The sequence below is a fragment of the Ceratotherium simum genome, chromosome 22 (assembly GCF_057802395.1).
Source record: "Ceratotherium simum simum isolate JZ-2026a chromosome 22, ASM5780239v1, whole genome shotgun sequence".
Taxonomy (NCBI): Eukaryota; Metazoa; Chordata; class Mammalia; order Perissodactyla; family Rhinocerotidae; genus Ceratotherium; species Ceratotherium simum.
In genome coordinates, this window is record NC_141921.1 from 31,838,492 (window position 1) to 31,908,098 (window position 69,607).

Consider the following 69,607-nt stretch of genomic DNA (forward strand, 5'->3'; position numbering starts at 1 on the left):
GTCTCCTGGGGTGACCCAGGCCTTGCCAGGAAGAGGAGATCCAGTTCAAGGGCTTGGGGACATGGAAGCCCCCCAGTGGCTGCCCTGAGCTCAGCAGTGCTGCCTGGGCTGCTCGGGGGTGCACACCAGCTCAGACTCCCGAGGTGGCCCCACACTCTGAGCGGAGGCTTGCCCTTGGCCAAGTGCAAGATGGGAGCTCGGCTTCTATGCCCCCCTGGCCGGGCCAGACCCCAGGCCAACACCCAGACCCAGAGCGGTGGGCTTGAGGTGGTGGGTGGGCTCCTGCTGGCCCCCCTGCCCTTGTGGACAATGGACTGGTGAGGCGGGCACCTGGCCTTGGCTTTTGGACACATCGTGGCGGATGAAAAGCACTAGAAGGCCCTGCTGGGGCCAGCCCGGTGGCGCAAGTGGTTAAGTGCGCGCGCTCCGCTGCCGTGGCCCAGGGTTCGCCGGTTCGGATCCCGGGCGTGCACTGATGCACCGCTTGTCAGGCCATGCTATGGCGGCGTCCCATATAAAGTAGAGGAAGATGGGCACAGATGTTAGCCCAGGGCCAGTCTTCCTCTGCAAAAAAGAGGAGGATCAGCATCGGATGTTAGCTCAGGGCTGATCTCCCTCACAAAAATAAAAATAAAAATAAAAAAACTCTGCAAATGAAAAACAAACAAACAAAAGAAGCCCCCTGCTGATGGGAGGAGGCGGGACAACGGCTCAGGCAGAGATAACCTGGACTCGAGATCAGGCTGTGGTCAAGGCTGGGGCTCAGTTTGTGGCCATTTGGGGGGCTCAGATTAGGGCCTTGTCTGTCTTCTTCACAGCCGAGTCCCAGTGTGAGCTAGTCTGACTCACAGAAGGAGCTGGGTCAGTCCTGCTAGAGGATGAATAAGTAAACACGGTTTGCCCAGGGGAGCCTGCCGGGACCCTGGGAGGATCTGCACTTTCAAATTCGCCAGACCTGAGTTCACTTCTTAGCTCTACCACGCACTCCCTGAGGGAAATACTAACCTCCCTTTCACCCAGCTTCCTCGTCTGTACAATGGGGAGAATAACAGTTCGGAGAACTGAGAGAGTCAAGTGCTTGGTTCTGCCCGCTGCCCACGTGAAATGCTCAGGACGTGAGAATTAACATGATTGTGTGAATAAGCCCCGCAGACCTCGGCCTCCTCAAAGATGCTCACGCTATTCACTCTGGCTCTGAGATTTCAGCCTTCAACATTTTTTAAGTGTTTTTCTGTATTTTCTAAGTTTTTTCATTGTGCTCATATTACTTGTATCACAGGGTGGGGGTGTGTTGTGTGAGGGATTCAATTAATGTTATTTATTAACAGTATTGTTGTACATAGACAATAAATAAAAGGAAGCAAATCAGAGTGCCCTCCCCTCAGGCATTCACTGGGGTCCCAGCTTCCTGGAGGCCCTGACAGCATTTGGGTCCTGTGCCCACCCCCACATGAACCCCTCCCCTGCATGCACCCCTATCCTACGTGCACCCCTGCCCTGCATGTACCCGTCCCCACATGCACCCCTCCCCAACATGTACCCCTGGCCAGCATGCACCCCTCTCCCACGTGTACCCCTCCTCAGGTTAAACCAGCACCAGCCCAGGGGTTCTGGGTGGGATCCGTGGGTGTGGTGGGGCCTCTGTCACAAGCTGCCCCAGCTCAGTAACCAAAGTCTGGTCCCACCTCCACCGTAGGCCCGCAGGCCTGTGTGCCTACCGACTCCCACGCTCGCCCCACCCCCACCATGCGTGTGTGAACACACACACACAGGCGAACACACGTCAGAGGCTGCACCCACTGGACAGACAACGACTTTTCAGGAACCCTTGCCTGTGGGGACCCAGGGACACCTGGTGTGTGGTCTGAGGGAGGCCGCAGGGGGAAGCTGCTTTGCCCCTACCCAGGCCGGTCCCCGCTTCTCTGGCCAGAAAGTCCCTCCTCTTCCTGGGGGTCCCCAGACACCTGCCACTGCCTCTGTCACTGGGTTGATGCTTCTGGAGGGACGAGGCCTCACAGGAACCCAGGACTGATGGGACAGAGTGGAGGCCCCAGCTCAGAACAAGGTTTTCCAGCTGGGAGAGGCCTCAGAGATGCCTGGAGGGGCCCATCCTCTGACAAGTGGAGAAACTGAGGCCGAGAGGGGGAAAGGCCTGCCCAGGGTCACCCCATGGAGGTGGAGGTGGAGGGGGTGGCCCAGCCTGGTGGAAGCGCCCAGCAGAGAGGGCAGTGAGGAAGGCAGGTCAAACCTCTCTGGGCGTCACTTTCCAAACCCATCATGCGGGGACCACTCAGGGACCTTCCAGCTCCAACAATCTGATCTGCTGGGAGCTCTGGAAGCCTCTGGGGAGCTCCAGGTGAAGTCCACACAGCTCCCTGGCTGCTGGGGGAAAGAGGATGCAAATAGGAAGGGCCCCCAGGGACCTGGGTTAACCCCCTGAGCTCATTTCTGGCCTCTTCTTCCTGTGGGGTCGGTTAAAAAATAGCCTCCCATCTGCCGGGCTGGGGGGGCCAGGCTCCATCTGAGGCTGTGAGGTCCTCCCAGCCCAGCCTGGGACTGAGACCTGCCCACTCCAACCCCCCAAACCAGGCTTGGCTGCTTGTGGCGAGGTGGCTCGTCTGACACAGGCCTTCTTCCTTTGAGTCAGCTCTGAGCGTCACCACTGCTCTGCTCAAGCAGCCGCAAGCCCAGGAGCCTGTCATCTGAGTCCCTGTGCTCCCATTTTACAGATGGAGAGGGTGAGGCTCAGGGACTCCCAGGGCACACGTGGAGTCGGGACAGGGAGCAGGATCTGACTGCCCAGCTTTTAGGCCAAGGCCCTGTCCTTGCTTCCTGGTGATGCTAGGACTGCGCCTCCATTGGGGAGCAGGCAGCAGGCATAGTGGGGCAGGGTCTTCGCACCCCCAGATTACAAGGTCCACAGCTCCCCGGGGCAGAATCTACAAGGGTGCAGCCCCTGGAGGGAGAATCAGCCTCACACCGAGTCAGGCCAACCCAGGGTGGAGCCCAGCCGCCCTGTTTCTCTTCTCCCTGACCTTGGCCAAGCCACTTAGTTCTCAGACCCTCAGTGTTCTCATTTGTAGGATGGGAGACAGCCATCCCTACCTCCAAGGGTGACTGTGAGGACACACCGAGATGCACAGGGCCTGGTACGTGGGGAGCTCGGTCAACAAATTATTAACAAGATGAAGTCTACACGGGCCTGAGAGCACGGGCACCCTCAGATCGTGGTCATCTCAGAGGCTGTTTCCATTGGAACTAGGTGTCTGAGATGGAAACCATGAGCCTTAGACCATCATGTGGACAAATGGCTGATAAATGGGTATTTTCAGCCTGGATGGAACCAGTGAGGCCTTGGAGGTAGATGACGCTTTTCTCCCAAGGAGGGCAAATAATTCTCCTGGTTTCCTGCCTCTCCAGGAGGCTGAGGCTGCTGGTGGGAGTGGGGCTGGAGAGCAGCAGGCAGACGGTGTCGACAGCCTGACAGTGTCCACACTGGGCTCCCAGTCCTGAACGCATCCTAATGGAGGAATCAGGGACGTGGCTAAGACGTCCATACAAGCGTGTTCCCGGCAGTATCTTCATAACCGATCCAGAAACGCCCTAAAGGGCCGAACACAAGGGAACCCTACGCTGGTCCTGCCCGTAGGGCGGGGTCTCCACACTCCTACTCACACCACGCCCGACCAGCGCAGATCGTCCCCTGCCGTTAGGGGGAGGATTTAATGACGGGGGACATGTGAAATGTTGGGGCGTTTCAAAAGCAAGTTCAAAACAACATGTACTACATGTTCCCAACGCTATAAAAGAAGAGAAGGAAGGAAGGAAAGGAGGTGGGGAAGGGAGAAAAGAAATCAAACCTAGACATATAGTAAGAATACCAGAAGGCTACAGACCAAAATGTTAACAATTGTTCTGGGTGGCAGAAGTATGAGTGGTTTTAATTTTCTTCTCTATAATTTTATTATTTCCCAGTTTTTCTTTAATGACTGTGTATTATTCTTACAATTAGAAAAAAATGTGTTTTGTTTTAAGAGATGAGGGGGTCAGAGATTGTTCTTCCCCTTTCATAGACTCTAAAACTGAGGCCCAGAGTGGGAAAGATGTTCATTTATTCACTCATCCATTCATTCACTCACTCATTCACTCATTCATTCATCCTCAAATGCTTCTGGAAACCGGAAGCCAGGCTCAGTTCTAAGTTCCATGGCCAAAGAGCTGAAAGTGACCCATCTCTGTCCTCGGGGAGGTCACAGTATGGGGGTAAAGGACACAACAGCAAATCCTTTCAATTCATTTGGACAAGGGGCCATGGGAGTAGTGAAGAGAGAGGGGCCAAGTCCTCCTGGGAGTGTCAGAAATTGTCTCACAGAGAAGGGAGTTAGGACAGGGCTTTGGCGTATGAGCAAGAGTTCCACAGGCAGAGAATGGAGGAGGGCACTCTTTGCAAAGACACTACGGGCTATTAGAGAGCGAGAATCTGCTGTGAGTGGGGAGTGTGTCAGGAGATCAAGCTAGAATGTTCTGTGAGCCAGGTTCTTCAAGGGCTTTGAATTGCCTGGCTCTGCCACTCAATGGTTGTGTGACTTTGAGCAAGTTACTAAACCTCCTGGGCCTCAGTTTCCTCATCTGAAAAATGGGCAAATGACCTCACTGAGCTACTGCAAAAACTGAGTAAGTTAATCATTGTAATGCACTCAGAACACGGCCTGGAGTATCGCTTTTATTATTTGCTATTATTTACACTTTATCCTATAGGTATGCTGGAAACCAAAAGGATTGTTAAGACGGAAATTAATGTTAATTCATTCATTTATTTATTTTGCTCATTCAACAGAAATTTACTGAGATCCTGGCATGTATCAAGCACTTTCTTAGGCACTGGGGATAGAGTTGCCAGACAAAATATAGGAACCTAAATTATTTTACTTTAGGTGAAATAATTCATAAGTAAAGGTAATAATTTACCAGACAATGATAAATGTGCAGAAGAAGTATAAATCAAGGAAGAGAGATGTATTAATTTCCCATGGCTGCTATAGCAAATGATCACAGATTCAGCAGCTTAAAATCACACACATTTATTATCCTACTCTTCTGGGGTCAGACGTCCCATGTGGGCTAAGATCAAGGTGTGGCAGGGCTGTTTCTTTCTGGAAGTTCTAGGGGAGAATCCATTCCCCGCCCCGTCCAGCTTCTAAAGGCCGCCCGCTTTCCTTAGCTGGTGGCCCCTTCCTCTGTCTCCACAGCCAGAGACATGGGGCCAAGTCCTTCTCATGCTACCGTCTCTCTGGTTCTCCGATCGGTTTTCCATACCACATCTCCCTCTGTCTTCTTCTGCCTCCCGCTTCCACTTGTAAGGACTCTTACTATATATTGGGCCCACTCGGATAATCCAGAATAATCTCTCCATCTCAAAGTCCTTAACCTTCATCATTTCCGCAAAGTCCCTTTTGGCATGTAAGGTGACCTATTCACAGGTGTTGGTGGTTGGGATGTGGGCATCTTTGGGGGCCTTTGTTTTGCCTACCACAGGGTCTCAAAGAGGCTTCTCCCAGGGGGTGGCAGGGACCTGAATGAGGTGGGGAGCTGAGCCATGCAGACTGAATGTGAAGGCTCTCCAGGCAGAGGGAACAGTATGTGCAAAGGCCCTGCAGTGGGGGTATGACTGGTGCGTGAGGACCCACGAGGAGGCCAGTGTGGAGCAGGATGAAGGAAGAGGAGAGTGGAAGGAGATGAGGACAGAGAGATGGAAGGGGGGATGGTCGTGCAGAACCCCATAGGGCCGATTAGAAAGGGAGAATCGGTGATGCCCCTCCCCACTCCTGGCCTCAACTGCCCCCAACTCCCCCACCCCGAGTACCATCTGTTTTGCTAAGCTGACACCCACTTCAAGAGTACTCACAGCAAAGGCCGAACTCTTCTCAGAAGTATTGCAAGATGAGAAGGAAGAATCCCTTCAACATGAAGCATTCAGGTTAGATGTTCACAAGAACCTCCTGTGTCTTTCCTGTCGGTTACCAACCAGAAAGGTTGGAAACGTGAGAGACTGAGGGTCAAGGGGGCCAGTGCCCTCAGGGACCTTGCGTTCAGGGACCAGCCGAGCTCCTGAGATAACCTGGAGGAGGTGAGTCCTGACCTTGGACTCCCCTTGGCCACAAGCCATCTTGTGACCTCAGGAAGACACATCCCCTCCCAGACCTATTTCTCCAACACAAGAGAGTTGGATTCAAGGATCTTCAAGGTCCTCCCAGTGTTGACCAGCTGTGAATCCCACTCTAAGACTGTCTCATTCCAGGGGTCTTCTATTCTAGGACAAAACCTTGTAACTGGGTGACCTCAGGCAGGTTACTTAACCCCGCTGAGCCTCAGTTTCCTCGCCTGTAAGCGGGGATGATCACAGAACCACCTCCAGGGCTGGGGTGAGGAGGGAAGGAGTTAAACCATATACAGTGGTCAGAACCGCGCTGGGCACACAGTGAGCACTCGATACATGTGAGGCCTGATGACAAGGACTCTAACGGTCCTGTGTCTCGGAGCCTGAGTCCGTGACCCTATCTCCGGGAGCCTGACATCTGCCGGCTGTGGCTTCCAAGTCTCCAGATGCCCCCACTGCCAGCGTGCCCCCCGCGCCCTGGCCTCCCCCATGTGCTGGGTGGCATGCCTGCTCCACGACCACATGAAAAGCCGTTCCCCCAGGGTGTCCCCACACCTGGGAAAACCGGCAGCCTGCCCGGCGCTGGCCCCACCCGGTGGCTGGAACACCGGGCAAGATCAATGGAGCCCAGCTGGGCTGCCGGTGCTGCCACCTTGTTCCAATCAGGGCTGGGCGCCTTCCGCTCCGGACCCCCGCCCAGCCCCGGGCCGCTGCCCGTCCCGGGCCCTGCCCAGCAGCCCACGTTTCCAGCCCCGTGACCCCTGAGGAGCGGTGTCCACGGCCTGACTCCCCTCTGGCTGCCGCCTGCCTGGACCTAAGCGGTTGACCACATGCCAGACGATGGGGCGGCCGAGGGGCACCAGGCCGGGGCAGGGGCCGGGGGCTGGTCCTGGCCTTCGGGTGCCAAGTGATGCTGTACCAGCCCCCTCATCTCCAGCCTCAGTTTCCTCAACTGCAAGTCAGGCTACTTAAACTTACCCCATCTGGTTCTCCGGGCTGTTGTGAGAGAAAGAAAAGGGAGAAAAAAGTTTTAGCAGCCGTGGACATGCCCGGGGCAGAGGAGGGGGGAGAAAGCAGGTGGGAGAAGCTGGTTCCCGCTGTGCGGTGGGCTCTCCCACCACCTCCCCTCTCCTTCCTCCACTTCAGTCCTTCTCAACCTTCGGGTCTCGGCTCAGATGTCACCTCCTGTCTAAAGTATCAGTGACCACCCCCTCACCCCACCCACCCACCTGGTCACTCTGCATCCCTCTGCCCCAGTCTGTTTTCTTCAACATCCCAAGATTCTATCAAATATTAGCATGTTGATTTATTTGCCTCCTTGTGTATCCTCTGCCTTCCCTGCTGGAGTCAAAGCTCCATGGAGCTCCATGGCTGTCCTGTCCATTGCTGTGTCCCCAGCACCTACAATAACGCCTGGCACATAGTAGGTTATTGAGCACACAGTAGGTGCTCAATAAATGTTTGCTGACTGAATGAATCTAGTGCCTCCTCCTCCGTCTGTTTCTTATTTCTCCTTTTCCTTTCATCCCAGCTCTTCCCCATCAAGTGCAGGGCTCCCTGAGGACAGGATGGGAACATTCTCCCCTGTGCTCCTGGGGTGGGGCCAGGCCTCTGTGAGCTAAGGACTTTCGGATCATTGATCCCACCCGATTTGACTGAGGCTCAGAGATGGGGCAAGAGGTCCCAGCCCCTACCTTGGGTCTGAGCACATCCTATGATCCCCCTCCAGAAGCCCGCTCAGGGGCAATCAAAGACACAGGGGTGATGAACGTCACATTCTTGCCAGTGACAAACTCATGCCAACAGCAAATGACAAAGAGAGCCCAGTGTCTGAGCCTGTGGCCTAGACAGGCCAAGTGGGGATTTATGAGCTTGCTCCTGCCTCTGTTTGGCTCTGCCCACAGGCTTAGCACCTCCCCAAGGGCCACAGGCCTGGGGGACGCAGAGGGGACACAGCTCATTGCATAGGGCTGGTGTCACTCTGGGAGCAGATCCCCCCCGCTGCATCCCCCAACCCGGCCATCCACCCCTGCCAGCCTTTGGTCCCTGGGGGTCCTCTGCGAACCCTAAGTCACAGCTCCGTCTTGCTTCCATGACCTCTGTCTGGGCCGGGCCAAGCAGCACAGGCTGCTCCATTCAAAGCTTAGCTCTGACATCACCTGTGGGGTGACCCGGGGCAAGCTGCTAAACTTTCTGTGCCTCAGTTTTCCTAGTGTTGTAATGGGGGTGATAATAATGGTACATAATATATAAGGTGGCTGTGAGGATTAAATGAAACAATACACGTAAAGTGTAGATGGCATTAGTTATTATAATTGAGGGACCTGGTCCCTGGGGTGAGGCTGCTGCAGACAACAGGGCACAACTCCACCCTCAACAGATCTTGGCTCAGATCCCAGCTCTGCCCCTTCCTAGCTGGCTCCAGGAGACTTATTCAATGAACTTCAGTTGCTCACCTGTAAAGTCAGCCTAAAGACATGTACCCACAAGGCTACGGTTAAATTTAAGGTGCTCAGCAGGGAGCGTGCTCAGCAGGGGCTGGGTGCCCAGAAACACTGCGTATGGTGGGGTTGCCATGATGAGCATGGCTTCCAGAGCCACCAGGTGATTCAGCTTAGAGTGACCTGGTGGGCAGGACAACTTGTTTGAAACAATGATTTGGCCAAGAATAAACACTCCCCAACTTTGATGCACCATGGCCAGTTTTGAAGCTCTATGCAAATTTAAGCATTTTTTGTCAATTCTTTTTTGAGAGGTTTGGGGGAGGGGGGGCTTTGTCTTTTTTTTAGTCTTTTGCTTTTCTTTTACAATATTTTATTATAAAATATAGTAACAGAAAGTATATAAAATATAAATATTGTGTAAATAATAATAATAAAACAGGCATCCATATACCCACCACCTAGCTTTAAAAAACCCCTCCTGATTGGACCTTAGGGTTCTCACCAGCATCCCCTCTCCACTCATATCCCTCCTTCCCCCACCCCTTGCCATGGCAGGGCGGGGAACCACTCTCCTGGTCTTCGTATTAACCATTATCTTAACTGTCTGTATGCTTTTTGCTTTCAATGTCATTTTCTGTTTATAAGAGCAAAAATTTGGGATAAACTGAAAGGCAGCAATAGGGGATGTGAGCTTTTGAAGCTACTGAAGGAGTTTACACGGGAGGAAAAGCATGGAAGATGGTCAATTCTCCCCATTTTACAGATGAGGAAACTGAGGCTTGGGGAGGCCCAAGGTCACACAGCCAGCAAGTGAAGATGCCAGGATGGGAACTCAGAGCTGGTATCCCCTGAATCACAGACTGTTAGGTCATAAAGAGAGCTTGGGTTTCACTGTCTCATTTGTTTAATAAATGTTTACTGTGAGCCAACCCGAGGCTGGACACTAGTAGTATTTGGTCCAGCCTCCAGCCCCATCTAACACTTGAACTCCCTCTACAATATCCTGGCCTCAACTTGAATATGTCTCATTCTATCTCTAGCTGGCTCTCAATGCTTCTTTTCTTCGTATGGAGCCCAGTACCCTCTGGCCCCAGCATCCATGTGGTCCCCTGCCACCCAGGGGCTCCTCATAGATCTGAAAGCAGAGCTCTCAGCCCTCAAGGTCTGCTCTTCTCCAGGACCAAGTCCCCAGTTGCTTTAACAGTTCATCATGTGATATGGTTTCAACACTCTTCCCCATGCTGTGGTCCCTGGGGGTGTCACATAGGCCCTAACAGAGGCGGCTCAGGCTGACTCACCCTGCAGGGGTCTCAGGGGTTTCTGAGTTCCCACTGCACGCCAGAAGCCCCTTCTTACTCCCTTTGAGCAGCAGTAATTACCCGCATTTTGTAGGTGAGGCGGCTGAAGCTCAGGGAGGCCCTGTGTCCTGCCCAGGGCCTCTCAGCCTGTACTTGACCCCAGGTCTCTGGGCCCCCAGACTAATGCTCTGCCCTCCAGCCCAGGCTGCCTCGGGGGACCCTACCTGCGACCCACCTATCACAGCCACCTTTCTCTGGGCCAGAGGGCAGGCCCTCCTCACCTCCATGGAACATTTGTGAGAGAGGGAAGTTAAAAGTCAGATGCTGGGGAAAAATCTGGAAGCCCTAGGCCGGCAAACCACCTAGAAAGTCAATGACTCTGAACTAAGGAGAAGCAGAAACTTCCACGGCCGGGATTCAACTCCTCCCAGAGCCCACCTAGAGAACAAATCTGAAACCCTGAGTTGGGAATCCATACCCGCCTTGACATTTGTGTGTAGATCTGCCCACAGGATGGTCTGTGTCTACACAACCTTGATGTGTGCCTTTGCCTGTGTGTGTGTCTGTGCAACCCTGCATCGAGGCCTGTGTCTACACTAATGGGTCTGTGCGTATTGATGTGGATAGATGTGTCTCCTTATGAGAGTATCACTGCACACACGTACACTTAACTGTTTACACGTGGGGCTGCACCATAGCAGTGTTGGCCTCCATGACAGGGTGACCACATAGATGTGTGTGTGAGTTGCCAGTGAGTGCATGTGAGAGGTATTCATGAGCATGTATGCTGTGTGTGAGTGTGCCCATGAGGAGAGGGGTGTACGTATTTATGTGTGCCCATGAGCATGTACATTGTATATGTGTGCATGCAATGCACACCCTGGGTGCCCAGGGTCCAGTGGAGTCTTTCTTATCCTGGCTTCCCAGCGCTCTATCCCTCACCTGGCCCTCGGGTCCTAGAGTCTGACCCTTCCTCCCGATTTTCCGGCCAAATTATAACCCCTGGAAAAGGGGCCTTTATTACGGAAACAATGACACAACCTAAATGTGCATGGGGAGAAAAGATGTTACCATCACCAGGCACATTTTTTTCTAAAGAAGGTCTTTAGTTCCCACCAAGGACCTTTAGCTGTGGCTTCTAGACCCGGGCACTAGGAGCACCTGAGAGGGCAAGGTGGGCTGGGGAGTGGGGGAGGAGGACAAGACCAAGGCTGGGCCCCAAAGGCTTGTGCAGAAGAGCTGGGCCAGCAGGCAGGAGCCTCCGAGTCAGGTCCAGCTGCCAGTGAGCATCTTGTGTGACCTTGAGCAAGTCCCTCACCTTTCAAGGGCCTCAGTTTCCCCAGACCTGTCATAGATTTAACACAGAATTCTAGAACATGGAAGATGGACAGTCCTCCTGGGGATCAAGTGTGGTCCAATGCACTTATCTCCCTGCTGAGGTATCTGAGGCCCAGAGACAGAAGGGACTTGCTGGGGTCACCCAGCAAGGAATAAGAGGATGGCTCCCCTGGAGCCAGCAGCCAGGTCCATGAGCCTCAGGCCCAGCCCACGTTATAGGTCATGACCGTCATTAGGCTGCGTTCAGCCCCAACTCTCTAGGATTCATCTAGGACTGGGACTTCTTTGAGTTTATCAAGGCACAAGGCACAAATGCTTCCCCAGCCAGTGAGGGCAGCAGAGGAAACTAGGGCATGAAAGAGTGGAGGGGGTCACAGAGACGGACTTCCAGATGTTTAGAACAGACAGCTGTGGGGGTCAGGACTACCACTACATCCCAGGCCGGATTCAAGACAGTGACCCACATAGAGAGAGCTAATAAATTTACAAGTGGAACAAACAACTATAAAAGTGGGACACACCCCAGCCCAGGGAGCCAGGCCCAGGCCCACTGTTGCCTAGCCCGGCACCGAGTGCTTGATTCGCCACGGCCTGTGTGCGACCTTGAGCACCTTCACTCCTTTGGCCTCAGTTCTCCCGTCCATGATTTGGGAATAAAAAATCTTGACTATATGCATCACCACCCCCACGGGGCATAGCGAGGGTGAAATACTACAGAATGTGGAGTGGTTCAGACACTTGCTTTGGAGTCAGAGGGATCTGATCCAAATCTAGGCTTCCTTGCCATGTAGAAGCCTCTCTGAGCCTCAGTTTCCATATCTGCCCAATTCACAAGGTCATTCTGAAGTTCAACTCAGATACTGTAAGCGAAGTAGGCTCTCAAAAAACACTACTCCCCAGGCCTGGGCACGTGGTAGCAGCCAGGAGACGTGGCAACTGGCCGCTGGGGCGACCTGGGGGCAGGACCAGTTACATAATTTGGGGGGCCCAGTGTGAAATGAAAATGCAGGCCCCTTGCTCAAAAAGTATTGAGAATTTCAAGACAGTGAGGACAGAGCACTAAGCCGAGCGCAGGACCCTTCTGAGAGCAGGCCCTGTGCGGCTGCGCGGCTCACAGGCCCAGGAAGCTGGCCCCGCCTATGAGACACCTGGGGCAGCTCAAACCCGGCTCAGGTGAAGGGACTGGGGCCCTTCCGCTGTGGCTTCCACCGCTGCGCCGAGGGCCACCCCCTCTCCCAGGGCTGCAGCTGGGATCGTGACCGCTGGCCCTGCCACTCTCGGTGGCCATGGGAGGCAGCATAAAAGACCGACTGTTCTCCTCCTCGTTATGCCCCGTTTTTATCTCATGCCATGCATACAGCACATAGCTGATTTCTTTCCGCAAAGAGCTGCGCTTTTTTTCTTTTCCAAGGGCGACGCTGGAAAGCCATGTGGCTTTTATTGCTGGCAGGAATGTCTGAGGCGTTCCTTCACCACCACATGAAATGGAGCCGTAATCTTCATCTGCGTAAGGCCAAAGCCCCCAGTCTCCTCCGAGCCATCGGCCTCTGAGATTAATTAAGGCTTCACAAGGACTGACAGTCATTAGGACCTTTTTGGGGAGGTGGAAAATCCCTAATGGGACTGGCTGGGCCCTGGAGCCACTGGTTGGGCGGTGAGGCCAGGAGGGCCTGCTGCGAGTTGGAGGGCACCCTGGGCCAGAGTCAGTGGGAGGTGGCGGGAGGGGTTCCAGACTCTGTCCCTGGCCTAGGCTGTGACCTCAAGTGAGACCCTTCCCCTCCCTGGGCCTCGGCTGCACCATTTGATAAATGGCAGATTTGGATACGATATCTCAGAGCCCTGCTGAGTCTGACATGATAAAAGTCTGCACCCTGCCTCCAGTCCTCGTGCCAGAATTCTGATTCTATTCCATGACTGTAACTCCAAGCATCCGATTCTGGTCCCTGAGAACAGAGTGTGGTGGTCAGGAACCCGGGTTCTGGGGGCAGGTGGCCTGACTGGAATCCCAGCTCCACAGTCTCCCAGCTGTGTGACCTCTGGCAACTGACTCAACCTCTCTGTCTTCAGCTTTCTCGCCTGTAAAACGGGAGTGATAAGGGTACCCCCTCCATAAGAGTACTGTGAGTCGTATATGAGTATACAGTGTGGCATGAGCCTGGCATGCTGGAAGAGCTTAGCTGTTGTCAGCAAGGATTAGGCGAGCTCAGGATTCTAATCCCGGGGTTCCAATCCTATTCCAAAAATTGGTTTCTGACTGGCTCCTACTCTTCCCACCTGATTAAGGTTTGTTTGGAGGCGTTTTGAATCTGGAAATCCTCCCATCTTTCCTCCACCACAGGGGATTCGAAAGGCAACAGCCACTCAAAGGAGCCCTTTCTCTCTCCAGAGCTAAAGTGCCATCCTGGGGCTGGGGAAAGAGCACACCCTTCCCAGAAGCCCTCCTGGGCTCCAAGCTACCCAGCTCCCTCTCACCCCCCGACCCCGCCTCCAGTGGAAGAGTCCTCTGATGTGATGGCTCTCCCAGCAGGTAGCTCTGCACCCACCCACTGCTGGGGATGGAGGGTCTAAGGCACTGTGACAGCCAGCAGAGCAGAGACGGAGCCCGGACCAAGGAGTCACATTGAAGGAAGGGCCCTCAGGTTCTGAGGTCCAGAAGGGGGAAGCTCTTTATTCCCTGAGCCTCGATTTCCCCATCTGTAAAGTGGAGAGAATAAAATCTCTACCCTGCCGAAGCACGATGAGGGTTAGTGACAATTGGGGTAAAGCTGCAGCACACAGCGAGAGTCCAATAAATTAGGGCAATTATTAGTCGTAGACCAAAGGGCTCTACCAGATCATTTCCCTGTTTCATAGACGACAAAAGTGAGGAGCAGGGAGGGCAGTAGGAAGACCAGACGAAGTGGTGGGAGCGGAAACCAGAACCCACTCCCCTGGCTACTGATGGGGCCTGCCTCCTCTCCCCTGTGCCAGGCTCCCCGAGCCCCTGAGCTGCGCGCCCTCTCCCGGTGGACCTGCCACAGGGTGGGGTGGGAGCTGGGGATTCCACAGCTGCAGGGACACAACGGAGCCGGTACCACCTGAGGAGGCCGCCAAAGGCCTGTGGGATCCAGCCAGAGGTCACAGTGAAACTCATCAGGGGTCCCATGGGGAGCCGGCCCTGCCCCTAGAGGGGCTGTAGAAGTGCACTCCCATCGTTCAGATGGGGATGCTGAGGCCAGGAGGGAGCCCGAGGCCGACTCTGGCATTTCCCCTTGCAGATGGACGCTCAGAGTTGCATCCGGCCAGGCTGGGAGGTGGCACCTGTGGGACCATCATCGTCCTGGCCCCAGCTCCACCTGCGGGCTCCAGCAGGGCCGGTGGAGATCAGGCCGGCCGCTCTGGGCCGCGCCACGCTGCCCCTTGGCCCTGCCCAAGTTCAGTCTGAGTCTCACTTCTTCCTTGGCGACTCAGGTCACGTCTCTCCCCCTTCCCGGACCTCGGTGCTCCCATCTGTAAGTTGGGGGCTACAGCGAATCTACCTTCTCACAGGCACGTTCTGTAGCCGAAGGAAAGAGCAGAGTGGGTGGGTCTCAGCAGACGACCCGGCAGCCCCTCCTGTCTCCCAGTCCGGGTTTGAAGGGTCTGCTGACTTCCAAGTCCATGGCTGTTCAGCAGATTTGACGGCCTCTGGCTCCACCACCATCATAATAGTGAACGTTTGCTGAGCACGTTCGGTATCTATATACCGGGCTCTTCCCACGACTTTATTCAACTAGTGGGTTGGGGGGACGTGTATAACCAGGTAGTGGGTTGGGGGGACGTGTATAACCAGGTGGTGACTCCACTCCCCAAATTTTGAGTCAGACTGGGCTTTTCACCTGCCTCTGGTCCTCCCTAGCCCAGAAAACCCTGCGGAACGTTCCTCTTCATTTAAATGGACATAATACTTACCATGTACAGTCGCTGTGAGGATGGAACGACGCACTTAAAGCCAAAACATGGTGCCTCAGGGAACATGTCTGTTACTGCTCTCCCATTTTACCGGCCACGGGACCAAGGCTCAGAGAGGTGCAAAAGTTACACAGCCAGTCAACAGCAGAGCCAGTTAGCTGTGTCCCAACCACAGCACTCTCCCAGCTCCTCCTTCCCCCCATCCCCTCTGAGTCTGCCCCTTTCCAAAAAAGAAAAAAAAAAAACTCTGTAATTTGAGAAGCGCACTTGTCCTCCGAGCATTCAGAGAGGCTGCCTGCTGAGGAGGGACCACCCCAGAGCTGGATCCTCTGGGGTGAGGACCCTTAACCCTGCAGGCAACAACCCCTCGACCATATTACTGTTTTTCATGACCCTTTCTCACTAATTTTCTATAAATATATTTTTATATAATATGTAATATATATTATTTATAATTACATATGTATAAATATATACGTCTGAAAGCAGGATGCAGGCAAGTTCTAGTTTATTTAGCAGTATTTTCTTTCTTTTTCTTTCACATGGAACAATTGATGGCATTTTAGGTATGCTAAAACACAATGCCCCTCCCCTCCTAGACTGAGTCTCGAATCCTCCTCCGATTGTGAAATAGAGCGATTAGAACGACTTGCATTCACAGAAGAGGAAACGGAGGCTCAGTGAGGGACAAGGGACGGGAATGTCCCACCTGGAGTTCCACGGCACTAGGCAGGGGTTTCCCCATGAGTCCCTGCAGAGTAAGGGTGTGGAGACCAGATGGCGGGAAATCATTAGCTTCTAGAAGAAAGTCCTCTGTGCTAGTCACTGGACTGGGGCTCCCCTGAAACTCAGGATAAAGGGAACAGACGCTTCCTGGTGAGCAGGGATGGGGGAGGTGGCTGACAGTGTCGCCAGTTCCCATTTAGGAAAGTGTCTGCCTGTGGCGGGGTAAGGGATGGCAGCCAGTGGGTTTCCAGGGTGAGGGTCTGAGAGCCTAGGGAAGGTGAGTCATCAAGATCCAGGCTTGGACAGCCCTGTGATTGTTGCTAAAAAACCCTCCTGCGAGCTGCTTCCGCCTGGAGGCAGGTCACAGACAGTCCTCACCTCCCCCAGGCAGCCCGCAGGCCAACCAAGGGGGACAGGATGGCCATGGACTAGACTCTGAGTCCTGGCAAGCTTTGAACATGGGAATTGGATATTTCACAAATGGGAAGGGTGAGGCCCGGAGAGGGGAAGAGACTTGCCAAAGGCTCCCTGACAAGGGGTATTCAGGCCTTATTTTCCAGTATAACGACAGTGACAGCTCGCATGGACGGAGGACCCCCTATGCTCCAGGCCTGTGCTAAGTGCTTTACACATGATTCTATGAGGAAGCCCCTAATTATTACCCCCAATTCACAAGCAAAACAGATGAGGCTCAGAGAGGTTTTAAGCAATTTTCCCTAGATCACGGTAGGTGGTGGAAGAAAGGCAGTGGAACTGCAGACCCAAGCTCCTTCCACAACCAGTGGACCTCTTGTAAGGTTCTCCAGAGCATAGATGTCCATCGTCTGGCACACTGGGGGACCCTCACCCCTCCTCCGGCACCAGGACTCTCAAGGACTCAGACCTGCCCTTGGAAGCTCTCTGGCTGGTGGGGAGCCACTCGCAGGCACCTCACTGCCAGGAGCGCACTTAGAGCGTACTCCTACACACCCTCAGGCCGCAGGAGGAGGGGGCCTTGGCACCAGGCCCTTCTGACCCCGTGGATCCCCTCCCAGGGTCAAAGGACGCTGGTGGGAGTGGCCCCCAGAACCCAGGCTCTGCAGGCCCCAGGCTGAGTCCCGTTTACCCAGCTCTGGGCCAAGGTGAGCAGAACCTACTGGCTTCCTCCCCCTGCTGCGGACAACCTGGGGTGCTCTTAGGTAGGAGTCATTAGAGAGAAAGCAGGCTGTTCGTCTGTCTGTCTGGTGGGAGAACGAGAGGAGATGGCTGTCCACACAAGGTAGGGGAGGGAGAGGGTATCCGTGTGTCCCAGGCAGGAGAGTGGGAGCTGTCCAACTGTCTTTCAAAATGGCCAAAAAAAAAAAGAGAGAGAGAGAGATGACCCTAGGTCTGATGGTCTGGGATCGAGGAAGTAGCTTGGGCATAGGTCGAAACTGGGAAGGAGCTGGTCTCTTCTTCTGTGCGTTCTCCTTAACCTCAGCCCCCTAGAACGGGACAGGAAAGGACTATGCGTTTCTGGCAGGGAGAACGTTCTGCGGGGCAGAGGGCTTAGAGACCCTCCGGTGTCGGAGATGCCAAGGCAGAAAGCGTCCATGGGGAGGGCAGCCTTCTGTCCTACACAAAGCCATTGGTTTGTCCGAGACGTGGCCGCACAGATGGTGAGGAATCGTACGGCACGCCTGTCCAGAAAGGGCAGCTCACAGGAGGCGGCCCGCCGCGCCTGGACACGGGGACAGACCGCAGCTGGCACACATCTGTGCGCGGGGCCTGGCCGCACAACTCCGGGGGTTGTGCGGCCAGGCAGAGTGCGCCGCCTAGTGGCTCCTGGAACTGCTCCCGCCCCGGCGGCTTCGGCGACCTCCGGCTGGGGACCCAAGCGCCAACAACCCGGGTCCCCTGGTTCCGGCGCCCACCGGCAGCGAGCGCCCTCCCGAGGGCTGGAGCCGCACCGGGTCCTGTGCGAGTGTGCCGAGACGCACAGGAGCCCCATTTTCAGGAAACCCGTTTGTAAACCCGCCGTAGGATGAGAGGGAGAAATCAGGCGGAGGGACAATTAAGGGCACGGGTGCAAACCGAAACCACTAGACGAATCGAATTTACAAACCTCAGACGCAGCGGATCCTGGCCCCACAGCCGCCCCGGGGCAGCACGCGTCGCCCGCCCTCCCTGGCCCCGGGCCCTACCTGGCCACGACGCGGCAGGCCTTTCGGCGGGAAGCTCCCAGAGGTAGGACGTGCCAAGGCTCCGGTCCCTCGCTCTTTCTGGTTCTGCTGCTAGTGCCAGCGCTCCCGAGAGCGCGCGGGCCTTGGCCCCGGCGATCTGCAACTTTGAGGTGTAGGCTCTATAAAACAGTCCAGTAAGGGACCCTCGCCGTCCCCGCTTTGGAAATGACGTGAGGGGCTGATATGAGGCTCCGAGAGGGGTAGGGACCAGCTCTCTAGGTAGTCGAAGTTGGGCCAGAGCCCATCCGCCCTGGAGCGCACGCGGGGCTTGATTTCGTTTGGCGACGAGGAAATGGCGCGCACCGGGCGGGGGTCAGATCCAGGGCGGGATCTTTCGGCCACCATGGGATCCTATGCTTCTTTGCTCCCGAGGCTTGGAATTCGTCGTTTTGCACCTGTCGAGCGCTGGCAACAACGAATATCCAGCCCCATCTCCAAAACGGCAGAGAGACTCGGCACGCATTCGTTCCCCAGACTCCAGGGAGCTCACCTAGGGCGATAAGCCAGCGTGAATGGATGCTGGAGCTTTCTAGGTCCCCTCCCCGCTGTAGCCTGTCCCCAGGCCCGCTCGCCTGGCCCAGGAGGCGGGAGAGGAAGGGATTGTTTGCTATGAAGCGCCGGGAGCGGTTGGGCCGCGCGGCTGAGAGTGGAAGCGAGGACCCAAGGCCAGTGAGCAGACAGTGCCTCGGCAGAGCCGTCTGCGTCCCTGCGGCGCGGCCGGAGCACGCCGCCCGGGAAGACGTGGGTTTGGACCCCCGGGGGCCAGTTTGCACCCACTTGGAGGAAGAAAATTCCCTCTTTTGGAAGCCGGGCCCTTAGCTTTGCGTCCATTCCCGCGTTCTCTGCACAGTTATCTTCTCGCAACGGACTCGTGTCCTCTTCCACGATGCAGAATCGTGGTTACATGCGCGGGGGGGAAAACTCAGGGGAAAACACTCGCGTTTTTCAGGCCCCAACGTGTTTTTCAAAGAGCCACAGGCCGCCGCAACGAAGAAGAAACGCGGCGAGGCCTGCGCGATCCTGAAGGTTGTTTTGAGGGCAGAGCGGAGAGGAACGGGGTTAGTCACCCCCAAGCCGGATGCAGGCCCGTAGGGGACACCCTTCCCTCTGTCCCCAGGTTGGCACTGGGGCCGCCGAGGCCGGGACCAAAGCTACACGGGGCTGGGAGCTGCAGAGGCCGCTGGCGTGCATAATCTCATGTGCGGTGGAGGCTCTCGGGTCAAAATAATTTGCGGAGCGCAGGGGCGCAGGAAGGGGGGTAGTGAGAAACCTCTTTGGGGCAGCTCCCCGCTCAGTGTCACCGGCCTTGGAGCACCCGCGGCTGAGGGTGCAGGCATCACAAGCTGAGAGCAGCTCGAACTGGGGAGGCCCGGGCGCGGGCAGCGGGGAAGGACGAGAGGAGGGGAGCTGCAGCCCCCGCGCCAGGGAGACGCGGCCCCGGAGACAGCGGCACGTGAGCCTTCTGTAGGGCCCGCACGTTTTAAACAAATTTTAGCATCGGCCCCAGCTCCCCAGAACCCTAAAGGAGGCCTGGGCGGTCGCGCGGGGGCCCCCAACCCCGGGCGTCCGCGGGGCGGGGCCTTCCGCCCCTCCCCGTTGGGCGGCCTTCGGCTGTCCCCGTTCCTCCCCCGCCGGCGCCGCCGAGGTGCCCGCGATGGGGGCTGCGATTGGCTGTGCGACGCGTCGCTCGGGCCGGCCCCGCCCTCGCGGGCCCCCGGGTACTAACCCCGCGCGGGCGGCCGCGGCGCCGCCACTTGATTCTCCAGGATTTGCTCTGTGGCTGCGGCCGCGAGTCGGCGGGGCGGCCGCGAGCGGGCGGCGGGCCGGGAGGAGGCGGCGGCAGCACAGCCTGCGCGGGCCCCGCCGCGGCCGAGGCAGCCGGGACCGCCGCGAGGGCGGCCGCACGCGGGCCGCGCGCCCAGGATGCGGGACTAGCGAGCGGGCTGCGCGCGGCCGTCGGGGCGGCGAGGCCTCGCGGCGGGCGGGCCCCGGCGGGGCGTCCCCGGGCGCCGCCCCCTGCGCCCTGAGGCCCCGGCCCGGCTGCTTCTGCTTTCCCGCTTCTCGCGGCAGCGGCGGCCGAGGAGGCGCCCGCGCCGGCCGCCCTCGGGGGAGCCGCGCCGCCGCCGCCCGCCCGGCGCCCTGACGGCCGCTGGTATGCGTATTCCTGTAGACCCGAGCACCAGCCGCCGCTTCACACCTCCCTCCACGGCCTTCCCCTGCGGCGGCGGCGGCGGCGGCGGCGGCGGCAAGATGGGCGAGAACAGCGGCGCGCTGAGCGCGCAGGCGGCCGTGGGCCCCGGCGGGCGCGCCCGGCCCGAAGTGCGCTCGATGGTGGACGTGCTGGCGGACCACGCGGGCGAGCTCGTGCGCACCGACAGCCCCAACTTCCTCTGCTCCGTGCTGCCCTCGCACTGGCGCTGCAACAAGACGCTGCCCGTCGCCTTCAAGGTGAGTGCGCGGCCGGGGCGGGAGGACACCGGCCCTGGGGCTCCGGGCGTCCGAGCTGCAGAAGCCAGGGCCCGGGGAACGGCGGGGAGGGGACGTGCCCGCGACCTCGCCGCGAGAGCCGGGCAGCTGGGCCACGGGCGCTTTCGGTCTCGCTGCGCGCTCCTCCCGGGCGCTTCGGCGTTCCCTCTTGGATGCACCCGGCAGGGATGACTTTTGGGGGGTTTGCTTCCTCCACCTTCGGGGAGCTCTGCGGAGAGACGTTGATGCGGAAACGGGCGGATGGGGCTTCGCTCCCCCGCAGCCTGGATCCCTCGGACGGGGCCCTGCGGGCAGCGGGGAAGAGGAGCCCCGGGACCAGGGCGAGGACCCCGGAGGTGGGGTGCGGAGAGTGGATAGGGCCTACCCTCCGCTGCAGCACCCCTCCTCCTGCACCGCTTCAGAAACACTTCCTGCTCACACCCTCAACCTCTGGCTTCTGAAATTTTACACCGGGCGACTCTAGGCCGGGATCGGGGACATTGATCCCTAAACGGTTGCAGCCGCCTTCGCGAATGTCAGGCAGAGATTGGGGGCGCTTCCACCGCCGGCAGCCCCCGGTCGTTCAGAGGATCTTTTTCTTTTTGCCAGGGAGTAGGCGACTGTTTCATTTTCATTTTTTTTTTAAGGGGGCAGCGAGATGAAACGAAAACGCCTTGGTTTTCCCCTAAACCTCACAGCTGCCGTGAGAAAGGGCCGGGCAGGAAGGGCCAGCAGCGGCTGGGGGTGGAGGTGCCCGAGGTGGCTGGAAACCGCGGCTCCTGGCAGCTGAGGCCGTCCTTGCTCCCATTAAGACGACTCCAAATTGGAAAAAGGATGAGTGGCTCTTTGAGGTCTCCCGGGTGACATCTTAAAATACCAGTGGAGAAAATCTCCCGGGGAGGAGGGGGAGGGAGAGGCCCGTGTGACTTTAATCCTCAGATCGGAGGTTTTACTGTCACTTGGAGCTTAAAAGGAATCTTTGAAATTAAAAGAAGACAGGATGTTGACAGGAAATCTGGCCTTTTTAATCAGACCCCAAACATTTTCTCCTTGAAATTTTTACCATCTGGATCCCTGGTCCGTGCACGCGGTGGCCACGTTTAAATGGCTGTGACTGCGTTTGCAGTCTGATTCCTTTTCAAAAGGCATCTACCTCTCCAGGCTCCTTGGGGTGGAGGGGTGGGGGAGACCATATTGTGGGGGGGCATCTCCACCCCCATCCTGCAATTCCCAGCAGGTGCATCCTCCTGCCATCAAAAGCCCCTCTATCACTTTAAAGAGGTTTTCTGTACAGCCTCTCTCAAAACACCAACTTGTGTTGCATTTTCTCTGCACAACGAATTCAGGCTTTGCAGAGGCCGATAGACTGGGCCTGGGCCACATTTCTGGGCCAAATTTCATACTCCACAGGCTCTTGCATTAATTGAGTGTGGGGAGCAGTCCCGTTATTATTGTTGTTGATATGATTTTTACTTAGAGACATGGTTGCTAGGAGCGTGTTGATTCCTCTTTTGCTCAAGCCAAAGGGAAGAGGGGAACTGCCCCCCACACCATAGTGGCCGGGTTCATTCACAGCTCTTGAGCTTAGATTTAATTTAATTGAAAGGATAATTTCTCAGGACACGGCTTAACCAGTTGTTCTAGGATTTTGGTACGGAAGGTAGAGATTTCGTCGTCTTGATTTTGTTATGTTTGGGGGAAGGTCTCTGGTTTTTAAGCCTCTCTCCACCCAGCATTTGAGAAATCCGCAGTGCGCCTGGGACCTAGGGGAGCTGCCCGGCCCAGCCCCTCCCCGCCTACCCCTCCCCTCCCACTACCTTCCTAAGCTGTCCCCCTGCCCCCGTGCCCTCAGGTGGTGGCTCTGGGGGATGTGCCAGATGGAACGCTGGTGACTGTGATGGCGGGCAATGACGAGAACTACTCCGCTGAACTGCGCAATGCCTCGGCCGTCATGAAGAACCAAGTGGCCAGGTTCAATGACCTCCGCTTCGTGGGCCGCAGCGGGCGAGGTGAGCGGAAGGGAGACCCGCCAGCCCGGCGGCAGCGGCAGAGGTGGGGGGAGGAAGCCCAGAGCAAGGCCTTGGGCTCCCAATGGGGCCCCAGAAACAGGTCTCCAGGCCCAGCTCTGCCTAAAACAGCGGTTTGGAACCCCCTAGGGTGTTACAGACCCCTTGAGGATGTGAGGAAAATTAGGGTCTCGCCACAAAAAACAGCTTTCTCCCAGTGAAGCTTTCCATGGCTCCCTTCTTTCCCAATTAAGCGCTGCAGTCTCATAAGAGATGCTGAGAGAAGATCGTGGATTAACAGACTCAAAAAGGGGCCTTGTAGGTCTTTTTCCACAGGCATGCTTAGAGGCTGGCTTAGACAAATGCTCGGCTCGTCTTTGGGGCCTGAGCACCCCAGCTGCTCTCCTCACTGGGGCAGAATCTCCCCCCCACCCCATTTCGAGGCTGCCTCTCCCCAGCTGTGGTCTCCTAAAGCCACAGTTTCCCCAGATCTTTCAGCCTTCAGGCGGTTTAGAAAAGAAACGAAAGCAGTGCAGGATGCTGAGTGTTGGAAAGCACAACTTGAAGGCTGCCATCTCGCACCCCAGAATCAAGGCTGGTGTGCCGCTCTGCCTGTCTGATCTACCTCAGGCAGTATGAAGGAAGGCAGAACCAGACGCCGCTGTGGCTGCCGCCAGGGGCTGTTGAGTGGGAGGCTGCAGGGACCTGAAACCCATCATCACTTCTGGGTGGAGAAGTCCTAGAAACCCTGCCTGGGCGAAATGGAGAATTGAGCGCTCGCTGGCCCTTTAAGACCAGCTCGCTGAAAAGTGGGGAGTGCCCTTCCCGAACCCCTGGCCTGCCCTTCCATCCAGCTTTGTTAAGAAAGTCAGCTAGGTTCCCTCTGCCCCCAGTCTCCACAGAGGCTGAGACAGAATTGTACTTTTCATCACCAATAAACAAGACCTTCTCAAGGTTTTAGTTCCCTCTGAGCCGCCAGCCCTGCTCAGAAACGGGCATCTGGGCACCATTTTTTCCCCTCCCAACCGTCCAATGTATACATACAAATGTCAAACATATTTTGACTTTTCAGCATTAATTAAAACCAGGGCATTATTTGCATGTAATAACTGTTTACTTGTTACTTTTTATGAAACTGAAATAGTTTACATTCTTTCAAACATTTCCTGTTCCTGTTGGCTCCCTTCCCCACGCACAGATTTCTTTCAAACGTTGCCCTTAACTGGTTGCAGGTTGATGGATGGAAAATGTTTGCTTTTATGAATTAAGCTTTCATTGCTGCTCCTAATTAGTCTCCAAGCCCCTTTTGTCATCCCAATCTCTCAAGCCTTTTGCAACTTAATTCCAGCCCCAGCTGTGAGTGGAGAGTCACTTGCCACTGATCGGGGGTAGATGCGGCTCGACGCTGGGCGGTGGCCGGGTCTGCCGGCCCAGGTGGTGGTGTGGGGGGAAGGCCCACGATAGCTGCAGCCCCTTGTGAGGCAAGCAGAAGGGGAGGTCAGTCCCGGGAGCCCAGCAAGGCATCAGGAACGTGGTACCCTCCTCCCTCTCCTGGGAGGTGAGATACAGAAAGAGAGGAAATGGTGATGCTCTGAGTTACCGAGACCGTGTCTGGCCGTTCTGCGGCTGAAAATGATTTCTTTGTGGCATTTGTGCCCACAGACCTGCGCCCACCCCGCAAGGCCTGTGGGGGGCGGGGGGGGATGAGTTTCCAAAGCATTGTTCAGCAGCATGCTCTTGGCACAGCTGAGGCTGGGATTGTGGCTCTGGGAGATGCAGGAGGCTGAGTTTATAAGCCATTCTTTCACCAGTCTCGGTGGTCCTGGGAGGCAGGAAGAGGCCTGTGGGAGTTCTGAGGCCTGCGGAACTCCGCCAGACTTTCAGACGTCGGAGGCTCATGGTATTGAGCAACCTGGGCTCTACAACGAGCCGACCTGGATTTCAGTCCCGGCTCTGCCAGTGACTTGCTGGATGACATTGGGCAAATGGCTTAACCTCTCTGTGCCTCAGTTTCCTCATCTGTAAAATGGAGATCATAATGGTAGCTACCTCGTGGGATTCTGTGAGGATTAAGGAAATTGGTACAGGTGTATCAGATGGCACATATCGAGAGCTGGATACATGTTAGAGATTTTGTTACTTCAGATGCCTGGGACAGGAGATCTTTGAAGTCCCTTTGAGTGGTGACAGTCACTGATTCTCTTTGATGGTGCGGTTTGGGCGGGGGTGGGGGAAACCCAGGAGGTGTGAACTGTCGAGTGGGAGAAGTGGAGGCGGCTGGCAGTGAGGGGGGTGCGCAAGGGTCCGGTGGCATGCAGCAAGGCGTCTGCTGTGCCCAGCCCGCCATCAGGAAATTCCCTCTGAGAGAACAGATCAGAGATTGACACAGTTTGGGCCACTTTAGGAGGCTGGGGTTTGGGACAGAGCCTTTCCCTGGCTCTCTGATTTCTGCCAGGACTAAGAAGCCAGATGGGAACTTCTGCTTGTTTCTTTGCTTTTTATGCCTTAATTCTGTCCAAATTCCAGGGAGCTAGCTTTCCATGAAAGACATACACACAGCACCAGCCCAGAGCTCTCACGATAAGCCTGAAGGTGTGAACTGAGAAAAGGAAGGGAGGGAAACCGAGTCACTGGTGTCTCCTGCGGTGGTCCCACCCTGCCAGACGCAGCACCCCTTCTTACAACAAAGATTTTGTAACGTGCCCTTTACCCTCCTATCATGAAATGTGTAGATAACGTAACTGCCTCTTACACGCAGTTTCAACATCTATGTAATTTCATAGCTACAGTAGAGGAAAAGAGGGAAAGTAATTCACAATAAAATATCCACTTGAATATGTAAATGTTGGGGGGAGGCTGCGCTTTGAGGTGGACGGATGCTCGTGCCTCTCTCAGCCTCTCTCAGAAGCCCCATGACCGCCACGGCAGTCATGACAGGCCAGGTGTCCATGACTCAGAGTCTGACGAGACACTGCCGTCAATGACAGGATTTTCTGAAGTTGTGAACAATTCTTGGCAAAGTTCTGAACAAAATTAAAAAAACAAAAAAGAAAAAAATGTTTTCCCTCCTGGAAAATTCAATAGATATTAAAGGCATGCAAAACATTTGCCTTGTTTTATGTAAAGTTGAGTTAGGCTCATGGCTCAGAGAATCTTTATAAGCAAATTTTTCACACCCAGGAAGAATGAATACTTCATTACCTGTGCAGTGCTGAGCATTTGCATCCCCCCACCCCTGCATCCCACCTCTTGAGGACCACACACCACAAATCCCCAAAATGCCCTCGAGGAGGCGGCCACTGGCCTAGGTGTAAGCGAAAAGAGCATGAGTTCCTGACCTGTCCTTAACTGGTTAAAAAGAAACCGTAGTATGTGGAGAGAGGTTTGGAATGAGATATGTGGGTGCAGGCTTAGGGGACCACTGGTTGGGGAGGAGATAGATGGCTTCTGGGCTGATGTTGAGAAAACCCAGAGGTCCCCTGAGACATGTCCCCTCCTGCTGTCCATGAAGCCCCTGTGCTTGGGACTTGTCCCACAGGAACCCAAGCTCAGAGAGGGACAGCGACTTGCCCAACGGACGGGCCCAGCTGTGTGTGCTGATGGTTCCAGGGCCCTGGGTCCTGTGGGCCACTCAGAGCCCCAAGGGGCAGCTACTTCCAGACTAGGACTTCTCCCTCTCCATCTGGGGCCAGCCCTTGGCGTGCCTTGGTCTGCAATTCCTGGACTCCAGGCTGATGGCAGGTTTTCCCAGCGTTCCTGCACAAAGTTGTCCATGTCCTTTGTCTGCTTGGCTTCCTTCTCTAAGAGGGCGAAGGAGATGGATGGGTGGGTTTGCCGCCAGGCAGAGAGAGGCCAGGGACATTCAGGCAGACAGCTTTCCCCCACCCCTGGTTCACGGGGTCCCTCCCTCCTGTGGTACCTGACACCTGCCCCTCCCTCCCACTCCTGCTCCCAGGTCCCACCCCCTCCCTCCCTCCTCTCTGCAGGTACCTGGGAGGGGTGCTGCCAGGCCTGGAAAGTGAGAGGAAGCTGAGGAGGACTGGGACCTCAGGTGTGGCCTGTGGTGTGCTGCCTGGTGGGAGTGGGGGCTTCTCACCCCCCAGGAGTAAGTCCTTAGTGTCTTTGTAGAGGGGCAGGCTCCAAGACGTCCTAATCTCTTTGGGCCCTGCCTGGATACTATGTGACCTGGGCAACCCATTGCCCCTCAGTGAGTCTCAGTTTTCTCATCTGTAGAATGGGAGCAGTAATCTCTGCCCTTAATTCATTTAACAAACATTTATTGAGCACCTACTGCATGCCAGATGCTGTCCTAGGGGCTGGGGACACGGCAATGAACTAGACAAAAATTCTGGCCCCCAGGAAGCTTACGGTCTAGTAGAGGGAGACAAAATGAAATAAATACATAGCAGATGATGAGAAGGAATAGGCATGACGGGGAAATTCCAGCAGGTTGAGTGGGAGCCGGGGGCTCTGTGATGCTTCAGACTCAGCTCCTTCACCTTTTCTGCCCCGTGGTCCCCTTCAGCAGTCAGGTGAAGCCCATATACCTTGGTCAAAGTGATGTTTTTTGAGGAATAAAATAAAATATAAAGGATTACAATAGAAACCAATTATATTAAAACACAGCAAAACATTTTTAAAAATTGTGGTAAAGGTGTTGCTCTGTTAACGTGTTAAATAACACCATCTAGCGATGGGTCTGATGACGACCGTGATTTTGAAGTTGTGACAAGCGCAAAAGATATTTAGAGAAACTTGCACTGTCTGTAACGTGATAGCTGTGTAACGTAAGTGTCTGTGACGTCCGTTGGTGACAAGGGCACAGGGACTGCCCTGATGCCTCTGTGGTTTGTGCCTACGTTCATACTCTAGAGAGATGCTCAATTTCAACTAGCCATTAGGGACAATACAGTTTTTTCTCTGTCCCAGTTCATGGGCCGGCTCAATTCTAAGAGGTGGGCCATAGATGCCAAGTTAAAAATACCTACTTTAGATAAAGTGAGCAGGGAGGGCCTCTCCGAGAAGGTGACTCTTCAGTGGAGACCTGAGGCGGTGAGGTGAGAAACAGTGGCACATCAGGAAGCTAGCCAGGGCTGCTGCTGCGTGGGTGGGGCCCATCCGGCCTGGGTGTTTGGACCCAGTCACTCTGGCTCTGGACTGTCCACCTAAAGTCACCATCCACTTGGCAACCTGCAGCACCAAGGAGGTGGTGGAAGGGTCAGAGCCCAGGGGCCCCCGGAGAGTGCCCGACTGGTTGGGGGTTGGGATCTGGGGAGAAAATGACCTCAAAGTGAGGGAAAGCGGTAGGAGGGGAGGGAGGTCCCCAGGAAGGGGTGGGCAGGGGGCCTGAGGCCACCTGCCTGGCAGTTTCCTAGACCTTCTGCACTTTCTGTTTCCAGAAACCATGGAAAGTGCTCCTGTGGTCTGAGAGGGAGGGGCCAGATTTGTTCCTCTGACCCAGGACTCCAGGGGCAGGTGTGGTTTGCATTTCCATCCCTGCCTCCAGCCAGCTGGCTCCGGAGAATTCTTCCAGAGAGGCCCCCACTCTTTCCCAGTTTGAGTCACACGTCAGTATAAACCCCACCCCCACCCCCCACAACCCCCCGTGTCTCAGAAGCCCTTGGGTTCCTTGGTGTGGCCCCAGCAGCTGAGCTGGTTTACTTCTGTTCTGGATTCTCCTGCTTCTGGGGCTAGAGTTTTCGCTTGATCACTGGACCAACAGGGACCCAGCCGGGCAGAGACAACCGTAAGCTCTGGGTCCCCACCCTGAGTTTTCATCTCCGGCCTGTGAAGTGGGGAGACCAAAGCCTGCCTTCCCTGAGGGTTGTTGGGAGTGCAGGGACAGCAGAGGGGTTCACTCAGGCCACCTCACTCGGTGCCCACCCTGGGCCAGCCCTGGGGGACACAGTTGCACCAAGCCATAGGCCCCTCCCCTCAGGGCATCCCCGGGCCTATAACTGGGGTCCAGAGATAGGGGTGCTCAGAGGCAGAGGAGGGGGAGGCCAAGTCTGACTTGGGAGATCAGCGAAGCTCCCCTCACACTCTCCCCAATAGGGTGTGGAGCTTTGATGATAATGAAGGATAGGACGGGAGAGGGGACTCTGACTTCAGTGACAGTGCTGGGAGAATTGGGTTGCCCTTCGAGGAACAATCCTTATGTTCTACCGTCCCAACCAGTAAACCCAGGAGAACCAAAGAATTAAATGCAAAAAGTAGAGAGAATACTGTTTATCAAAGGTAACTTTTATCTGCTTGTTACTTGGGGAAATCTGCCTAAACGTAAAAACGATGGGAGAAATCACGGACGGGAGGTAGAACTGAAAATGCAAAACAGCTCAGTGTGAGAAAGTGAAATGTGAGGGCCAGTGAACTGGGAAACTGATTGCCACCAATAGGACGTGGAAGGTGTTGACAAGCTTAGTGCAGAGCGATAGTTTAAAGGCACTAAACCTTCATAGCAAAGGATAAAAGAACATGAAGCAATGATTTGTGTGGATTAGGACAGACAGTAAACCTGGAAAGTGGTTCACTCTCACTAGTAACAGAAGAAAGCCAGATGAAGTCAGGAGCGAGTAAGAGGTCGTCCACCTCGATAGACGCGGTCACAGTGCTGATGGCACAGCAGTGGGTGGGACGGTGGGACGTGGCCTCACCCCAGTCCCCAATCATGGTGACTATCTCTGGAGAGTCATCTCAGGAGCGAGATCAACGCCCCTAAATACGTCCCAACCCTCTGATGCAATGAAGTCACCCGCCACTTCTTGGAATCTATTCTGAGGAAATAAGCAGAGATGTGGACAAAGATTTTTATGAACAAAAGGTCATTTTCATTTTATTTTGAATGGTAAAAAAAAAAAATATATTATTTTAAAAGTTTTTTCCCCTCTCAGGAATTTTGAATGGAGACTTTGGAGCCAAATGTCTATCTAAAAATAGAACAGAGTTCTGGAAATAACAATTGTGTCTACGAATGAAATGTCTGCAGCTCCCAGATCAGTCCTTTTTGGCCCCTGCCGCATGCACCAATAAGAAATCAGCAGCGACGTAAATGCCCAAGTGTAAGGAGGTGGATAAATAAAAGATGAGGCTTCCGTGAGCTGAAATATTTTGTAGCCATTAAAAATGAAGTTTAGGAAGAATTTTTAATGACATAGGAAAGTGCTTATGATGTAATGTTAAATAAAAAAAAAAACAGGGTGCAAAAATATATTTTAGTATCACTTTAACTATGTAAATACACAAACCCACACAAAAAGGATTGGAGGAGAAAATGTTAACAGTGTTTGTCTCTGGCCAGTGGAACTACGGGTGATTTTTTTTTTCTTCTTTTTTATATTTTCTGTGTTCTCAAAATTTTCTATAAAGATCACTAGTTACTTTCAGGAAGAAAAAAATATAGGGACCCATCTTGGCTCCCCATCCCAAAATCGTGAGGGTCTCTGGATAGAAGGAGCATCACAAAGGCCAAGAAGCAGGGAGGAAATAAGCCGGGTTGGCCAGAGTGTGGGGAGGGGGAAGGTGCGAGAGCTGCCAGGGCCTCGAATGCCAACCCCAGCAGCTTGAACTTCACCCAGAGCTCCATCGTCTGCCCAGGGTCAAAGGAGAGAGACCTGCCCCTTCGGGAAGGTTAGGGGCTTCCAGGGTGGCACACGGGTGGGAGACCAGGGTTTGTGAGTAGCTCCAGGTGCCAACCTCCTGCCTCTGTTCCCCACTCCCCCCAGGGAAGAGTTTCACACTGACCATCACCGTGTTCACCAACCCCACCCAAGTGGCCACCTACCACCGAGCCATCAAGGTGACCGTGGATGGACCCCGGGAGCCCAGACGTAAGTGCCAGAGCCGCGGAGCCTCCTGGGCGAGGGAGGAGGGTCCCGCCAGGGAAGGGCAGCTGCTGAAGTCAGACAGATGGCACTGGGTCCCGGGAGCCCTCCTGTGGGGGATTGTAGTCTCTGCTCTATGTCCCTGCACACTGTGTGCCTGCCAGCAAAGCCCTGAACCCTCTGTGCTTAGCCCAGACTTGGGGGGACCAGCAAGGAGGCTGGGAGGGGGAGAAAGCAGTCAGCCTGACCCTCTCCAGGTTGGATGACTGCCCTCTGGGGGCCAGCTGGGGGAGTGTGGATTTGCATCTGTTAAGGAAAGGAAAAGGGCGGGAAAGCCTTCAGATAGGGTGTTGGTGGGTGTGTGGCTGGGTGTGGGTGTGTTTGGGGTGGAGGTTGGGCCAGATTTGCTCTGCTCCACCCCAGCTTCCTCTGCCAGTGGCTGAGGGAGGGAACCATCAAAAGCAGGAGCTGGTCTGGCCGTGAGGCCACATCCCCTCCTTGGAAACTCTTCCTTTGAGTCTCAGCGTGTGACTTACTCAGGTCTCACAGAGCGCAGGCGCTCTGACCCTGGGACCCACACTCCCGAGATCAGGAATGCACATTTGATTCTGCAGATATTGATTGAGCACCTACTATGTGCAGGGATCCCCGGTCCATGCATTTTAACTTCAAAGAGAGTTTGTGTTCAATTGCTTTTGCCTGCTGGAGGCCCTGGAGTTTGCAGATTCAGACTGGGGAAACTGGAGGGGAAGCTGCCATAGGGTGGGCCAGAGGCCTGTGTTCACTGAGTGAGTGAGTGAGGGAGTGAATGAAACAAAGGACCGGCTGGCTGTCTCTGGGCTGGCTGCTCCCTGAGCTCTCACCAGAGCTCCTGTCTGGACTGCCCCCACTGCAGCATGCCCCACCTGGTGGATCGAGAGCTGCCCCATCCTCCTTTTTCTTTGTAATCTTGCCCCTTTGCAGTTTAGAAAACTCTCTCACGTTTGTTGTCTCCTGGGATCCTCATGACAGCAGGGCCAAAGGGTCATCCAGTTCCAGCAAGGAGACAGTCCAGGCCTGGGGACGATGAGAACCTGGCCACCAGGGCCTCACCACAGTGAGGTGGGGAGGCGCAAGGTCTTCAGAGACAGCCTGAGTGGGTCTGATCCCAGCTGAGTGGGCCCGAGGCAGGAAGACAGGCTCCTGGTCTCCGCTCAGTGCCCTGGAGGCTCAGAACGGGAGTGCGGCTGTGCCAGGGCGTTGTCAGTGATGGCCACCCAGGCCTGGCCCTGGGCCGGCCTCTCCCTTCTTAGGACTCAGGCAGGCCTGGCTCCCCATCTGTCTAAGTCCTGGGCCTACTCCAGCATCCGGCCACCTGGGAAAGGCTCAGAGCTGGCCCTGGCGGCACTAGGAGAGTTTCCCTCCAGGCCTTTCAAGGCCGCTGCCTCTGGCCTCCACTGAGCTCCTGCACGTGGTCATCAGGCCCACAGGCATCCGCTCCCAGCCAGTACCTGCTCTGGCCCAGTTCCTATTGGGATTGGACGTGGACGGGTCTGTGCCCCTGGCCTTGAGCATTGTGGCCCTGCGCAAGTCACGTCTCCTTTTTGGCCTCGGTTTTGTCATCTGTGAACTGGGTCAGTGACCCCAGGAGTCTCGAGGTGGTGGTGGCTGGGACGCCCTTGTGAGCCATAGGCCACCATGGTGCAGAGAGCAGATTCTGAGCCAGCTTCCCTGGCTGGGGGACTTTGGGCAAGTCGCTGACCTCTCTGGGCCTTAGCTCCCTCCTCCAGGAAGTGGGATGATACCACCCACCCCGCAGGCCTGTGGATAGCATCTGGCTTTAGCAGAGGGAGGGTCCTTGTGAGTCAGGGGATCCGTGGTGTTATGTTATCCCTGATACCTGGCCACCCCCAGCACTCCCACCACCACCATTAGTCAATGGGGAACCTGTCTTGGTTAGCAGCAGGCTGGCTGCAGAGAAGCCCAGGCCCTGGGAATAGAGGTACAAAGTCTCCACGGAAGGAGGTGACGTTCTGCTGTCAGTAACCAGGAGCAGAATCGGAGTGGACGAGCTGCAGTTGGGCTAATGCGATGCTGCAGCTCTGAGGAGCCACTCCACAAAGCAGGGAGCACCCGTGTGCAGAGGCGTGTGAGCCGGGGGTGGGGGAGCTCTGCGGGAAGGTTCCCAGGGGCCGGGCCATGCCTGGAATCCCTCAGAGCCCCCATGATGAGCCCCACCCAGCCCAGAGCTGCCCACCTCCCCCACTGAGGCCCCTGGAGGAGGGTGGAGGCTCGGCCCTGCCCTTGGGAGCCCCCAGTCAAATCCCTTGCCTTCTCTTCTCTCCTGGGGTCCCCCAGACCTAGATAACCCCTTCCTGGGGTGAGCTGGCGGGGGAAGGGGTGGCACAGGACGAGGCAGCTGAGGCCAGAGGGAAAGAAGCTGGGCCAGGAGACAGGCCGGAGTCGGAGGCCGGGCTTGCTGTGTGCCCTGAGGCAGAGGGCATCCCTTTCTAGGCCTCGGCGGTGGCGAGATCAGTGGTTTTAAAGTGCCTTGTTCAAATAAAATCTTAACAGAAGCTCATTAATAGGAAAGAGCAAACGTGGGCGGGGCCCGTTCTCCAGGGCTCCCATGCTGGGGACCTGTTGCTTCTGCCCTCCCGTGCCCGCCACCCCACCCCGGCCCCCAGGTCAGGTCTCACCAGCACCCTGGTTCCAGCCCCAACCTGACGTTCAGTCTGTGACCTTGGACAACTACTTGCCCTTTCTGGGCCTCTGTTTCCCCACGTGTAAGGAGTGAGAGGCCAGCTCAACCGCTACTGGTCACCAAGGGGTCCCTGTGTGCCAGACCCCGGGCAAAGTCTCTGTTAATTGATCCTCAGCAACCCCAGGAGGGGCCGGGCCAGGAGAGCCACTTGCCCAAGGCTGGGCTTCAGTGCACCCCAGGGGCTCCAGCCCGGGGCTCAGGGAAGCGAAGGCCACTTGAAAGGGCCTTCCCATCTCAGTGTGCTCATCTGTAGAATGGGGATGGTATTAGCATCTGCTCTGGGGAGTTGTTGTGAGCTGCCCACAGGGAGTGCCCTGCAGCCCCTGTGGATTATCACAGGATTTCCTTTCTGGGCTTTTCTCCTGCTTCGTGACCCCTGACCCCATGTGAGGGCTGAGCCTTCTGTGGGGTGAGGTGGAATAGGTGCCAGTCCTGGGAGCCAAGGAGTGGGAGTCTGCAGATCCCTGAGGCTGGGTTGTGGGTTCTGTGGCCTGGTCGTTCCCCTCTGGTGCCCTGCGGAGCGTGCCCCATCTGCAGCCAGGTGGCCGGCTGGGTTTGAAGGCTGGCTTGGTGGCTTCCTGCCTGTGTGGCCTCGGTTTCTGAGGTTCTCAATGCTGGTGTCCCACACAGTCACTGGGGGCTGGTTCAAAAGCAGGCGGCTGAGCGGGATCCAGGATACGGGCAGGAGGCCGTGCAGGGCCTGGGGGTTCTGGCGTGGACCACGGTGTGGGAACCACTCACCCGTCTTCCAGGCTTAGCAGGTGCTGTACCTGAAAGGGGAAGTAGGACCAGGTTCTTAATCCTGCCAGAGGCAGAGGGGGTGTTTGCAGCATCTTGCCTGGGGGCCCTTTTTCCCCCAAAATGTGCATGGAATGGTTTCAACACATATTTTCCTGGGCACCTACCACGTGTCAGGCACTGTTCTAGGAGCTGGGGACACTGCGGTGAACCCAGCAGACGGGCTCCAGCCCTCTCGGGTCTCACATTCTGGGAGTGGGGTGAGAAGGTAAACAGTTCTGTTGTCACCATGCCCGCAAGGCGCCACCTGATCTGTATCGGTAACCACCCCCTTCCTCTCTGACACACCCCTCCTCCCTCACGCTACTCAGGCCTGTCTTTGAACTTGGCGGCCACACCCCTGCCTCAGGGCCTTTGCACTGCTCTTCCCTCTCCCTGGAACACCCAGACACCCCCAGACATGTGGCTCACTCCTTCTCACCTCGGGTCTTCATTAGACTTTTCAGTGAGCCGTTCCCTGACCACCCTGACCACCGTGTCTCAGTCACACACACAGCCTTCCTCCACCCCCTTACCCTTCCGGACTTTAATTCACCACGAGTGCTCGTCACTTCTGAGATGCTCTATAGCTCGCTCACTTATTTCATTTTTCTCCATCTCCCCCACTACTGTGTATGCTCCACAGGGCAGAGGTTCTTCCCTCAGCTTTGCCAAGCATGGTGTAGACCCCGGAACACACAGGTGTAGACCACAGCACACAGATGTGAGCACACAGTAGATGCCCAGTAAATATTTGTTGAATAAACAAAGTAAACAAGTGATTAGCTAATGTCTCTTCAGGTCGTGAGAGGTCCTGTGAGGAGAAACAAAGCTGGAGGAGGGGCCAGAGTGTGGGGAAGGGGACACGGCAGGGGACAGGGACAGGGAGGCTCCTAAAGAGGTGACATTTGAGCAGAGGCCTGAAGGACATGGGGGCTAGGGGCTCAGAGGGCACGGGCAGGAAAAGGGGCCCTAAGCTGCTGCCAGGCCTTGGAGGGTCCTACAGTTGGGAGGCAGGGGGATGCCGGGGTTCAGGAGGGGCAGCGGCTCCTGGCACCCGCCGGCTCCCGGGCCCCCACGATCCCCCAGGAGTGTGCCCAGCGGGAGGGAAGGGGTTAACCTCAGACCTCTGGGTTCCCCTAATCAACCCCAGGCCGCTGGAAGCCCCAGTCGCCTCCCTGCCCGCTGGCCCCCCGCCAGCCCCATTCCCTGCCCAGCCACCGCCCCACTTTCATCTGCTCACAGGGGGCCGATTCACGGCAGACCACCCTGGGCCCAGCACCCGCCTGCCGTTCCGCGAGGTTGTTAAGAGTCGGGTGTAAATCTCCTGACAGGCCGCAGAGCGGGCCTTGGGCCCGGGTGCCCCACCCCGCGGCTGGGCAGACAGTGGCTGCTGTGTCTGGGTTGTGGCCACACCAGGGCCGGGCCAGGCAGCCAAGGAGGCGGCCGAGTGGCTTCAGATGGGTGAAGGGCCCCATAATTGGGGCCCACATTGTTCCCTGCGGACGACGCTGTTCCTGTGGCCCTGCCCGGCTCTGCTGCTCCCCGCTCCCCGCCTCCACTGGCCTCCCGTCCCCCTCCCACCCAGCGGAGGCAGGACACTGAGCTGGCCTCTTGCCGGGCCAACTGCATTGCCAGGCAGCCCAGCCCTCCTCTCTTGGAGGTTGTGGGAAGCCAAGACCTGAGCAGCCAAGCTCCACGCAGTGGACCTTGGCTTTCCAGGCGTGACCTTGACCGTGTGCCTCCACGTTCCCGTCTGTAATATGGGGGTGACGGTAGCAGCCTCTCAGGAGGCTGAGGCCCTCGGAGACAGTATGCATGGCCCACCTGCACAGTGCTTGGCATGTCCTAGATGCCTGCTGAAGTGGCTGCTGCTCCCATCACAGGGCCTTGTGTTGGGCCAGTGAAGGCAGGGGCATGGCCCTGATGGCTTGGTTCCCCCAGAAGCATCAGGTACCTGGCAGGTGTGGGGACCCCATGCTGGCCCAGCTGGTGGTGAGGAGGGATGCCCTGGGGATGGTGGTAAGGGAGCCCCCCAACCCAGAATCCAGCCCTTGTCTCTGGCTCTCCTGTGCTGTGTGGCCCTGGGTGAATCACCCAGCCTGGCTGGGCCCAGTGTTCCTTCCCCCACACCTGTGAGGTTGGGCCCCCAACTATATAGACACATTGGGGAGGGGTCGTGGAGCCCAGAACGCCTTCCCTCAGGGCCAGGACCAGGCAGGCTATTGAATTCTCACAGCCTGCCCTCGCCCTCAGGAGTTAGAGTGTCTTTCCATTTTAAAGATGAGACAGCTGAGGCCCAGAGGGTGGGGGCTGTCTGGTACAGGCCTGGGACACTGGGCCCTGGAGGGGCGGGCGGGGACCTGCCCCCGCATAAACAAGGGTCACTAACCAAGGCAACGTTGGAGGGGCTGTCTGTGATTCGAGCCCAGCTGTTGGAGGCTGATGGGCAGCCCGAGCCGAGTCCCCTGGGCCAAGGTGGGGCTTTCCCCAGTGTTCTCTGTCCTCCCTGCAAATTACTCTAATTTTAAACACATGGGGTCTGTCCCCCAGCTCATCCTCACCCTCAGGGGTTAGACAGTACGATAAGCACTTCACAGGTGTGGAAACTGAGGCACAGAGGAAGAGAGGGACTTGGTGGGTTAGAGAAGGGCATGATTAGAGAGCTGGACTCTCAGCGCTGAGCTTCAGAGCTCTGCTCAAGGCAGCGCAGGTGGAGTCCACTGAGACCCTGCCCTCTTCCTCTCCCCAGGCCCACCCTCCTGGGCCTGCAGAGAGCTGCTCTGTGCCCTGGGCTTGGGCTGGGCCCTGACACTCGTGGTCTGGAGCCCGATTTTCAAAACCCAGGCTCCTTTCCTGAAGGCTGGGCTCCAGGAAGAGAAGGTGCCAGGTGCCTTCTGTGTGACCTTGGCCATGACACTGGGCCTCAGCTTTCCCACCTGTTAAATGGGGACCACAGCCCTCCCTCCCGGGGATGACCCAGGGTGAGACAAGGCCATGCGTGTCGGCTGCTGAGACGCCAGAGTGGAGGAAGCGCTCAGGGAGCGTCGGCTGCTGTTTTTATTTCCATGGCTGCCAGCTACTGCTCTTAGCCTGCAGAGGTGCTGTGGGGACTCGGTGCTGGGAGAAGGGGGCTTCCTGGAGGAGGGGCTCTTGGCCTGGGCCCCAAAGGACAGAAAAGCATTCCTGGCAGGGGCTGTGCCTGAGCCGTGGCCCTGATGTGAGGGAGGCAGAGAATATTCTAGAAACCCTGGGAATAACAGCAGCAGAGGAGGTGGTGGTGGGTGGACCCTGGAGCAAGCAGCCCTGCCTTCTTTTCTTCCGGGATCCCCACTGTGACCAGTGGCTGATCCTTGCAGTCTTAAACCAGGGACCTTCAAAGCTAGAGGAGCCTAAGGGAGCAGGCTGTGCAGAGGGGAAACTGAGGCACAGAGTATACATGGACTGGGCCCCAGGTGACCAAGTGAGCAGGCCGGAGCTCCCCACCTGGCTCCCACTGTGGGTAGCTGAATGAAAGAGGCCTTTTCTGCAGGCCCATCTTCCTTCCTCGGGCTCAGGAAGTTCCGTTCTGCTCCCAGTGGAAGGCCTGGGCCCCGTGGCTCCGAGACTCTCTGGCGCCCCGGCCACGTGGAGCCACCACGGCATCCCTTCGCCCCTCCCTGGCAGCGGCTCCAGTGTTCCACGGCCACACGGAAGCAATTCCAGAAGTGCTGTTGAATCTCCCCTCCTCCAGGAAGCCTGCCCTGTGTGAGGGCAGAAGAGCATATGGTGGGGGCCAGGTGACTTAACTCATATCCTGGTCCCAGAACAGCCACTTAGCACAGGTCTTGTTGTGAAGCCTCAGTGGCCTCATCTGTACAATAGGAGCAAAAAGGAAAGTGTGGAGAGAAAGAGCACTGGACTTGGAGTCAGGGGTCTGGGTGCCAGGGCTGGCTCTGCCGTCCTGGTGTTGCATCCCAGACACGACTTAACACCCTGGCCTGAGTGTCCTGGTCCCTAACGTGGGGGTGATAATCCCGCCTCCCTTGGCACAAGCAGGGGCAGAAGAGACAGTGGCAATGGCAGTGACCCATGTGTGCAGAGTGTCCACAGACCTTGTTTGGCCAGCATCATGACCTGTGAGGGTGCCACGATGGGGACACTGCGGCTTAGGGTGGGGACAGGGAGTGTGACTTGAGTGAGGCCACCAGACTGCAATGGCAGGGCCTGTCCTCGAACCTGGGCTGGCTGTGAACCCCGCCCTCCTTCCGCCGGGCCACAGGAGTGACTGTAAACACTTCGTACACAGTGTGACTCAGAAACGGGACTTTATTTGCCAGTGACGATAACAACGAGGCCTGAGGTTTTGCGCTGGCTTTTGTGTAGCCCCATTGGCTCACTTCAAGCTTGTGGTTGCCTAAGACACCCAGATCCTTTGCACCCAAGCTGCTGTCAGGTCAGTCTGCGGTCTGCACGTCCATCCGGCCGGCTTCCTGCCTGTTGAGATTGTTCTGAATTCATTTGTCCTCTGGCCCTGCCATTTTCAGTGGCCTTGGCAGCAAGGGCAACATTTCCTCCAAGGCCTGTCAGGTCAGAGGGCTGAGCCCTGCGACTCTCCCCTAGAGACCACCTCCCGAGGGACATCCATTAATCGGTGCTCAGTGACTAAGATGACACAACCAACCAGAAAAAGAAGTCTTGAACTTGGAGTTTGCAAACTGGCAGCCCTGGCAGGACTGACATGTCCTGCAAAGTGGTTGGTTGGCTTTTTTTTTTTTTTTTTCTTTTTCAGTATTTGAATTAGTTGCCAACATGTAAAATATGGAAGATGTCACATAAAAGCAGGTGTACGGCTTCTCCTGGTAAATTGGAAGCTCTGGGAACACTGGGCCCACCCGCATCAGGGCACTAGTCAGCTGGACTGGATGGCAACTGCCCCTTCTCCAAGACACATCCTCTCCAGTCTGCCCCAGTCCCCACCCATCCCACTTGCCTCATTTACATGACTTGTCTGACCCCCATAGGCATCTTAGTTTGCAGCCCGAGGTCCAGCCAAACTCACCTCCAGCCCACATTTTTCTCTTGTTGCCAAGGATCCTGGGAGGCAGCATCGGGGGGCCTGGATGGAGGCTGAGTGATCTCATTCAGGCTGCCAAGTGTCCCTGGGGCCTCCTTGGAGGAGAAATTGGGGTTCCCTGGTTCTTGATGACTTGCTGAGCCCACTGTGGCTCCTAGGACTCCCTGCTCTGTTTCTGAGGGCTCTCAGATGCCCATTTGAGCTGTGGCAGGGCTGTGCAGGGAGCCTGGGGGTCTGTGGGTACCAGAATCCATTACATTCTCAGTTTGAAAATCAGAAATCAAGCCCATTCTAAGGCCTCGGACTCTGTCCCCTCCTTCCCAACAGCAGCCAACAATCATTTCACATTTTTCCGGGCCCCCAGGGTGCCATTTTCCAGGCCTCTGAAAGGACAGTGAGTGATTGAATTTACCTCCCATCTATTCTCTTCCTCTCTCCCTGGCAATCTAGAAAATTCCACATGTCACTGCAGACCTGATGTCTCAGGGAAGCCTTCCCCTCTCTCTTAGCCCCTTCCCATGCTTCTTTTCCAAGGGATCTCGGGTCCAGGAAATCCTTCCCCCTTCCTTGCTGTGTGACGTCTGGCAAGCCTCTTCACCTCTCTGAGCCGCAGTTCTGTTGTCTGTAAAAAGAGGGTGGGCCCCCCCTGCCTCCCTGGCCTCCTCCTTCGGGGGTCCTGTGGAGCACAATGGGCCAGCTTCCGGTGTTAGGGTGGTCAGTAGAACCCAGGACTGTTGGGCCCTCCAAGTGAGCAATCTTCTAGTGTCTGCTCTGGAGGAACCCCCAGACACAGGGTGGTGTGGACAGTGGACAGGGATGTTCCTGGGGGGATCGCACGTGAGGGAATAATGGAGGAAACAGGAAAACCCAAGTATCCATGGGAGAGGAACGGTGCGTGGACTGCGGCCCCACGGATGTGACGAGCAGGAGCAGGGCCGTCCCCTGACACAGCACCGCCGTCCGCACGCTTGCTGAGCCCTCGCTCTGCCCCAGGGCGGGCTCCCCGGGTTTTGCAGGGACTCTGCTCTGTCTCTGGGCGGGGCTCCTCTCCCCATTTTACAGAAAAGGAAACATGATGCTCCGGGGTGTGTCTGGGAAAGCAAGTTACAGAGTGATACGGCCAGGCTGAGACCATTCAAGAAAGTTCCATGAGAAACTTGCTGTGTGTTTTCCATGTATGTGAAACCCAAGAAAGGCTAGGAAGAAAGACCTCCAGACTGATCACGTTGAGGGCTTCTGGGGAGGGGCTTGGGGTGGGTCAGAGGAGCCGTTAGCCTTATCTGTAGTGCTTTTATTTTTGTAGATATTCATGGGTTCCTTGTGAAGTGTAAAATGAGTAATTGAAAAAGGTGTGTGTGTGTGTGTGTGTGTGTGTGTGTGTGTGTGTGGTTGCTGCAAACCTGATGTCATTCAAGAAGCCTTGAGGGTGGCCTCAGCTGGCTGCTCGAAGGCAGGGGCATGGCTGCGCTGACCCTGCCAGCACCTCTGGGGGCGTGGGAGGTGAGGCTGGCGTCCTTCCTGTGTGGGCCATGGCAGAGGGGGAATGGGAAATGCTGGCAGGCTCTCCAGGGGTGATGCTACAAGCCAGGTGCACTGGTCCCCCGTCCCCAGCTTTGAGTCAGAGATGGGAGTCCAGCCCCCAGTCAGCGCCCTGCACCTCTTCCCAGCATCCTGGCGAATTTCCCCTTCTGTCCGAGGCCCGGAGAGGAGAAGGCGTGTGCGGGGGGTCCCGGGGCGGCTCAGGGCTGGAGCTGGCAGTCCCATTCCGACAACCCTTATTCTTGCAGCTGCGTAGGGGGGAAGGGGTCTGGGATGCCCAGAGGCCCAGGGCGGCAGCATTCCTGGGTTCCCTCCCAGCTTCCCACGGAGCCTGCTTGAGCCCCTTTCCCACACCTGTTACCTCAGTTTCCCTTCTGCCAAAGAGTGTGTTGTAGAGGTCAAGGTCACAGGCTTTGATTTAAACACCGAATTCAAATCTTGAGTCCACAGCTTACTGGCTCTGTGGCCTGGAGCCCCTCTCTGCGCCTCACTTATGGAGTAAGCAGGAGTAATCCTGTCCACACAGGTAGGGGTGAGATCCCGGCAGCCCCAGGGCGGCACATAATGAGCATTCGCTGTTCAGAAAAGAGGTTGGTGGTGACCTGCGGGTTCTCCCTGCAGAGGCCTAAGGGTAGACCTCAGGGAGAGCTTCCCGGTGGAGCGAGGCATCTCTCTCCCCCCGCACCGTCCCTGAGACTCTTGCGAACCGGCGCTGATGGGCTCCCCCTCCGTTGCAGGGCACCGGCAGAAGCTGGAGGACCAGACCAAGGCGTTCCCCGACCGCTTCGGGGACCTGGAGCGGCTGCGCATGCGGGTGACACCGAGCACGCCCAGCCCCCGAGGCTCGCTCAGCACCACGGGCCACTTCAGCAGCCAGGCCCAGACTCCCATCCAAGGTACTGCCCAGCGGGGGCTGCAGGGCGGGAGATGGACGGGGCCCTGGACCGAGAGCTCGTGGGAGGCCGTGCCCTGCACCGCCCTTGTTTCCTGAAGGCAGCGGCTGGTGCTCACTGGCTCTGCAGATGTCCTGAGGGCCTACTCTGTGCCTGGTCCTGGGCTCGGCCCCTCGTTCATTCACTCAACAAACATTTGTTGACGCCCATGTGCCGTTGTGGTGCCTGGCCCCAGGGATCAGCAGGAACGGACGACACAGTCCCTGCCCTTCAGGAGCCCCCTGTGCCCTGGGGGAAATGGGCATTGGTCCCACAGGGCACCCATTAAAACCGGGCAGGACTTGCCCAAGGAGCCTGAGAGAGATGTCCCTGCTGAGGACACCCTGGTCTCCCAGGCCTCAGCTTTCTTCTCTGAAAGCTGGGAGGTGGTGGATGCCTCTGCCTGGGCCCGGGTGACGTTCAGACGACGTTCTTGCACTCGAGAAAACCTTGTAAACCGTCAGATGATGTTGCAGCCCTGCAGAGACACGCAGCATCGCCTGGGAGGGGTGCCCACCCCACGCAGAGACTCCTCCAGATGGGAAGGAGGAGGGAGGCCCCAGACGAGTGTCCCCACTGCCTGGATGGACACAGCAGGCACAATCGAAGCTAGACCTCAGGCAGGCCTTCCAGGGTATTTAAACGCCTGGCACACAGCAGGTGCTTGGGAAGAGGTTGGATGAGGAATTACTACTGTTCTCCAGGCGCTCTCGGGCGGTAGGTTGGGGCGCAGGAGGCCGAGTACACGGCTGGCCCTCAGGACACCAGTCCTGGACAGAGGCCAAAGGGCTGGCAGTGGGGGTCCGTTCTTTCTCGGTCCTCCAGGGCCTGGGGAGAACCCACTGGGCAGATGAGTGAATGGAGGCTTAAGAGGTTGAGGGCCACCCTTGGGCCACAGCCCGTCAGTGACCAACACTTGCCCCCAGGAACTTCCTATACTTCTGAGGGCACAGGGAAGGGGCTCCCGAGCAGGATGAGCCTAGGATGGGGGTGCAGACGGCCTCCTGCCTGCTCCACTCCCTTCTCCTCCAGGCTGAGCTGGGGGCCTGTGGGCCGCTCTGCTCAGGGAGGCCTGGCCCCCAGCCCTTACCGCGTGTGTCAGGCACGAGGCAGGGGGCAGGGGGACTTGATACAGCCCCTCGGTGTGAAGAGAGGGCCCCTCCCGTTCTGGCCTGGGAAACTGGGCCTTGGTCCAGCTAAGCCCCCAAAGTGGGGACAGGCCCCAGGTCCAGCCGCTCCGAGCCCGTGGGCTATCGAGTTTGAGACAGTCCGCAGCTCCTGAGCCGAGGGGGCTGCAGGTGGGGTCCGAGCTCAAGAGGCAGCGGGAGGGACTCTGCACTCAGGGCTCATGCCCACCCCGCCCAAAAGCTGTCTGTGCTCCTGTCCCCCACAGGGCAGCGTTTGTCGAGATACCGTAGCCTGACCCTCTAGGCCTTTCCCTGCTGTGGGCAGAGCTGGGGCCCAGTGGGCTACTGGGGCCCAGACAGGGAGCCCTGGAATCCAGCAGGTGGGGCGAACAGTGGCTTCCTGTTCAGCAGCTCCCGTGGAAGGAGAGCCCACCTCTGCCCTTGCACAGTTGTGTGGACACAGCTTGGGAATCGGTGCCTGAGGGAGCCTGCGGCAGGCCACCCACCCTCTGTCCAGCCCCAAAGGGCCCAGCCTGGCCCAGCAGCAGGCAGAGCCCCTCCCTCCACTGGACTGGGAGGAGAGGAGGTCGGGCCTGTGGGGGACAGTGGCTGGCCCCGTCCTTCCCCTTCTGCTGTATTCTGAGGCAGGGCCCCCTAGCCCGTCCCTCACCACCCACAGCACTGGGCCTCAGGCAGCCTGTGTGGCCCTTCACCCCAGCCAGGCCTCCCCGTCCCCAGGCCTGTCCGCTTTAGAGTGAGAGGAAGGGCCCTTGACACCAGGATCAGGGAAGGAGCATGAACTTTGTAGTCAGTGGACCTGGCTAGGAATCGGGGCTCTGTGAGGCACTGGCTGTGTGATCTTAGACAAGTTGCTTCACTTCTCTGAGCCTCTATTTTCTCATCTATAAAGTGGGAAGAAGGAGGTGCATGCCGCAGGGGGCTGTTGGCAGGGCCAGGCCTGAGGAGTCACTCTCACTGGCCCTCCCATACCGGTGGGACCAGCCTCTGCCTTCAGACGCCATCCTGGGGATCCCCTTTAGGACACCCCCTGCCCCTTCTCTTGGTGCCTGTTAATAGCTTTGACCCCTGGACTTTGGTCACTGGCAGGCAGTGCAGAGGCCCCAGCCCATCGTTACCCCAGCCCCCCGCTCCTGCTGTGGCCGCCCACAATGGGGGCTTCTCCCAGCTCAAAGGGCTCATTCAGCCGCCACGCAGCAGCTGGGGCAATTTGGAGAAGAAAATAAACATTTCCTCCCAGTGTTGGGATTGGCTGCTCGACAGCGGCCTGGCCAGCTCTGGTTTCCTGGGGCTACTGGGTTGGGGGATGCTGAGGGCAGGAGCTGAGGGGGTGCTGAGGGCAGACGCTTCCCCCACCACCCTGGGAGGGAGGGGACAGTGGCAGGTCCAGGCAGGCCGCCCACAGCCCGTGTGAACTCCGAGGGCCGCACACACCCAGGCCCACCTCGCACGGCCTGTGTTTGCTGGGCTGCAGCCCTGCTCTCGCATCCTGGGGTCCCCGTTTGGGTTTCCTTTGGTTTGAAAATGGGGTTCCTGTCAGGTGGGCCGCACTCGCTTTCCTGGGCTCAGAGCGGAGGTGTCAGCCTCATGTTCGGCTGTGTTTGGGGTGCAAGGCACTGCCCACAAGGCTTCTCTCCTGGGGTTCCCAGATGAGCACAGGCACCTCCGACCCCCCGGGCTTCAAGGCAACACTGCCCAGCCAAGCAACCTGTAGGGAGGGTCCCAGATGTTCCAGAAGGCTCCAGTCACCTGGACCCTTGCCCCCATATCTCCCCACCATGAGCCCAGGAGCATCATTCCGTTCTGATCCACACTCAGGACCAAAGCCTACTACTGAGGAAACACCCCCAGCTGAGTCGGGCAGACCCGAAAGCCCAGGGAAGTTACAGATCTCACCTGAGGTCACACAGCACCTCAGGCAGGTCTAGGGAAGCAAGAGGCCTGAGGGCACCCGCAGCTCTGTCCTCACCACACTTCAGTCCCCGCAGGCAGGGCCCACCTGGAGCTGACAGGGGCTGAGGCTGGTCTCCTCCTGAGCCGTCTCCTGGCTCTTACTCTTTGCTGGGTGGGACAGAGGGGTTGGGGCCATACAGACTTCACCTCAGGACCAGTGCTGGGGCCTCATCCGCCTCCCCACTGCTGCCCAGAGTCACCCCCTTGGCTAGGGGACTAGGAGGGCCCAGTGTCAGGGGCTCATCTTTGCAGGGCCTTGAATGGGCCCGTTCTCCTTGGTGCCCAGAGCAAGAGGTATCACAGCCACCGAAGCAGTGCCAACCCTCATCGGGCCCCTACTCTGTGCCCAGTCTCAGCACTTTACACGTAGTAACTAATTTAATCCCTAGGAACTGTTATTGTCTCCATTTTTCATGTGGGAAGACTGACGCACAGAGAGGTTAAGTGACTTGCCCCAGGACACACAGCTAGTAAGTGTCAGAACCAGGATAAGTATCTAGCTGCAGAGACTACACAGTTAACCTCCATTCTATGCTGCCTCAAAGATGGGACACCTACTTATCAGACACATGTCAGGGCCCAGGACTGGGAACGCTAGGATTTTGTGCCAGGTCCAATGTGCTGTGTAACCCTTAGGCAAGTGCCTCACCCTCTCTGGGCCTCAGTTTTCCTACCCAGGGAGTTAGACTCCATCCCGAAGCCCCTTTGAATGCTGAGGTTTCAGGGATCTGTCACTACAAAAGTCGGGGGCAGAGACTGCGATACCCTTGCCATCGAGCCCAGGGAGGAGCCAAACTCTTTGGGGAGCCAGGGTAGGGCCTGGTCTGGGCTGGATACAGGGTCTCCCCGTGACAAGGGCCGGGTCAGGCCACCAAGCCCCTCTGGCTGCCGTCTCGCTTTGCCCCTGAGGCAGGTGAGGGGGCATCTGATCGCTGCCTGGCCCCCAGTCAGCCAGCCTACAGGGCAGCCTGGAGACACAGGCCAGGGTGAGGAGGAGTGGGGGATGGGGCAGGCAGGACGGACAGAGCTGCTGTGGACCCAGCCCCCACGACACAGGCATGAGCTCAGGTGACCTACCTGAGCCCCACCGGGCAGGAGAGGGGCAGGAGCACACAGGCACACACCAGAGGGCACACACCAGCAGAGGGGAGAGGCCCCGGGATGAGTTCTAGTCCCTCCTGTGCAACATCGGAGAATCCATCTATCCCTCTCTGCCTCCGTTTCCTTCTCCGCAAAGCCAGGTCCACTCCCAGTCTCACCGGGCTGTCGGAGACCCTCTTCACTCCACGGTCTTGCCAGCTCATAACCACAAGGGAGGAAGGGAGGCGGAAGCTGCCAGGCCACGCTGCTGGGAGGCCTGTGCTGGCCCGTCCCCACACCCCCACGGCCCAGGGGGGCCCACCTTCACCCCTCGACAGGCCTCCGCACTGCTAGGCTGTGTGGAAGATTCCATGGGGAGAAAAAAGCCCTCCTCCTCCTCCGCCTGCCCGGGCAAGCCCCCATGGCCACCTGTGGCCCACGCATCCGCTTGCCAGGTGGGGCCGGAGTCAGGCAGGCTCCAGCCCCTGAGCAGTCAGGGCAGTATGAGCAGAGACAGATCTAGAACCACCGATCCTCCAAACGGGCCTGGGGAGCCAGAGCTGGTTCTTAAAGAAGGGCCCTGGGTGGTGTCGGACCGCCGCTGACCATACTCTTTGCTGTCCCCCAGGCACCTCGGACCTGAACCCTTTCTCCGACCCCCGCCAGTTTGACCGCTCTTTCCCAGCACTGCCGACCCTCACGGAGAGCCGCTTCCCTGACCCCAGGATGCATTACCCGGGGGCCATGTCGGCTACCTTCCCCTACAGCGCCACGCCCTCAGGCACCAGCATCAGCAGCCTCAGCATGGCCAGCATGCCGGCCACCACCCGCTTCCACCACACCTACCTCCCGCCGCCCTACCCCGGGGCCCCGCAGAACCAGGGCGGGCCCTTCCAGGCCAACCCGTCCCCCTACCACCTCTACTACGGCGCCTCCTCCGGCTCCTACCAGTTCTCCATGGTGGCCGGCAGCAGCAGCAGCGGGGGCGACCGCTCGCCCACCCGCATGCTGGCCTCCTGCACCAGCAGCGCCGCCTCCGTCGCCGCCGGCAACCTCATGAACCCCAGCCTGGGCGGCCAGAGCGACGGCGTGGAGGCCGACGGCAGCCACAGCAACTCGCCCACCGCGCTGAGCACGCCGGGCCGCATGGACGAGGCCGTGTGGCGGCCCTACTGACCACCCAAGTCAAGGTGGACTGCTCCGGCTGGTGGCGGGAACCCCCAGAACCTTTCCGACAGGTGGCCGGCCCAGCTCCGAGGCTCAAGGCGGGAGTGGGACTTATGCTCCAGGGCAGTCGGGGGCCCAGGGTCCGCGGTCCTGGGGCCTGGGGCTGGTGGGTGGCTCTGAGAGTGTCTAGTCCAGCCACATGTTTGTACAGAGGGGTAGGGACCTCCCCCAGGACACTTCCCCCAGCCCAGGTCCTAGTCATCTCAGCCCACATTCCTGTGGGAACAGTATCCTCCTCTCGCCACCTTCCCTGGAATGACCAGGCTGTCCCCAGCTATGCCGGTGCTGTCACGGGGCCCAGGTCTCCTGGGACAGAGGCCATCTCTGCTCCAGAGAGAGGTGGCATGTGCCTACCTGTCTTGGCCTTTTATCCACAGGGCCCTGGAAAGACCCCCCCATCCCCCCCACTTTCCTCAGAGACCCTGCACCCCATGGGCCCAGCCCTCCCCCTGCATTTACACAAACTGAGTCAGAACTGGAAGGACCCCCACCCCTGAGGGGGTTTCCCCTCCTTGTATAGATGGCGAGAGGACCCGGGAAATTGCTGGCAGAGATGGGATGAGAGCACCCCCAAGCCAGTCTGCCCAGCTCTGCTCCCCCACAATTCCCACCAGCTAAGAAGCCCCGTCCCCATCCCACTCTCTGTGGGTCCCGGGCCCCAGAGTAGACTCGCCCATGGCCTCAGGTCCCTAAAGCCAGGGAAGGCACCTGCAGACGGGTCCTCCAAGCACTTTACCAGCCCACGGCATTCATCTCTGTTCTCTTGGTGGGGGGCCGGGGATTCCCCTTCCCCCTAGGCTGGTCTCAAAATTGCCATTTTTGGAGAGAGCACAGGGACCAGATAGGACAGGTCCTAGCAGAAAGTATTGGGACAAGAGGTCATGGGGTCAGATGTCAGCGTCCTTGTCCCACCCGGATCCAGCCAAGCTGTGCACACCCCCACCCTCCCAGCCTCGTGGGAAGGCCCAGCCAGATCTTCCGACCTCTGACACACCGCTCTCCATCTTTAACCAGTCTGTGCTCCAAAAGCAGTCTGGAACAAAACTCAGTTTTTAAAGCTGATTTTAGAAAAAAAAAGCGGTCAAACGTTGTCAAACACATGGTCTCTTACAGGTGAAGCCCCAGGATAGTGGACGATATCCCTTCCCCCTTCTGTGAGAGTGGAATTGTTAGGATCTCAGCACCTCCTCAGGAGGTCACCTTCCTTCAGCGGTGTCCCACCAACTGCCACCAAAAGCCAGCCCTGGTGGGGACCACGTGAGACGCGGGTGAGATGCTGGGATCTCACATCCACAGCTCTTAGACGTTTGCCGGGGAGGATGTGTGGGTGTCCTGGTAGAGGTGGGCGGGGTGTGAGAGGTGGAGAGCTGCATGATGGCAGAACAGAAGAGCTGTGAGGGGCTCACCAGCTGCAGCTCGGTGCACACTGTGCTCAGAGGTGAAGTATCGCCCCTTCGTTTTGCAAATGGGAAAGCAAGCCCTGCCCCAGGGTTTGGGCTGCGTGGATTCTCATGTCTTGGTTCTTTAGTTCTAGAAAGGCTTACATGGATAAGGACAAGAAAACTCTTCTGAGGGCTAGACAGCATGTGGTTTTTAGTAATTATTTCAGCCACATCCTCTGTGGACGTGGAAATCTCACCTACAGAATGCTCCTTGGTGGTTGTCTCTGCAGTAGCACTCGGCCTGCCATCCACCCCAACCTGTAACGACAGCCAGATACGCACACCGGATGCACTCTGGCAGGCTAGGTAGTCCTTCTGGTGGTCTTATTCAAACCCCTCATGCTACGGTTTGTCTTGTCCTGCCCTCCCTGGAAAAAGCAGTCTCCATTTCTTCAAAATAGCAGCTGGGGGGTCCTGCTTACCCCCGACACCCAGGGGTGCTCTCCACCCCTTCCAAGGAAGCAGCCCCTGACCCATTGCCTCTGGGCCTTCTTCACTCCTGTTCTCTGTGGTTGTAGACTGGCCCCAGGCCCATGTGGGAGGCCCCCTGGGTCCCCAGTGCCCAGCACTTTGTAGCCCCCCCCCCCAGATGACTCCTGCTTCCTGATATCCAAGCCCTGGTGGGGGCAGGGGCAGGAAATAAATTGACCCCCACCCTACTCCCTGAGTAAAAGTGATAGCAGCCGTGCTGAGTCTGTTTTTAAGGCCCATAGTGGGTACAGACAATGTGGGCTAGTAAAAATGGGTCCTTGTTTGCAAGGCTGCTTTAAGGTTGTACTGGGCAAACACACTGATTTAGAAAGCACAAGGCCACGAAGGGGTTTTTACACCGTGTTACTATAAGGCTGTTGGCGGTGGGTACAAATCCTCTGTGACATATTGTCATGCTGAGGTGTCGGTACCTGCCACACTCATATCTTCCGTCAAACCGTCCCGGAGCTGGGAAGAGGGTGGGAGGGGTGGAAACCGCTTTGCACTATAATTTGCTTGGTGTGTTTGTTTTTAATGCACAACTTGCTTGTACAGTAAACTGTCTGTCTTCTGTACTATTTAACTGTAAAATGGAATTTTGACTGATTTGTTACAATAATATAACTCTGAGATGTGTTGAAGGTTCCCAATGCCAGACTTCTAGGGCTGTGTGCTTGGAGGGGGGAAAGGAGGGAGACCTCCCACCGTGGTCGGGGAGGGATGGGGCAAGGCCTGGGGGCAGGACTAAACCCTCTGCTCTGAAGACGCCCAGCGCCTCGGCCTTCCTGCATCCTGGAATGGCCACAGAGACCACCCTGGGCAAGTGCAGCTGGTGAGGCCTCCTCCTGGTGAGGCTGGAACCCCAGGTCTTGAAGGTGCCACCACCTCTTCTCCCCTCACAAGTGGCCCATGACCTTTCACAAGTAAACGGAGGAAGTCGTGCATCTCTTCCAGCTCGTTCCCCAGGCTCAGCGTGGAGGAGGGGGCTAGGCAGGTGGAGCATCAAGCAGCCCTGGTGAGAGCCCCCCCGGGACCTGTGTTTGCTGGAACAATGGCAAGTTAGCAGCTGCCAAAACTACAAAGCAAGCAGCTATGTCAGCTCCCCACTCTGCAGATGAGGCGACTAAGGTGCAAAGGGGGGGTGTCATCTGGCCCCACATCTCCCCAGAGATGTTTGTGGCTGATGCTGGGGACTGTGGGTGCGATGGTGTGAGGACCTGGCCTGGCAGCCTCCTCTGCACCCTGCCAGCAAGGAGCCCTGGCCCGCAGTGCCTGTCCAGCTGGGATTTGTGGAGGGGAATTTTCATAAAACATCTTATTTTCGAGTGAAAATCCTCCAAAAGCAGATCCCAAGACTTTGCCCTGTTCAGTTAGGTTGGTCTGCCTGAAACCCAGCGCCCAACAGGAAGTTCCCATTTCCCCAGCCTGCACCCTTGATCCCGCCCCTCTGCCCCATCCCTTCTGCCCTGGGGGGAGCAGTGGTGTCTGCAGGCCCACACTCTGCTTCCACCATTCAGGCCCCTCCCCACTGGCCACACTTTGGTGCCACAGCTGATGGGAGAGGCGCTGTGGCCTCCAGAGCCCCGGACTCGGAGCTCCTTCACCCTCACCCCAGCAGGCACAGACCAGGGCACCCAGCTTCCCAAGGGGAAAACAGGCCCAGAGAAGGCCAGGACTCACCCGAGGTGTGAGGGCGGTGGGGGGAGTGCTGCAGTAACCACAGTGGCCTGCAGGTGGCAGCAGGTGGAGAAAGTGGACACTCCCCTCAGAGAAGGGAGAGAAGGGGCTGCCCCAACTGCAGCCAGGATTCAGGTTAGATGTTAGGAAGAACTTCCTAACCTCAGGAGGTTCATCTGTGGAAGGTCTGGAGAAAGTCTTGATGTGGAAGAAGAGTGTTCTTTCCTCCTTTAGCTATGTGGCTGTGGGAGGTCCCTGTGCCTCTCTGAGCCTCCCTTTTTATTCAAGTGTTACATGAGCACCTGCTATGTGCCAGGTATGTAGTAGAATCACAGGTCCCATGATCCCTAAAGGCTGTGCTTTGGGACAGGGCTTTACTCAGTTTGAAGGCAAGGTTGACATCCCTGGTCCAGCAACCCCAGCCTCCCAGAGCCCTGGCCCGGGTGTCCCCCTCCCCTGAGCCACCAGCAGGAGCTTCGGACATGAAGCAGCCAGTCCAGGGAGAGGAGGTCTTTTTGTTCCAGAGTCTGGAGCCGTTGGACTCCAGAATCACGTTCTAGAGGCTCTAGGAGTCGCTCTGATTGGGCAGGGCCTACAGTTTCACCAGCCCCACCCCAGCCCCACAGCCTGTGGCTGGCCTGGTGACAGGCTGCGAGAGGTGGCACTGGGCTGGGCTGGGCAGCTCCTGAGAGGGGAAGTGGCCCCAGACAGACCTGCCTCTCCGCCCTAAGGGAGCCGCCCTGCAACTGCTGGGCTTTGGTTTTTATTCTGAGAAATGGACAGCCTGGCACAGTTTTAATGGAGACAATGACCTGTGCCCAAGGGGAAAATTATGAGGGTCTGCGGAGATTGCTCTGAGGGGCTGACCTGGTGTGGGGCTGGCACCGGGGTTACAGGGAAGGGCAGGGCTGGACGCAGACCCAGACTTGACCCCCCTTCCCCTGCCCCAGACTGCGCCCCATAAACACAGCCTCCCAGCCCCCCCAGCCTGGCCCAGGGGGCAGCTCTCAGCTGCACCGGACACCCAGCTTGGCCATGTGAGCAGGGAATGCCCCTCGGTGGGGTGGTTCATTTTGGGGTCGTAAATGAAATGAGCTGTCAAACGTTCGGGGGTGGGGGGAGCAGAGTGAAAGAATGAACTGTTTCTTGCGGAAACCCAGAGAGCCCCTCGTTCCTCCCCACGAGGGCTGGGGAGCTGGGAGGGGATAGGGGCCACATCCCCCAACATCCGCATCCACACCTGTGTGGTCCAGCGGCTAGAGGAGCCTCGGGAGCCGGGTTCCAGGCTTCCTATTTTTAGTTTCGCAGCTAAACGTGCACTGTTTGTTTTATATATTTATATTCACCCACGGAGAGAGCCTGCCCTGAGCCCGGCCCCGAGGAAGCCCTCGGCCAAGGGGAGTGGAGCAGGCCTAGAGCCAGCTTTCTGGAGCCACCCTCCCTTTGTGCCCACGCCGACTGCTGGAAACAGTTGTGGCCTCGTTGGTGTCCTAATGGCTGGCAGCTGTATGGGCCACCACACCCCACTCTGCTCTTTGGGCCTGGTGTCTACGAGGCCTTGGCCAGAATTCATTCGCTCATTCACCAAACATAGATCCAGGCCCCACCCCGCCCCAGGTGCCAGACAGCAAGAAGAAACGGGAGGAAGTCAGAGCCGTGCCCTTGAGGAGCTCCCAGGGCAGACAGACAGGGAAACAGGTGTGCTGACCCAAGGGACCCAGGGTGTGGATGAGACAAGATGGAAAGACGAGTCAATTCCCCAGGCAGAGACACAGCAGGAAGGCCTTCTAGGTGGAGGGAACCGCATGTGCAAAGACCTGGAGGACTGGAGCGTGGCTGAGCTGGAGAAGGTGGTGGGGAAGGTGGAGAAATGGCAGTGGGATAGGGGAGACAAGCAGGCCCAGCTCACAGGGACTGAAGGCCAAGTTGAGGGGCTCGGGTTTGGTCCTGCGGGCACTGCGGGGCCAAGCAGAGGAGTGACAGCACATTCTGATGGGTGTGTTGGGGGGGATCGCTGTGGTGGCACGGAGCGTGGACCGCATGGGAGTGCAGACACCTGCTACTGCAATAGTCCAGGCACGAGAGGGAGAAGCCTGTGCAACATGGTGGAAGGAGGAGCTGAGTGTCCCCTAAGCCATCTTCAGCACTGACATCAAAGGAGAAACTCTGCGCCCCAAACCTCAGGTTCAATGTCTCTCAGTTGCTCAGGGTTCGTGGCATCGATGGAGCCACTGGGGACAAGGCCTTGATAACAGTTTTTGTTATTGCCAACTGTGCAATAACAACAGCCCTGCCCTCTCCCTGACCCCCACCCCACAGGTTTTCACTGAAGCCTCATGTCCTGCCTCATGACAACCCTCTGACCACACCCGAGGCCACATGCAGCCTCTCTGACGAGAAGATCCAGGGCTCAGAGACTGGTCCAGGCTCCCCACTCTCCTCCGTGGCCTGAAGATTTCGTGGTTATGAGACTGAGTCCGAGGTTCCCAAGTTCTATGTATTACATTTTTAAATCACATTTTAAATTACGCTAAATAATATATAGTCATGGGGGGAAAAGTAGAGAATACAGATTACCAAAAAGAGCACAAGAAAAATTATCCATAATCCCACTCCTCCAAAGATAACCATTGTTAATATTTTTTGCCCATCCAGATTTTTATTTTCTGTAAATATATAAGTACTTTTCTAAGAATAAACATTTTTCTAGCCGAGTACACATTGTATATAGAGTATATCAATTAATGTAATTAAAAAATAGAAATAAAAGTAATCTGAAATGAAATCACTGGGAGGATGGAGTTATAGCTGTTTTCTGTTTTCTTTATATTTTCAGTGTTTTCCAAGTTTTCTACAATGAGAGCTTTTGTTAAGGGTATAGTATATTAAACTACTAGACCTTAATAAACATCCAAGCAGAGGAGTTCAAGATCATGCTTGGATCAATTCGTTTGACATTAGCTGAGGGGTCACCTCCTCCAGGGAGCCTTCTCTGATAATCCATGCTGGGTTTGGTGCCTTTGCTATGCATTTAGCTTCAGAATAATAATAGTAATAGCGGCTAACACGGCATGCCAGGCCCTATTATAAATATTTTGCCAATTTTAACTCAGCCCATTGAGGTATATACTATCATTATCCCCATTTTACTGATGATAAAACTGAGGAACAAGGATGGAATTCCCTCCCAATCCTAACAAGGGCAGAGCAACACCTGAAAAGGTTGAGTGAGTTTAAGTTTCTAGAGGCTGAAGGTACTAGAGGCTCAACGTAAGAATTAAGTCGACTTTAGGAAAAGGAAGATATTTCTCGCACACCTGAGTTTGTGTCCCATGACTCACACCTGCTCTAAAGACAGATCATCAAGGGAGAAAAGAAAGGAAAAAACCATGAGGAAAATGTCTTTTTTTTGAAAAGCAGAAGCAGAAAGGACACAAGGCTTTCTCCGCTTCTGAGGGTGATGCGTCTGCCTTTCTGAGTTGTGATTCTGAGATTCCATGAAGCTTGAATTCGAAAGACAGAAATCACAGTGTCTGATCCCTCCAGCGACCCCCCAGCCCGTCCTGCCCCACTCGAGGGGACGCCTGTGAATGAGCCTCCCTGGAGGCGGGTCCCCGGCCCTTTCCGGGGGCTGCCTCACCCTGGGTACTCACACAGTGCGCATATCTGCTGGGGTGGCAGTCTTTCCCTGCCTCACACAGTTCTAGTTCTTTTTCCATGAAAACAACTCGGTCCTAAATCACCGACGCCTGAAATTAGAAAAATACGAGGCCCATATTATCATAAAACTACTTTAACACGGTGGGGCCCTTGGTTGCAGGACGGGTGGCCAAGCGTTCCACAGCCACCCTTCCAACTGCAGCCCCGGGAAACGCTCGGAGGGACGAGAAATTTGGTTTTCATTAGCGGCGAATGTGAGGAGTTCTGTCGCTCTGAATGGACCTTTGATTCTGGCTGGCGGTGGAATCTTTCCAGGACCCAGTGAGTTTTGTTTTGTTTTGTTTTTTTCATATAAAATGGGTCGGGCCCTTCTAGCTTATATCTCCCCGAACTACGCAGGAATTGGGCAACACCCCAACCTCTTGACTTCTAAAGTCAACAGCTGGGGCCGGCGGGAGGGGCACCCGAGACCATTCGGCTTTATTGACTCTGAGGTTTTATTAAAAATGTTATGTTTCCTTGAAGTCTGTGCCAGACCCAACAAGAAGACCGGCTGGTGTGGGGCTGGCACGAGCCACCTGGAAGATGGCCCACTTTGACCTGCTTTCTCCCAGCCCAGTGACCCCAGAAGTGGCCTCCACTTTAGAGTCTCCACAGAAAACCCTATTTCTTCCCGTGTGTCTACTTCAGGTGGAAGAGTGTTGGCCTGCTCTTTATTGCTTCCGTACGTACCGGTTAAGCCTCTACGACAGCACTGATGGAGGCAGCATGGGGTTATCAGGGAAGGCTACCTGGAAGAGGTGGCGCCTCAGCTAATGTTGGGTTCTGGGATGCAGCTGTGAATAAGTCAGACAAGACCTCAGCCCCGTGGAGCTTATGCCCTTGTTGGAGAGAAAGGTGATAAACAAACAAGTATATTACATGATTTCAGGTAGTATTAAAGGCTATGGGCAATAAAACAGGAGACTGTGATGGAGGAAGACGGACTTGGAAGGCCACGTTGGGGAAGGCTCCTCTGAGGTGACTGCAGACTACCGTGAGCGAGGCCAGGAGGAGCCCGGTCTCAGCTACTGTGCTGGATGAGGTGTCTTTACCGGGGCGGATCAACAGTGTCTGGAATTTAATGTGCGGATCTCTGATCTGACAGAGACTGTCTTCCTGATGTCCGAAGGCAGAGAGGAGCCAGAGCGGTTAGCCGGTACACGGCAGGGACACCTTCATGGCCCTGCCCAAGGGCTGTGTTAACTCTCCGTTCCCATCGCCATAGCACTGCCAGGACTATCTAGGTCAGGCTCCCTAGAGGCAGATCCAGGACAGGGATTTTTACGGGGTGGGCTTTCAGGAGAAGTGGAATGAGAGAAGCAGAGCAGAGCAGGTGAAGCAAGCTAACCCACGATGTCTCTGGGCTGGAGACGGGCCTCATTCTCCTCTCATGGGGGCCTCTGGAGCGTGAGATGCACCACTGAGTTGCCCCCCAGGGAGCTGGCCTTTTGTACTCTCATATCAGTTGGCCAGAGAGTATGAATGGCTGACCCCCTGGGTGGAGGGGGGTGTAACCTCCTTGGTTAGATCCCTACTGTTTGGCGGAGAGCAGTTCTCTAGAGAAGGGGGCAGACATGAGCTGTTGGCAGCCAACACTCACGTGATGGCAACACGATGGACCTGGGCAATGTCTGGAATGTCGAGATGATCAAGGACACTAGTGGATGCTCTGGTGAGCTGCCCAGACCCTCTTCCCTGGGCCGGCGCCCCCTCCCCCTGCTGTGAACCTGAGGAGCAGGAAGTGGCAAGAACGTGCGTGCCAGAGGGTGGAAGATAACCCCACGAAGACTCTGGCGTCCACCATGTTGATGAAGCTATTAAGGAGCCAGTGATCCGAGGCATGCCGAGCCATCAACTCTAAGATGAAAGACGAGTTGCTGCACCTGGCCCCTTCTGCCATGCAGTAGGCCGGAAAATGCCACTCCAAAAGATACGCCCATGTCCTAGTCTCTGAAACCGGTGACTGTGACCTTATTTGGAAAATGGGTCTTTGCAGATGTTATTAAGGATCTCAAGAGGAAGATACAGTCTTGGGTTATCTGAACAGGTCCAATGACAAATGTGCCTATGAGAGACACACAGAGAAGAGAGAAGCCATGTGACCTTGGAGGCAGAGGTTGGAGTAATGAAACCACAGGCCAAGGACTGTCTGCAGCCACCAGAGGCTGGAGGAGGCAAAGAAGGGGCTCTCCCCTGAGCCTTCAGAGGGAGCACAGCCCTGCCAACACTTCCATTTCAAACTTCTGACCTCCAGAACTTTGCAGGAATAAATTTCTACTGTTTTCAGCCACCCTCTTTGGCCTCTCTGAATTTTGAAGCAGCAGGTACCACACTCAGGAATCCTACTCTGACCTATTTATCAGGTGATCAGAAAGCTATCCATCTTTTTTTATTGTGGTAAAATACACATAACATAAAATTTACCATCTTAACCATTTTAAGTGTACAGTTCAGTGGTATTAAATACATTCACCTTGTTATGTAACCATCACCACCATCCATCCCCAGAACTCTTTTCATCTTGTAAAATTGAAACTCTGTATCCATTAAACAATAACTCCCAAGCTCTGGCAACCACAATTCTACTTTCTGTCTCTATGATTTTGACTACTCTAGGTACATCATAGAAGTGGAATCATACAGTGTTTGTCTTTTTGTGGCTGGCTAATTTCACTTAGCTTAATGACCTCAACGTTCATTCATGTTGAAGCATATGACAGGATTTCCTTCTCTTTTTAGGTTGAATATTATTCCATTGTGTGGATATACCACATTTTGCTTATCCCTTCATCCATTGATGGACGCTTGGGTTGCTTCCATGTTTTAGCCACTGTGAGTAAGGCTGCTATGAACGTGAGTGTACAAATGTCTCTTCGAAACCTGCTCTCCAGTCTTTTGGGTATATACCCAGAAGTGGAATTGCTGGATCGTATGATTACTCTATTTTTAATTTTTGAGGAGCCGCCATACTGTTTTCCAAAGTGGCTGCATCATTTTACATTCCCACAAACAGGGCTCAAGTGTTCCAATTTCTCCCCATCCTCGTCAACATTTGTTAGAGAAAGCTATCAGTTTTTGGTGTTTTTGTTGGTTGGTTTTTTTTTTTTTTTGGTGAGGAAGACTAGCCCTGAGCTGACTTCCGTTGCCAATCCTCCTCCTTTTGCTGAGGAAGACCTGCCCCGGGCCAACATCCGTGCCCATCCCCCTCCACTTTATGTGGGACGCCGCCACAGCATGGCTTGACAAGCGGTGCGTAGGTCCGTGCCCGGGACCCGAACCCGCAAACCCCAGGCCACCGATGCGGAGCACGCGAACCCAACCACTATGCCACCGGGCCAGCCCCTACAGCTATCAGTTTTGAGACAAAAAAAGAGAACTCTGCAGAGGTCCAAGCTGCAGTGCAAGCTCCCTGCTATTCAAACCACATGACCAAGAAGGTTCCACGGTGCTAGATAAGGATATTGGGTGGAGTCTTGGCAAACCCCAGTAGAAGACCACAGTGCAGACTCCTAGGGTCTTCAGCAGCAGAGAACAACTCTCTTTGTGCAAAACAATTCCTGGCGTGCTACTGAACCCTAGCAGAGACTGAGCGCCTGACCTGAGACACCAAGCAACTATACTACCAGAGCTTCCATCGTGAGCTGGGTAGTGTCAGATCCACAGTCATAACATTGGGAGGGCAAGCAGCTCTCCATTGTAGAATGGAAATGATATATTTGGAAGTAGGACTGGGCAGGTCTAGTGGGTCCACATAGGTTCCATGAAGAGGTATGCCAGACCCCCATGTCGCCTACTTCTGTTGCGTCTATTCCTATCCGTCAACACACACCTGTGGCCTCATGGTCACAGTTCCCTACGGTCAACTGTCAGAGGAGTAAAGGACTCAGGTCTGGTTCATGGGCTGACACACAGGACTGGTAACAATAGATTTGGTCATCTCATCATATGGAGGAAGAAGTGCTACACGTCGGCACTAACCCTCAGGATGGTTGGTCAGCAGCCTGCAAGGACGAGATTAGATCTTAGGTGGCATGGTTGGGGAAGGGACAGTTGGGCAGGATGTGGGGGACACGCCTCAACGCTCACAGAGGGCTTTTCCATTTATAAAGCACCACCACCCATGAATCACTGAGTCTTGGGACCCTGTGAGGTGGGTCCCTTCGTGGCTCCCCTGGGCTGGGTTCCCGCATCAGTCCTGGCCACAGCAGGCTCTAGGTATGGACACCTGTCTCAGGCTGGGCTGCCCAGAGCACACTGCCCACTGAAGAGGATTCATGTGAAAGTGAATTTCTTAAGGAAGTGCACCCAGGACAAGCCACGAACAGAGTGGGGGTAGCTGGACGCAGAAAGTGAAGAAATCAACATGAGCCTGATGTGTGGAGGGCTCTGGAGTGTTAGCTACACCTCAGAGTTTGTTCCAACTGGAGGCAAGTGGGCTAGGCTTTCACACTCCTGCATGCGCACCTGTCAGTCATTATCATGCTAAGAACGCCCCAGGGGACATAAATGCTCAGGCACTTCTGGCTCTGTATGTGTGCATGTGCGTGTGTGTGCATGTGTGTGTGTGTGTGTGTGTGAGCAAGGCAGCTCTAGGAGCTCGAGGGCAGGTCTCCAAAGAGAGTCGCAGGTGCAGGTGGTTAGAAACAAAGTCCCAGAGGAGGGACTCACGGAAATGGAGCGGCAGCTACAGCCTCCTCCCCAGTGATGCCTTTGGCATCGCCTGGTGCACCGCGATGCATAGCGTCCCCCCCAAAACTCATGTCCTTCCTGGAACCTCAGAATGTGACCTTATTTGGAAATAGGATGGCTGCAATGATCCTATTACTAAGTACTGATTAGTAACGATCCTAATTACTAATGTAGTTAGTCAAGATGTGGTCACACTGGAGTAGGGTGGGCCCTTAATCCAATGTGACTGGTGTCCTTATAAGAGGAGAAGAGACACAGGGAGAACACCATGTGGAGAAGAAGGCAGAGGCTGGAGTGATGGGTCTACAAGTCAAGGGATACCAAAGATTGGTAGCAACCGCCAGAAGAGGGGCATGGAATGGACTGTCCCTCAGAACCTCCAGAAGGAACCAACCTGCCCACACCCTGATTTTGGATTTCTAGTCTAGAATACATTTCTGTTGTTTTAAGCCACCCAGTCTGTGGCACATTTTTACGGCAGCCCTAGGAAATGAATACACCTGGGATGGTCTGGTGATGGGTAAGAGGCAGCACACAGAGCCACTCGGCTCTGACAGGGAGACCAACAGGCCTGCACCCTCGTCATTTGGCCAGAGATACTCGGAAAGGCATTTATGTTCCAAAAGCAAAATGAAAAAAGGAAAAACAACACTTCCACCACCTTCCAGGAGGTGAGGAGCTGCCACCCAACCCAGCAGGAACCTGGGTCCAGGCTGTGGACAAGAGAGCCATTAGTCTGGGCTGGAAAACATCCAAATGTTCCTAAGCATTGGAACCCCCACCTGGCCATATGGGAGAGGAGCTGGGCTTGGCAGCTGGACCAAGGCCCATTAGGGGAAAAGGAGGCTGTGGCTGGGTATCAGGTGAGCATGGAGGGGGACCACTCCCCTTTTATACCCCTTGTCCATGAATGAGGTCTCAGAAGAGCAGAGGAGGGGAAGGCTGGCTGTGGTCTTGCCAAGTTGGCCCTCTGGGTGGAGAGAGCAGTGGCCATATTGCCTCAATCTTGGCATCTTTTACTGAACAGATCATCCCCCCAGGCTAGAGGAAATCCTCAAGGAGCAAGAATCCACTAGAAACAGCATCTCCCAAACTTTACTCGCTTGGGTACCACCCTCCCACTTGTTGCCATATCTGGCACATATCAGCTACACTAGTATTTTACTTAACATTTTTCTTTAAAGCATTGTCTCTTTCTAAGTCTCTTCAACGAATGGTGCTGGGACAAGTGGATATCTACATGCAAAAGAATGAAGTTGGACCCCTACCTCACACCATATACAAAAATTAACTTCAAATGGATCAAAAACTAAATGTAAGCTTTAAAACTATAAAACTCTTAGAAGAAAACATAGGAGTTAAATCTTCATGACTTTGAATTTGGAAATGAATTCTTAGATATGACACCAAAGCACAAGCAACAAAAGAAAAAACAGATAAATTGGACTTCATCAAAACAAAAAATTTTGTGCCTCAAAAGACTATCGGCAGAGTAAAAAGGCAACCTACAGAATGGGATGAAATATTTGCAAATCATATATCTAATAAGGGATTAATATCCAGAATATATAGAGAACTCCCAAAACTCAACAACAAAAAACAAACAACTCGATTCAAAAATGGGCAACGGACTTGAATAGACATTTCTCCAAAGAAGCTATACAAGTGGCTAAACATGAAAAGATGCTCAACATTAGTCATTAGGGAAATGAAAATTAAAACCTCAATGAAAAACCACTTCACATTCACTAGAATGGCTATAATCAAAGGAAAAAAAGAAATAGCAAGTGTTATCAAATATATAAAGAAGTTAGAACCCTCCTACATTGCTGGTGGAAATATAAAATGGTGCAGCCTGGGCCGGCCCTGTGGCTTAGCGGTTAAGTGTGTGCGCTCTGCTACTGGCGGCCGGGGTTTGGATCCCGGGCACGCACCAACGAACCGCTTCTCCGGCCATGCTGAGGCCGTGTCCCACATACAGCAAGTAGAAGGATGTGCAACTATGACATACAACTATCTACTGGGGCTTTGGGGAAAAAAAAAAAAAAAGGAGGAGGATTGGCAATAGATGTTAGCTCAGAGCCGGTCTTCCTCAGCAAAAAGAGGAGGATTAGCATAGATGTTAGCTCAGGGCTGATCTTCCTCACAAAAATAAAAAATAAAAAACAAATAAATAAATAAAATGGTGCAGCCACTTTGGAAAACAGTCTGGCAGTTCCTCAAAATGTTACCCTATGACCCAGCTCCTAGATATATCACAGTTATCATATGATTCTACTCCTAGATATACACTCAAAAGAATTGAAAGCACATATTCAGACAAGTACACAAATATTCGTAGCAGCATTATTCACAATAGCGAAAAGGTAGAAACAACCCAAATGTCCATCAATGGATGAATGGGTAAACAAAATGTAGTATAGCCATACAATAGAATACTATTCAGCAATAACAAGGAATGAAGTACTGGTACAGGCTGCAACATGGATGAACCTTGAAAACATTATGCTAAGTGAAATGTCAGACACAAAAGATCACATATTATATGATTCCATTTATATGAAATATCCAGAATAGTTAAATCCATGGAGACAGAAGTCATGTTGGTGGTTGCCAGGGGCTGGGGCAGGAGTAATGAGGAGTGACTGCTTAGTAGGTATGGGATCTCCTTTGGAATTGATGAGATGTTTTGGAACTAGATACAGGTGATGGTTGCAAAACATTGTAAACGTACTAAATGGCACTGAATTATACATTCAGTGTACAATGGAATTAACAAAAAATGGAAACAATCCAAATGCCCATTGGTGGGCAAACAGGTAAACAAAATGTAGTCCATCCATACAATGGAATATTATTCAGCCATAAAAAGGGGTGAAGTACTGTTACATGATACAGCATGGGTGGACCTTGAGAACATTATGCTAAGTGAAACAAAGGACCACATGTTATATGACTCCATTTATAGGAAATGTCCAGAATAGACAAATCCAGAGACAGAAAGTAGATTACTGGTTGCAAAGGGTTAGCAGGAGAGAGGAATAGCGAGTGATTGCTAAAAGGTACAATGTTTCTTTTGGGGGTAATGAAAATATTCTGGAATTAGTGGTAAAGGTTGCCATGACCTTGTGAATATACTAAAAACCACTGAATTGTCCGCTTTGTCAAAGGGTTAATTGTGTGGTATATGAATCATATCTTTTTTTAAAAAAACTGTCTTCGAGTCTGGAGAAATTGGGGACCGACTGGCATGATTGAAGTTTTCCTCTTCATGATAACGGTCACTACCTTGTAGGATTGACAAGCAGACTAACGAGCTAATGCTGTTATTCTCAAATTTTAGGTTTCACCAGAGTCTCCTGGAGAGCTAGTTAAAATACAAACTCCCCAGGGTTTCAGATTCAGCAGGAGCCCAAGAATTTTCATTTCTAACAAGTTCCTAAGTGATGCTGATGCTGCTGGTCCCTGGACCACACTCTGAGAACCGCTGAATCGTTTCACGCAAGGTGCTCTGTGTGACCCCAGAGCAAGGACTCAGTATCACGTGAGCACATTTTAATTATTCCCACAGCCATAACTGGGAGGTTTGCAGGACCACGGTTATTATCTTGGTTTTCCAGTGGGGGAAACTGAGGCCCAGAGAAGGCAGTGACTACCTGGGTCATGAGGATGGGAGGTGGCAGGGCTGGGCCTTGAGCCCAGGTATCGTGGTCCAAGTTGAAGGCTCTTCACCAGCCGGGAGCAAGCGCACTTCCCTCTGAATTCCCCACAGTCCGTGAAGCACATGGTGGTCCTTTCCAGACCCCCAACACTCCAACCTCTCACTCCATCCTCAGCAAACTCATTGCAATCTCCACGTCCATTCTGAGGTTTTATCTAAACCCACTGCTCTGGATTCACTTCACTGTGGATGCTGCTTCCTGCCACCCCCACCCCCAGCCCCCAGAGCAGGTCTCGGCCTGGTCCTCCCTGCCACTCCCTGCGCCGCCCCAGGATCCAGGCCATGGCCCCAGCAGGCAGGCAGGGTTGAGGTAGGGCAGCCCAACCTAGTCACAGAAGGAAAGGCAGTCACAAGGTCTCCAAAGGGGTCACATAATGATGCTCTCCATCAACCCCTCAGAGCTCACGCGAAGCCATTTTGCATCGACATCTCAGTTGCTCCCGTCAGTTTTACAGAGAAGTGCCTTTCTCAAGGGCAGCAAGTCAGGTGGGCTGCAAAATGAAGTCTCTCCATTCCTGGTCTGTCATTCACTCATTCATTCAAATACTTCCCGGGCACTTGCTCCGTGTGAGAGGTGCGCTGGGCTACGCGGGAACACAAAGGTAATTAAAACTGTGTTATAGAAGCTGTAAACAGCCAGAATGGGAAGACGACATTGACTCTGAAACAGTCATCACTGGGTGACCTTGAACAGTCCCCAGAGGGCACAAGCCCAGCCTTCATCCGCACGCAGAGAAGACCCTCCCGAAGCAGCCCTGTGTCTGAGCCGAGGTTTCCCGCAGCGTCCCGGTCTTCTCTTTCCAGGTCAAGACCAGAGGTAGTAACAACTGGCTGACCCCAGAGAAGTGGACAGACACTACCCGTCTGGGGACAGGATGACCAGGGAGACCACTGGCCGCAAGGAGACGAAGGCACATCTGCTTTATGGGGCATAATCATCTGACAAGCTGCTCCTCGAAGGAAGCAGCTTCATAAAGGAAGATGTTCAAAAGAGAAATACACTGTGTTTCAGTGGTTCTAAGAGGCGCTGTCTCATATTTTAATATCTCTGAAATCGGGGCGTGTCTTACAATAGCTCTTGGCCGGGGCCCTCCGGATGGAGTGGTCATTGCCTGCTCCAGCCAAACATGACTCTAGGATAGGTTTCTGTGGCTTGGAAGAAAATCCTGGAGACAATAGACGAGTATTCTTCCAACCTCTAGGAATCCAACGACTGTGGTTCAGGGTGGGGAGGGGGGACCGCAGACGCGTCCATCAGCATTCCTCACACTGAGTCTGACGTGCGGAGCGCTGCACGATGGCAGAGCCAAGGGAGGCGCAGCACCAGTGGCTCTCAGGCCATCTACGGATTCTTCTAAGAAATGCTGCTTCAGAGTGGTTCCCTCAGTGGAGAGGAGTTGGGAGGTGCTCAAAGGAGCCTTCTGTGGGGCTGGAAATCTCTCTCTTGATCAATCAACGGTGTGCTAGTAAACCAATCTTTGAGGGGAAAATAAGACCTGCATAGTTGCCAATTTCCTTGGTGTAAATATTACCCCTTGGCTGATTTTAAGTGACTAACAGTTTAAAAACTGGTTTGCAAAATCCTTGAATATTTAACCATCAGTCAACCACTGATCACAGATGTATACATACATAGATAAAAACTTATCAGATTTGTGCATGTTATTATACGTAGGCTTCAGCACAATAAAATGTGTTGTTGTTGTTTTTTAATTTGTGTGTGTGTATGTGTGTGTGAGGAAGACTTGCTCTGAGCCACCATCCATTCCAATCCTCTTCTTTTTGCTTAAGGAAGATTGTCCCTGAGCTAACATCTGTGCCAGTCTTCTTCTACTTTGTATGTGGGACGCAGCCACAGCATGGCTTGATGAGTGGTACATCAGTCTGTGCCCGGGATCCAAACCCGTGAATCCCGGGCCACCAAAGCAGAGCGTGGAAACTTAACCAACCACGCCACCAGGCCAGCCCCTCAATAAAATGTTTTTAAAAACAGAGAGAGAGAGAGATCCGTGTCACCAATACTTGCTGGCACAGAGGACAATATTATATGGAAGAGTATGGGCATTGGGGCCAGCTGGGTGGCATAGTGGTTAAGTTTATGCGCTCCACTTCAGCAGTACGGAGTTCTCGGGTTCGGATCCTGGGCGTGGACCTACACACCAGCCATCAAGCCATGCTGTGGTGGCGTCCCACATACAAAGTAGAAGAAGATGGGCACAGATGTTAGCTCAGGGACCATCTTCCTCAGCAAAAAAAAAAGGTCTGATTCTGACTCACAGTGGCCAATGACCATGCTTTATTTTTTGGTGAGGAAGATTGTCCCTGAGCTAATATCCGTGCCCATCTTCCTCTACTTTGTATGTGGGACCCCGCCACAGCATGGCTTGATGGGCGGTGTGTAGGTCCGTGCCCGGGATCCAAACCCGTGGGCCCCAGGCCACCGAAGCAGAGCGCATGAACTTAACCACTACGCCACCAAGCTGGCCCCCAGAGTCAGACTTTTGAATGTGAATTTTATTTTCGTATAAATTTAATTTTATATCATATAAAGTTATTTTCATATAAACATTCCTTCTATGTATGCACAAGAGTGATATATATATGATATGCATCTAAGTCTGAAAGAGCTCTTTTATTAAGTATAAGACACTATTGTATCTTAGTTTAATTGACAATATTTTTATTTCCTAGGGTATATAAAATAGTGATGTGTCTATATTCAATGATGTCATAGATTTGTTGAAATATAGTCATGTATTTTTTTCAGTTTTATGGCTGTTCTCAAGGGTTTGTTAGAACACTGGACCAGGAATAAAGAGTTGGGTTCTAGGTCTGGCTTTGCCGCTGTGTGACCTTGGGTAAGTCAGTTATCCTCTCTGAGCTTCAGTTCCCTTAATTCTAAAATAGGGATAATAACACTGTCTAGCCCATACAGCTGTTGGGAAGATTAAAGGAGATTCCGTGTATAGCGTGGCTTAGCACCGTACCTTAGCGAGGGCAGCTAATTGTTGTCACTGTTACTGAGACTCTCTGAGCCTCCATCTATCAAATGGGCCCAAGTCCCAGGTTTGCTGGGAAGACCCACGGAGCTGATGCGTGTAAATGTGCTGTGCAAACTGGAGAGTCTCTGCTAACTAAGAGGATCAGAACAGTCTAAAGAGTGTGATCAATAGACGTGAAACACATCAGGGCAACAAGACCGTGACCAGACACGTCACCCAAGAGAAAAGGGAACCACGAAAACATGCACCGAGGCTCAACCCACTTCCACACATGGAAACAGCTGTCAATCTGTGGTTAGACTCGCCATCCCAGCCTGGCCTCTTGGTCATTTCAGAATGGAGAAGTGGCCGTGGGAACGGGCTCCTGTCTGTAAGGGGCTGACGTACGGGCTTAGATGGAGGGTGGAGGACAAGGCACAAGAAGCTGAACTGAAAATGTCCCCAGGGAGGCACCTCCTGCAGTCCCACCCACTGCCCAGCTGCACGGGGGCAGGACCCTGTGGCCCGTGGTTAAGGAACACGGCCTCCACAGCCAGGAGAAGCTGGGTTCAAACCCCACCTCTGCCCCTCACTGTCAGAGTGGCCTTGGGCACTCTCCTCTCTGAACCTCAGATTCTCCAGCTGAGAAATGGGGATACTAATACCTACTTTTGGGGTTATTGGGAGAATTAAATTAGATAATGCAAGTAAAACACTTAGTAGGCCTGGCGCCTGGTAGGTGCCTCAGAGAACGTCTCAATAACGTGGTGCTAGGCTGGGGAGGCAAAGTCAAGTCCAACAGGCTCCACGCCCCCGATGCATCAGGTAGGACAAACAGGAAATTCATGTTTAACATGACACAGTTAGTGCTAAAGTGAGAAAGAAGCCCGAGGTGCCGTAGAAGGGCACAGGGTACTGTCACCCATTATGGGGGTGCCCGAAAGTTCCTGGAAGAGCTGAGTCTCACAAGAAGGGTAAAAGCTCGCTAGGCAGTGGAGGCTGGGAAGGGCATTCCTGGCAGATACGACAGCTTGAGCACAGCCGGGGGGCATGAGGCAACAACTGTCCCACACAAAGGGCTCATGCTCCAGGGACAAGCCCCTCGCCTTTAGGATGGGAGTCACAGGGCAACCAACGTTTCTCCCTTATTCTGAGCCAACGCTCATACTCGGCTGGCAGTGAAATGTGCTGCTGCTGCTGCCTCCAGAGCTAGAGAGTGAGCTCCCCAGCACTGGAAGTATTTAAGCACACATTGTCACGGGGCCAGTCCCGGGCCTCTAGCCTCAAGTACATTCCTCTCCGTGTTGCAGGGGGCTGAGGCCTGCAGGCTGCCTTGCCCAGGCTCCCATGCCAGCAGGTTTCCGGCTAGGTTCTGCCAAGGTGGGATACTGGGGAGAATGAGGCAAGGGGCAGCATGAAGAGAGAAGCTGGAATATCCCTCCCCCCGTCAAGTCTGCCCCCCCAGGATCAGCAGCAGCAGCTGCGTTTCCTCTGTGCTCCCGCTCCCAGCCAATGAGGTTCCAGCTGGCACGAGGCGGCCTAGGATCCTGGGCTCTGCACCCCCCACCCCCACAACCCGGTCTCCCTGTGGTGGCTAATCTCGGGGTGGACTCATCACCCCCTCTTTGGCCTCTCAGCTCTCCCATAACCTGTGTAACTAACTCCTGTATTAAATCCCTCCATCTGAAATACCTGGAGTGTGTCTGTTTCTTGACTGGACCCTAAATGACACAAGCCCTTCCTGAGGCCACACGACTGGACTCCACGTCATGGACAGGAGGATGATCCGGAAGGTCCTATGGAAGCCTGAGACTCTCACCCAGACATCCACGGCCCCCTCCCATCTCAGTGCCAACTTCCCCCTGAGGGGACAACAGACAGGCTGGCTAAACCTAAAAGGTCCTGGAGCAGAAACTGACACGCCCCCCACCCCACCCCCCGCAAACCACCAGAAAAGTCCACTAGCCCTTCAAGGCCACCAGAGTAGAGAGTCAGTTCCGGATAGCAGGGAGAACTGTACAGAGAAGCGCCCTCACCCCACAATTTTACAGACCACCCTCCCTTTGCAAGACAGGAAGGGCCTCTGGGACCCCCGGCACCAGCGTCCCTGCTTGAGGGTAGGGAACTGAGGCTCAGAGAGGGGGAGTGACTTTCTCAGAGCCCAGGCACCCTTGCTCCTGCTGGGTGCTCTTTCCGCTCCGGTGTTACCTGGCTCTGGCCCACCTCACAGGAATCAGGGGCTCTCCGGCCCCCCGACAAGACTGCGTGTCACCTCGACTGCCACTGGGGGCTGCTGTGGCCCAGCCAGCCTGCTTTTGGGGTGCCACCACTTAGGAATGTCTCCTATGCAGGCCTGAGGATATCTGGGCAATGGGCTCACTGCCGCCTTGTTTAAAAGAAAAGCTGAAGACAACCTAAGTGTCAGCACAGGAGGTCAGTCACAAAGTACGGCATGCCCACACCTTGTGCTCCTGGGCAGCCTGAGACCACCGCTGTGTGACCGCTCCCTGTGCGTTTCTATGACGGAGAGCCCTTCAGGGGCGCCTAGAGAAGTCTGAGCAGGGTCAGTGTGGGGCGGGACCCGGGCTCTGCAGTGGGAAATAACTCGTTTTTCACTGCAAACGCTTTTTTCTGTTTGTGTGGCTGCCACGGGCACAGCATTGTTCCAAAACCAGTTAATAAAGTGTTTTTCATATTTCATTTAAAAGATAAGAAAGAATGAGTTTGAGTTCTATGTGCTGACATAGCATGTCCCTGATGAACGAGCTGGCACTATGTGCAGTGTCCCCTTGGGAGGAAGAAAAATTTACTTACATATGGAGAGAAAGATGCCTACAAGGGGCCTCACCAACCTGTCAACAGAGGTAAGATTCGGGAGGGTAGGGGTGAAAAGAGCTTTACTTTTACTCCATGTGCTTCTGAATTGTTTCACACTTTTTCAATGAACTTGTTTTATTTTTGTAATTAAAAGAAGAGAGGAAGAGGGGCCGCCCAGTGGCGTAGCGGTTAAGTGCATGTGCTCCGCTTCAGCGGCCCGGGGTTCGCAGGTTCAGATCCCAGGCGCGCACCAACGCACCGCTTGTCAAGCCATGCTGTGGCGGCGTCCCATATAAAGTAGAGGATGATGGGCATGGATGTTAGCCCAGGGCCAATCTTCCTCAGCAAAAAGAGGAGGATTGGCACCAGATGTTAGCTCAGGGCTGATCTTCCTCACAAGGAAAAAATAAAGAAGAAGAAGAGAGGAAGAAAACAGATCTTCAGTTAAAAATCCCTGTGGTTTGCTGGGGTCTCCTCTGGTCTCCCAGCACATGGCTGGCTGAGCCTGATCCTCCTCTGGTCAAGGGAGGACGAGGGGCAGCCTGGGAGCCCCACTTCCACGCTGCACACAGCTGGGCCTATGCTTTTTAGGAGGCCCAGAGAAAGACAAGAACGCGGGGTGGGGAGCGTGGAGCTGGCAAAGGCCATGGAGTCAGGTAAGTCCACCCCATATAGGAAGGATGCCGAAGGCCCCTGTATCTTATCTGCATTCTGCACTCGGAGTCTTGTGTTCAGTCCCTCATGGAAGCAGGATCCAGACAAATGAAACGGCTGGGAGGTGGAGGTAAGAAGAGTGAGGGGCCTGGAGCATCATAGCGGAGGATGGCTGGAGGGACCGGAGAGCTGACCCAGCTGGCTGTAACTTGTAAGTGGATTAGATGGGTGATGTGCTCCATGCGGTCCCGAGAGAAAGTACTAGAACCCATGGATGGAGATCCCCAGCATGTGAAGCAGGGCTCCATGTCAGGAAGAAGTGCCCACAGACCTGCCTAAAACAGAGCGAGCTGCCATGACGCATAGGGAGTGAGTGTCCTGGCATCAGAGGAGATCCAGCTGAGGCTGAGCCCTGCCCAGCAGGACACCATAGAGGTGACTCAATCACAGGATGGAGGCGTGGCTTCTTTGACCTCCAGGGTCTGTGATCCCATGACAGGAGGAGCCAGGACGGGGACAGCCCCCATTTGTGGAGTCCTCACTATGGGCCAAGCGCTGTGCGGAGGGCTTTTCAGACACCAGAGTCTCAGCCTGACAGCAACCCGAGGGCGGGGG

The 69,607-nt window shown here is 55.2% G+C and overlaps 1 protein-coding gene across 1 annotated transcript; it reads left to right on the plus strand.

Annotated features, from left to right (window-relative positions):
- Positions 1 to 20,208: 20,208 nt before the first annotated feature.
- On the plus strand, positions 20,209 to 49,401 carry RUNX3 (RUNX family transcription factor 3). The gene is made up of 5 exons (XM_004425745.3): positions 20,209 to 20,542; positions 22,413 to 22,569; positions 30,288 to 30,392; positions 41,239 to 41,397; positions 46,240 to 49,401. Exons 1-5 carry the CDS (start codon positions 20,249 to 20,251, stop codon positions 46,785 to 46,787), a joined length of 1,263 nt encoding a protein of 420 aa, XP_004425802.2. The 5' UTR covers positions 20,209 to 20,248; the 3' UTR covers positions 46,788 to 49,401.
- The last annotated feature ends 20,206 nt before the right edge of the window (positions 49,402 to 69,607 follow it).

Excerpts from the sequence above, each read along its gene's own strand:
- RUNX3 (XM_004425745.3), top strand. The coding sequence starts at position 20,249 with ATGCGTATTCCTGTAGACCCGAGCACCAGCCGCCGCTTCACACCTCCC. Across the intron at positions 22,570-30,287 it reads CGTGGGCCGCAGCGGGCGAG|GGAAGAGTTTCACACTGACC; the intron begins GTGAGCGGAAGG and ends CACTCCCCCCAG. Across the intron at positions 30,393-41,238 it reads TGGACCCCGGGAGCCCAGAC|GGCACCGGCAGAAGCTGGAG; the intron begins GTAAGTGCCAGA and ends CCTCCGTTGCAG.